The sequence below is a fragment of the Musca domestica genome, unplaced genomic scaffold, assembly GCF_030504385.1.
Source record: "Musca domestica strain aabys unplaced genomic scaffold, Musca_domestica.polishedcontigs.V.1.1 32, whole genome shotgun sequence".
NCBI classification, from domain to species: Eukaryota; Metazoa; Arthropoda; class Insecta; order Diptera; family Muscidae; genus Musca; species Musca domestica.
This window is the reverse complement of record NW_026712311.1, coordinates 3,317,984-3,390,072: the sequence shown is the minus strand read 5'-3', so window position 1 is coordinate 3,390,072 and position 72,089 is coordinate 3,317,984. Positions and strand designations below refer to the sequence as shown.

At 35.9% G+C, this 72,089-nt stretch overlaps 4 protein-coding genes across 5 annotated transcripts; 3 read left to right on the top strand and 1 right to left on the bottom strand.

The window, feature by feature from the left end:
* Positions 1-1,662: 1,662 nt before the first annotated feature.
* Positions 1,663-11,488, top strand: LOC101888467 (3,4-dihydroxyphenylacetaldehyde synthase 2). Its single transcript, XM_005179740.4, has 3 exons — positions 1,663-1,885; positions 1,959-2,193; positions 10,160-11,488. The coding sequence occupies exons 1-3, from the start codon at positions 1,806-1,808 to the stop codon at positions 11,366-11,368; spliced, it is 1,524 nt and encodes a 507-aa protein (XP_005179797.2). The 5' UTR covers positions 1,663-1,805; the 3' UTR covers positions 11,369-11,488.
* Positions 11,489-20,515: 9,027 nt separating this feature from the next.
* LOC101900478 (protein anon-37Cs) lies at positions 20,516-27,118 on the top strand. Its single transcript, XM_059125198.1, has 2 exons — positions 20,516-20,720; positions 25,499-27,118. The coding sequence occupies exons 1-2, from the start codon at positions 20,713-20,715 to the stop codon at positions 26,982-26,984; spliced, it is 1,494 nt and encodes a 497-aa protein (XP_058981181.1). The 5' UTR covers positions 20,516-20,712; the 3' UTR covers positions 26,985-27,118.
* Positions 27,119-31,127: 4,009 nt separating this feature from the next.
* LOC101900311 (aromatic-L-amino-acid decarboxylase-like) lies at positions 31,128-35,266 on the top strand. Its single transcript, XM_005179723.4, has 4 exons — positions 31,128-31,270; positions 33,754-33,988; positions 34,042-34,440; positions 34,507-35,266. The coding sequence occupies exons 1-4, from the start codon at positions 31,191-31,193 to the stop codon at positions 35,218-35,220; spliced, it is 1,428 nt and encodes a 475-aa protein (XP_005179780.2). The 5' UTR covers positions 31,128-31,190; the 3' UTR covers positions 35,221-35,266.
* A 14,477-nt stretch (positions 35,267-49,743) lies between these two features.
* On the bottom strand, positions 49,744-64,829 carry LOC101900136 (aromatic-L-amino-acid decarboxylase). 2 transcript variants are annotated; one of them, XM_059125119.1, is made up of 5 exons: positions 64,420-64,829; positions 58,448-58,533; positions 51,305-51,539; positions 50,844-51,242; positions 49,744-50,788 (listed from the first exon to the last, which is right to left on the bottom strand). In XM_059125119.1, exons 2-5 carry the CDS (start codon positions 58,525-58,527, stop codon positions 50,075-50,077), a joined length of 1,428 nt encoding a protein of 475 aa, XP_058981102.1. In that variant the 5' UTR covers positions 58,528-58,533; positions 64,420-64,829; the 3' UTR covers positions 49,744-50,074. The 2 variants fall into 2 exon arrangements, with proteins under 2 accessions (XP_058981102.1, XP_058981101.1); XM_059125118.1 differs by lacking the exon at positions 64,420-64,829 and adding an exon at positions 60,559-60,679.
* Between the last annotated feature and the right edge of the window lie 7,260 nt (positions 64,830-72,089).

The following is a 72,089-nucleotide window of genomic DNA, read 5'->3' as shown; positions in this document are numbered from 1 at the left end:
GTGTGATTTCTTTATATTTGGCTGGAAAACAATAAGTGCCTATCGTTATAGCACTCCAGCATTTAAATGTGAATAAGTCCTGTGTGTCTCGTACCATCGCTCGTGATACTGGGAAGCGTAGACCGACGTCAAGGAAGTGGACGGAAGAAAACAGCAACATCAGCAGAAATAGTTTGAAAAGTAAAGAAACGACTTGATCACAAATGAAAATGGCTCGTGAGCTGAACATATCGCAATATTCCATTTGTCAAAAGTTGAAAAATGAGCTCGGGGTAAAGCCATTGAAATTCCAAAAAGTCCAGAAACTTACACCGCAACAGAAAGAAAATAGACTCAAAGAGCTAAGAGTTGCTTCGCTTGGCCGAAAGTGGTGAACTGCCGAATTTGGTTTTCTCCGATGAGAAAACATTCGCTGTCCAGCTGTTTGTAAACAAACAAAATGATCGTGTCTAATTGCCAAAGAGGTTAGCTGAAAATGTGCACCTTCGGTTGGCCACCAGAACTCAAGCGCTGGTCATGGTGATGGTGTGGGCCGCCATAACAGCCGATGGTCGCTCTCCGCTCATATTAATCGACCGTGGCATCAGAATAAATGCCGAATATTACCTCGAAAATATTCTGGAGGGTGTATTAAAGCCTTGGCCACGCAAACATATTGGCCGCAGACCTTGGATATTACAACAGGACTCAGCACCATCGCACTCAGCTTGCGCCAGCCAAGAATAGTTACAAAATGAGGTTCCTCGCTTCATTTCCAGCGTACAATGGCCACCAAAATATCTGGATACCAATCCGTTGGACTATTGTGTCTGGAGTATTTTGGAAAGCAAGGTTGGCACTAAGAAATACCAAAGTGTCGATCACCTCAAGCAAACGCTTCGCCGGGAATGGGCCAAAATACCGCAGAGCAACATTCGGGAAGCTTCTGACGGTTTCCTTGGCCGTTTGAAGGTCATAGTTCGTGCTAAAGGTGATCAATTCGAACAAATCTAAACTTATTCTAAAATTTGATGTTATTTCCGACATTTTTGCTTTTATTCAATAAAATCTTAAAAAAATGTGAAAATTATGGCGTTTGACTTTGTTGAAGTTTTTTTATTTCACCCTGTATATGATAGCTATATCTAAATTTAAACCGATTCTCGCCAATTAAAATAGGGTTCGTCCTTGGGCCAAAAAAAATTGTTTGGAAAATTTTAACTCTATCGGATAATAAATGCGATCTGCATTTGCTTCACTAAAATACATAGAAGAACGAAACGACTTGAATAAATCGACTCAGAAAGTGATTCTATGGAGATCCTCAAAAGTATCTGTGGGCCTATCTCGCCTCTTACCAGCATGTAATGTAGGTTATAAAAAAAATGTCCACATTTCATGCCAATCCAACCCACTGTGTCACATGTCAATAACTTGTCGTTAACAAAGGGCTAAACTACTTTTTTCTCTTTCCATTCGCGCTCTCTCTTCCTCTCAGCTTTTTTGTTTCCCTCAGAGAAAGTATTGTTGATGCAAATAAAGAAATCTTACCAAAATAGTTCTGTTAGCAATGCTGCTCTCAATTTATCCACATCCAATACAAAAGCGCAGATAAACAACAACCAAGAAAACTTATAAAGGTTGAGGTAAAGCGGCACATAACAGGTAGTTGCGACAAAAGCGTTAACCGGTGAACATCTTACCTGCAAAGACAAAAGAAAGTAGCAGCAGCAGAAGACGAAAACTGTTATTAAAAAAGCAATTTAAAATAAATAAAATAAAAAAGTGTTGAAAGTATAAAACCGTAAATCAAGAAAAGTTGAAAAATGGATGCAAAAACCTTTAGAGAATTTGGCAAAGCGGCCATAGATTATGTTGCCGATTACATGGAGACCATTAGAGAATGGTAGTGTGCATAATTCAAGTGTATAGTTCCACAATGGAAAAATAATTAAATATTCTTTATTTTTTGAATAAAGTGATGTCTTGCCCTCCGTCGAACCCGGCTATCTGTTCGATTTGTTACCCAAAGATATGCCTGAAAATCCCGAGGATTGGCAGTCGGTTTTGAAGGATGTGGATCGTGTCATCAAGCCCGGCATGACCCATTGGCAGTCGCCCAACATGCATGCCTATTATCCCACAGCCTCATCATTTCCCTCCATTGTGGGTGATATTTTGTGCAATGGTTTCAGTGTCATCGGTTTCAGTTGGGTATGTTTTTTTCTCTATTAATTGTTTTTGCAAATATTTAAATGTCCCGAATTGTTTTGCGGACAAAGAAGCAAAGGAAGTGGGCAAAAAAAAAGAAATCTAATCTTCATAATGTGATTAATATAATTATCTCGAACGTGTCAAATAAGTGTTGAATGGCTAGGTAATTGGCCACAATTAATTGTGATAAAGAAATTTCATTTTTCACAGCATTTAGAGGTTAAAATGCAAAAAAAAATTAAAACACATATTGAAGATGTCATAAAACAAGGTAAAAATTATCCGTCAGTTTTGCCGACAAATGCATACCCTGATCCAATGTTCGATTATTTAAATATATTTTGACTTTTGTTATGATTATTCAAATTTTTGACCCTCTATGTGGTGGGTTCCGAAGGAATGGGCCAAAAGTGTCCCTTCTCATTTAATATGATATAAATATTACCAGGTTCGGACTACATTACTTACTTCCTTTCCACCATATAAGATATTAAAATGTGCCTGAGGTAACACATATATAGCGGATCGAAAAATTCCATTTTCATACTTCCTAAAAATTACAAGAAAATCGAATATTTATATCCAATTTAATGCGGAATCCATATTCATCTCAGATTTTTGGTTAAGAAAAATATTTAGATATAGCAAGTTGTGAAGAATCACCGACTTCTTTCGCAAGCTATGACAGATACAAGTATTGAAAATTGTGAACCTTTGTGGGTGAGGTTGGAGGGGTTCGCAGATATTTATCATCTTCACAACACATCTTGTGTTAGCAAAAATGTTGACCCTTGGTGGGACAGGTAGCAAAAAAAATTGTCCGATCTCCACAATCTTTATGGCAGATCTTGTGTTGATAGAAATATTGAGATGCACCAAATCTGAATGGAATCGGATGTTAATTTCACCTTTAACGAGCTTCACTGATATTAAGATTTTGACCCTCTGAGGTACCAGAATGAGTGGTCCGATATATCTTCATCTTCCATCGTCACAGCAAATCTTGTGTTAGTAGAACAAATTGGATGTGTGAAATATAAAGAGAACCGAAATGCTTATTTCGGATTTTCCAATCGTTTTGGTTAATCAAAACGTTGACCCTTTGTGGGGGAGGTACCAGAAGGAATGGTCCAATATCTACCATCTTTGTAACAGATCTTCTGCTGATAGAAATATTGAGCTGTGTCAAGTCTGATTGGAATCGGATGTTAATTTCGCGTTTTATGAGCTTCATGAATATTCAAAATGTTGACCCTTGGTGTGGGAGGTACCAGAAGGAGTGGTCCGTTACACCCCGTCCTCACGTCGGATCTAGTGTTAGTAGAAATAATGGGATGTGTGAAATATAAAGAGTACCTGATGCTTATTTCAGATTTTATAATCGTTTTGGTTATTCAAAACATTGACGCCAAAGTTACAAGTCGCACACATTTTACCATGATTTATAGATTTTTGCGTATTCCTATTCTTAGGCCAGAAAATTGTTATTTATGAAAGTTGTTTAAAGATAATTTGCGTGATTTTGATAAAAAAAACAGCCTAATATTCAAATTTGTTAAAAATGTTATTGATGTAACTAGTCAAAGACCAGAGATATCGCGAAATAAAAATGAATAATTAAATTTCCAAATTTTTACATTTTTGAGTTATCTGTTTCCTGAGGCCATAACAGTCTATTTAAGCCTTATTTATTAGGAAAGTTTGCTTGAATATTTAAGAGCATCATCAGAAAACTTCACTAAAATAAATATTTTCTATATATTTCATGAAGTATCAGAGATATCGCCAAAATTACAAGCCAAACACATTTTCCAATGATTTTAAAATTTTTGGGTAATCCGAATCTTGGGCCCGTAAATTTTTATTTATAAAAACTATTTAAGAAGATTTGCAGGATTTTGATAGAAAACAATTTAATCTTCCAATTTGGTAAAGATTTAATTGACGTAACTACTCAAATACCAGAGATATCGCGAAATATAAGGGTGTGCTTAAAATGCTAGAAATTAAGCATTTTTGGGTAATCACTTTCCTGAGCCTATAACTATTTGTAAAACTACTTTATCTTAAAAAAATATTAGATTTTGTAAGGAGACCAGTTTATTCCTAGTCCAGAATAAATTATTTCTATATATCTCATCGAATACCGAAGATATCGCCCATGTTACAGGGCTGCCCAAAAATCTAATATTTTTAGTATTTATGGATATTCAGTTTCTTGGGCCTGTAACTTTTTATCTATCAAAGCTGTTGTTAAATAATTTGCTCGTTTTCATAGAAAAGTAAATAATCTTCAAATTGGAATAAATAACAGTGCTGTAGCTTGTCAAATGCCAGAGATATCGAAAAAAAATTAAAACGTACGCAAAATTTCCAGGAATTTAAAATTTGCGAGTAACCGGTTTCTAGGGGCCATAACTATTTAAATAACCGATCTATCTTAACCAAATTCATTTGATTCGGATAGAGCTCTTTGTTATCTTTAAATTGCTATAGGTTTTGGAGATATAACTTGTCAAATACCAAAGATATCGCCACAAATACAGATATATACACATTTAACAAATTTGAACATTTTTTGAGTAACCGTTTTCCAAGGTCCATAACTTTTCAAATACCCAGTCTGCCTCAACCAACTGAATTTGTTCCGAATATAAAACTTTGTTATCTGTATCTTTAATATAATATTAGAAGATGTAATTTGTCTAATACCAAAGATGGAGCGAAAAGTAAAGAAGTTCAAAAAATTTCCAAAATTAGAAATTTTTGAGTAACCGACTTCCAGGGGCCATACCTCTTTAAGTAACCGGTTTATCTTAAATATATTTATTTGCTTCGGATAGAGCCCCTTGTTATCTTTAGATTGCTATAGCTTTAGGAGATATTACTTGCCAAATACCAAAGATATAGCAACAAAATAACGATATGCTGACATTTATCAAACTTAAACATTTTTTGAGTAACCCTTTTCCCAGGGCCATAACTATTCAAATTAGCAGTCTGCCTCAACTAAATGTATTTGTCTCGGATAGAAAACTTTGTTATCATTTAATTCGTATAGGTTTAGGAGAAATAACTTGTCAAATACCAAAGATATTACAAAAAAATAAAAATGTTCAAAAATTTACAAAATTAGAAATTTTTGAGTAACCGACTTCCAGGGGCCATACCTCGTTAAGTAACCGATCTATCTTAACCAAAATTCATTTGATTATTCAAAACTCTTTGTTATCTTAAAAATTGCTATTGGTTTAGAAGACATAAATTGCCAAATACCAAAGATATCGCCGAAAATAATAACAATAACATAATAACATTTATCAAATTTAGACATTTTTTGAGTAACCCTTTTCCAAGGGCCATAACTTTTTAAATAACCAGTCTGCCTCAACCAAATGTATTTGTTTCGGATAGAAAACTTTGTTATTATTTAACTCGTACAGGTTTAGGAGAAATAACTTATCAAATACCAAAGATATAGCAAAAAAATACAAATGTTCAAAAATTTACAAAATTAGAATTTTTCAAAAATTAGAACTTTTCAAATAACCAGTCTGTCTCAACCAAATGTATTTGTTTCGGATAGAAAGCTCTGTTATAATTTAATTGGTATAGGTTTAGGGGAAATAACTTGTCAAATACAAAAGATATTGCGAAAAATAAAGATGTACGAAAAATTTACAAAATTAAAAATTTTTGAGTAACCGACTTCTAGGGGCCATACATTTTTAAGTAACCGATCTATATTAACCAAATGTATTTGTTTCGGATAGAAAACGTTGTTATGTTTAAGTTTGTATAGTTTTAGGAAATGTAACTAAGCAAATGCCAGGGATATAGCAACAAATAAGAATCTACAAAATATTTCACAAAATTTGCAATTTTTGAGTAACCGACTTCCAGGGGACATAACTATTTAAATAACCAGTCTAACTTAACCAAATATATTTGTTTCGAATGGGAAACATTATTATATTTAAATTTACCTCGGTTTTGGAGATGTAGCTTATCAAATACCAGAGATATGGCAACAAATAAAAATCTTCAAAATATTTCCAACATTTGCAATTTTTAAGTAACCGACTTCAAGGGGCCGTAACTCTTTAAGTAACCGGACAGTCTTACGAAATTTATATGTTTTTAAATAGAAAACTTTGTTATCTTTTAATTGGTATAGGTTTAGGAGATGTAACTTGTCAAATACCAGAGATATAGCAAAAAATAACCAAGTGCGCAAAATTTCGAAACTCTAAAAATGTTGAATAAACCTATTCCAGGAGCAATAACTTTTGATATAAGCTTCTATTAACTTAAAAACTTACTTAATTTCACAAAGATATTTTCTTGGTCTTATTTTCCAATAAATTTTTGATATAGGTTATTATATAGTCAATATCGAAGAAGTACCTAATAGAATAATAGGGGTTCCTAATTTTTGTTCAGTATTTACAGTTTTTCCGTAAACAGCTTCCCATTGCCATAACTTGGAAAAGCTTAAGTTAAATCCCAAAGTTGCTTGAAATTTTGAGTAAGGAGTGAATGGTAAAATAAAATGGGCACCGTTTGTTGATATAGCCCTTTCAGAGATATCGTCAAAATCTAAAATGCCTTATTTTTTAATTTGTTTTTTTTTTTTTTTCGTTTGTCTCTGATTTTTTTCAGATCTTATGGTGTAGTATCTTCCTGAGTCGCCTACTTAGAGCTTCTTTTGTATATTCCCATTTGTTGAAGGTTACGTTTTCACCCAGATAATCTAAAAACAGCACACTTAGCACCTTGAGATGATAAGAAACTTAACTGCTTCTATACAAGTTTCGCGGTTTCTTATCTCAAAATTCGATCACACTTCGATTTACTTTCTTTTGAATTTAAAATTTCCCATGTTTCTATTTCGGGGAATCGTAAATAATATCATAACTAAGTTGTGGGACATAGATTTGAACCTATTTGATTTTTTTTATGACAACATTACCATACGCATATTATCTAACAGGGATGGGGACCCTAACAAGTAACCGATTAATTTATGGGATGCAAGGTGTTATCAAATATTTTATGAATAAATACATAACAACGAACCCATGTGGAGAAGAAACAACAAATCAAAATAAAACATAAAATTACAAATAACAAAAACAACATAATTGAAAAGTGTGAAAACCAAGTCATCAAGAGAGCAACAATCAATCGAAATTTATTGATATCCAGGGGGTAAAGATGCTAAACCTTTTGGTCAGTAGAAAATGAAAACTGGTTTTTGGGCCAGAGTGAAAGTGCTGCGCGCACCGCAGAAAGAGAAGATGACCGTCAGTTTTCATTTAACAGATTGACTTAATGTTGTTGGCTTTTTTAATATTTTGATAAGGTGTCTGACAACAACAAGAATAAATAAATTTCAAGTTGAAGGTGTGAAGATAACGAAATAATAATGAGGCATTAATGATATTGTCTCCCTAATAAGAAAATTTAAACAATTTGACACCAGGGACAAGGAATGACAGCTGTCGTTACAGGGAAACTTCTACGAAGATTTGAGGTCTTGATTACGAAGCTGTGACGTCTTAATTGGGAAGATTTGTGGTATTTATTATGAAAAAATTGTGGTCTTCGTTATGAAATCCTAAGGTCTTGTAGTCTTTATAGATCTTTCCAAGCTTTTTTGCGATGACTTTAGATATTCCAAAGGCCTTTAGTTTGAAGATTTGAGCTCATCAATAAAAAGATGATGATATATCTGTGAATATTTGAAGGTCGTTGTTATGATACTCGGTACCTTGATTATGTCCGTCTGAAACTTTGTTTCGATAAGGCATTTTTTTATAAAGATCTAAGATCTTCATAGCGGCGATCAAAAGGATTTAAGGCAGAACTAAAATTTCCTTTATTCAACACAGTAGTGGAAAACACTCGCGAGTGAAAGTACCCACGAGTTTTAAAGAAGTTTAGTCTTAACAAAAAAAAGAGAATAACGGAAGAAGCAGAGTATTGCAATAAAAATAAAATTCGGCATGACAAAATATAAAAGAGCACTCGGCAAGAATAGATAGAATCTACTCGATTTCGATTCGATCTTATCGAAACATAGAGCAAATGGCCGGAATTCTCTTGTTCGAATTCGAGTAAATTTCACTCTATACCTAAAAACGATCGATCGAATATTTTATCGAAAAAAAGAGTATACTCAAAATATTTGTGCTTAATACCAGGAATTCTCTGGCTTGAAATTGAGTACATTTCACTCTCTACTCGAAAACGAGCAAAGCCTATTCTATTTTATTGAAAAATGAAGTATACTCGATTTCTTTGTTTTTATTAGAGGGCTCTCTCTGGCTCGAATTTGAGTTAATTTCACTCTCTACTCGAAAACGAGCAAAGAATATTTGATCTTATCGAAATATAGATTATACTCGATTTATTTCTTTTTAATAGCAGGAATTCTCTGGCTCGTATTTGAGTAAATTTTACTCTCTACTCGAAAACAAGCAATGCCTATTCTATCTTAACAAAAAATAGAGTATACTCGATTTATTTGTTTTTTAATAGTAGGAGTTCTCAGGCTCGAATTTGAGTAATTTTCACTCTCTACTCAAAAACGAGCAAAGCATATTCGATCTTATCGAAAAATAGAGTATACTCGATTTATGTTTTTTTAATTGGAGGTATTCTCTGGCTCCCTCTCTAGTTGAATTCCCTCGATTCGGTTTTGAGCGAATTTGACTACCACTCGAAAACTAGCAAAAGGGTATACTCCATTTATTTATTGTTATTAGAAGAAATTCTCTGTCTCGAAATTGAGCAAATTTCACTCTCTACTCGAAAGCGAGCAAAGCATATTCGATCTTATCGAAAAATAGAGTATGCTCGATTCCTTTGCTTTTAATAGCAGGAAGTCCCTGGCTCGCTCTCTACTCGAATTCCAGCGAGCTTTAGGGAGCTCTCAAATAGCTTCTACGAAGATCTGAATTAATTTGTATTAAGTCAATTATAGATTTCTCCCAAAGTTTCCTCCATTAAGAAAACATATAGTCTACTCTGAGAAGAAAAACTACGATGTGAAATAGACCTATGGCTTCTCATATAAATTAAATCTGGAGGAATACTCTGAAATTGGGTCATGATCTAAATTTTCTTCGCCGGAAGATTGGGAGTCTCTAAATAATTCTCTTTTTAGATTCGGTCCTTAAATAGTGCTTTTCGAAATTGGGTCAGATTATTTAAAAATCCTCTGAAATTGGGCAATGATCTGTAGCGACATTTTCTTCGCCGGAAGTTCTGGAGAAGTTCTCTTTTTAGATTCGGTATTTTACTAGTACCGTTCGAAGTTGGGTCAGATTATTTAAAGTTTGTCTGACTTCCGAGAAATTTAGTACCAGAAGACTGTAAATATTTTTTGTGATTCACGGTGATGGAGATTTTATGAAAACGACTTGGGGAAATTCATTAATTCTCTCTATAATCGGGAATATCCTTCTCTTCGAAAACTTATGGTATAATCTAAAATCCTCCTGAAGATTATGGTATGAATTCTGTAACAAAACATAATTATTCCATCACAACTTGTGACAGACCGAAAAAATTAGGAGGTTTTCTCAACGAATTTAATACAAATCGTTTCTCAGATAAGACCCGAATCTGATGACATACTTTACCTCTAGAAAGATCTGTGGTTTGATCCAGGATCTCCCTAAAGATGATACTTGGAATTTCCTAAAAAAATAAAATTAATTTCTTTTTTATCCCGATTTGAGACCAACCGAAAAAGGACGGAGATGTTGTTATTTATTTTCTCCCAGTCCCAGTCTTTTCCCTGATGAAGACCTGACACTGATGGGATATTCTTCTCCTAGAAGACCTGTGTTTTTTTTGTAGAATTTAACTGAAAAGAAATGTTTTTTTTTTCAAAAAGTCCTTGATTTTCCAATAATTATTTCCCTGACCTCCTTTCTCTTTTCCTCTCCCCTTACAGATTTGCAGTCCAGCCTGTACGGAATTGGAAGTCGTAGTAATGGATTGGTTGGCCAAATTCCTGAAACTGCCACAACATTTTCTACACAGCACCGAGGGCCCAGGCGGTGGTATTATACAAGGCTCCGCGTCTGAAGCCATTTTGGTGGCTGTTATGGCTGCCCGTGAACAGGCGGTAAAGAACATGAAACAATCCCATCCTGAGATGAGCGAAAGTGATATACGTGGCAAACTTATTGCCTACTCGAGCGATCAAAGTAACAGCTGTGTAGAAAAGGCTGGAGTCCTGGCTGCTGTACCCATGCGTCTGCTTTCGGTGGGTGATGATTTAATCTTTAACGGCAGCATTTTGGAAAAAGCCATTGAAGAGGATAAGGCCAAGGGTTTGATACCCATTATATGCATTGCCACCATGGGCACAACGGGCACCTGTGCCTTCGATGACATTACCTCTCTGGCGCAGGTTTGTAATCGCAACAATGTCTGGTTACATGTTGATGCTGCCTATGCTGGGTCCGCCTTGGCTTTGGATGAATTCTCGGAACTAAGAAATGGCCTGGAATTGGTGGACTCTTTGAATTTCAATCTACACAAATTCCTAATGGTGAATTTCGATTGTACCGCCATGTGGCTGAGGGATGCCAACAAGGTGGTGGATAGCTTTAATGTGGATCGCATCTATTTGAAACACAAATATGAGGGTCAGACACAAATTCCCGATTTCAGACATTGGCAAATTCCATTGGGTCGTCGTTTCCGTGCCCTGAAAGTTTGGATTACCTTCCGCACTGTGGGCGCCGAGGGCCTCAGAGCCAATCTACGCAAACACATTGCCTTGGCTGAACGTTTCGAGAAGAAACTCTTGGCCGATCCCCGTTTCGAAATGGTTACCAAGCGTTGTTTGGGTTTGGTATGCTTCCGTCCAAAGGGTGATAATAAGCGGACCACAGATTTGTTGAGTCTCATTACGGAACGCAAGAAGATCTATATGATCCAGGCCAAACATCGTGATCAACATTTCTTGCGTTTTGTCGTCTGTGGCATGGACCCGAAGGAGGAAGATGTCGATTTTGCCTGGCAAGAAATTCAAACCCAAATGGATGTGGTGTTGGACAAGAAACTTGTGTCGGCTGTTAAGGCCGATGTTAATTCGATAAGTCAACAGTTTTCAAAGGAGTTGAACATATCAAATTCGGAGAAGTCGAAGTAGGATTTTTAAGGATTATTTTCTTTATTTTTAAGAGACAATGATATTTTTTGTAATTTATTTGTTTAAGTGTAAAATATTTATGTGTAGAAGATATGAATAAAATAAAATCGTTATAGTAATAAAAAAGTTCTTTATTGTATATATAAAACTTAGAGGTCCAATGAAGATATATGAAGGATTCTGGGAGGTATTGGAGGAAACACCCTCTAGAGGGTCTAAATAACACCCTAAAATTAATCCGATTTCTTGCTAAAAATAACAGAAAATACCAAGTATTCGTCCGTAGTTTTCCTGTAGGAATTGAAAGCTTAGAAACCGAAACAAAGACATATTTTTGGAAACTTAGTTTTTCTCTCAGATGGATGTCGAATTGAGTAGAAACAAGTTAAAAAGTATCAGTCGGTTTAGCCGACAGATGTATACCCTCAGCCAATGTTCGATAATTTCAATATATTTTTACTTTTGTTATAATTATTCAAATTGTTGACCCTCTATGGAGTAGGTTCCAAAGGAAAGGGCCAATATTGACAATTTTCTATCGGCCCTATATAAATATGATATAAATATTGCGACCTGCCATGTTTGGTCTATATCGACTATTTCCTTCACTTTATATGAGATATGTAATAATTTTTAGAAAATGTTAAAATGTGCCTGTGGTACCAGATATAATCTACCGAAGTATTCCATTTTCATACTTCATCCAATACAGATAAAAATATTGGGTATGGGAAAAATACCAAGAAAATCGAACATTTATATCCAAATGCGAAATCAAAAATTTCGATAAATTCCGTATTCATCTCAGGTTTCTGGTTGAGAGACATATATTTAGATATAGGAAGTTGTAAAGAATAGCAGATTTGTTTGCAAGTTATGATTAATATAAGTATGGAAATTGTGACCCCTCGTGGGTGAGATACCAGGAGGGTTTCGCTGATTTATATCATCATCACAACAGATCTTGTGTTAGCAAAAATGTTTGTATGTGTGAAATCTGGAGAGACGCTTTCGCTTTCTTTGAGCGTTTTGTTTTTCAAAATCTTGAACCCTATTTGGGGAGGTACCAGAAAGAATGGTCCGATATCTAACATTTTTATAACAGATCTTGTGTTGATGAAAATATTGAGATGTGCCAAGTCTGAAGGGAATCGGATGTTAATTTCGTGTTTTATAAGCTTCACGGGTATTCAAAATTGTGACCCTTTGTGGTGGAGGTACCAGAAGAAACGTTCCGATCTCTACCATCTTTATAGCAGATCTTGTGTTGATGGAAATATTGAGATGTGCCAAGTCTGAATGGAATCGGATGTTAATTTTTCGTTCTATGAGCTTCATGGATAATCAAGTTTTTGAACCTTTGTGGGGAGGTGCCAGAAGAAGTGGACCGATATATTCCATCTTCAATCCAGACCTAGGGTTAATAAAAATATTGTGATCTGTGTAATTTGGAGACAATCGGACTGTTACATCACATTTTATTAGAATTGTAAATATTCAAAATTTTTCGGGGAGGTACTTGATTGAATGAACCGAAATTGTCTAATTTCGCACCAGTCCTAGCTCGGATGCAAATATTACAATTCTCAAAGTTGGAGGAAAATCAGATAGTCCTTTCTCTCTCTTTTTTTTTAAATCTTGACATTTTTTGTGGGTGGTTGAAGAAGGAGTTGATCGATATTTTCCAGCTCCGAACTCGATCTAAGTTTGATTATAATATAACGATGTAAGATGTTTGGGCCAAATCGGATGCTCCCTACGATGTTAACGTGCAAACCACCCAGACAGACGGACGGACGAAAATCGCTAGATCATTTCATCGCTAGGACATTTTAATGGGGGTACTTAAAGCAGTTACATTGGGGTCTATACGAAGACGTGGACCTGCATAGACAACTTTTGTCATAAACCATTACAATAAAACTCCAGTGAGTTATGTAGCTAAAATCATCAAAATACCGAATATAGGGAGGTACCGTTATATCAGGGCTATACGAAGACCTGGACCTGCATATACAATTTTCTGTCACAGGCTGTTGTACCTATTAGGAACTTCAAATATTTTAAGTGAATATTGTACCTGAAATAGTCAAAATACCGAATATAGAGAGGTACGGAGAACCTGGGCCTATACGAAGACCTGAACCTGTATAGCCAATTTTCTGGCATTGAATGTAGTACCCATTACGAATTCTAAATACGAAATTTGAAACAACTCCGTTGAATAATGTCTCTAAAATGGTCAAAATATCAAATATTGGGAGGTAACGTTATATGAGGGCTATAGGAAGACTTGGACCTGCATACGAAATTTTAAGGCATACGCGTAGTATCCATTACAAACTTCGAATACGAAATTTGAAACAATTCGGGTGAATAATGTCGCTAAAATTATCAATATACCGAATATTGGAAGGTACCGTTACATGGGGGATATACGATATCGTGGATCTATATAGACATTTTTCTTTCAGGGGTTTAAGTGCTTAGAAAGAACTTCTAGTATGGATTTTTTATACGAATGAAAAATGTAGTTAAAAGCATTGAAATACCGAATAAGATGGGGGGGGAGGTCCATATGGGGTCCATGCTATATCGTGGACCGATATAGCCCATCTTCGAACTTGACCTGCCTGCAGACAAAAGACTGATCTGTGCAAAATTTTAGTTTTCTATCTTTATTCGTTTTGACTCTAGCGTTATTACAACTGACGGACGGACGGACGGACGGACAGGGCTAAACCGTCTTAAAATTTTACGCTGATCAAGAATGTATAAAGTATATAAGTTATGTCCAAAATTATTATTTCGACGAGTTACAAACGGAATGGAAGAACTTAATATACCCTCCATACCATGTATGGTGGAGGGTATAAAAAAAAATACTCAAAAAACGGAAATGGAATTTTTTCCCGAATTTTTTTTTCGGATCAAACTTTTGAAATGTCTCAGAATTTCGGATCAAACATTCGATACTTTTCCGAATTTCGAATGAATTAATCGAATTTTTCTCGATTTTCGTGTAAAACTATATAACAAACTCAGATCTTTTTCCGATTTTCGGATCAAACTTCTGAAAAGTTTCAGAATTCCAGATCAAACATTCGACACTTTTCCTATTTTCGAATGAATTAATTGAATTTTTCCCGTTTTTCGGGAAACTATAAAAAAATTCGGATTTTTTCCGTTTTTCGCATCAAACATCTGAAAATTCTGCGAATATAGTAACAAACTTACAAAAATGTTCCGAATTTTCCATTTGCGAATTCTAAAGTTCTTTCAAAAAAAAAAACTTTCAGAATCTTGGACAATCTCGCACAATTTTTATCCGAGTTCCTACCAAATACGACATTAGCATTGGAAACTTGTTCAGAGTTCATTTTCGCATTCGGAAAAAAATGTTATCTGGGTGCATACATTAAACACACAGGTATTTCGATAGTCGTTTACCAAAATGAAGTCTTCTGATAGCTACCTAATTCCAGGTGCATGCTTTAAAGTGGAAGTGGGCTCTATGTATGTATACAGGGTTGTCCATATTCGACGGACCCATCTGGCAACACCATAACTTTTGACAGAGATGTCACATCGCTTAATGACATACCGCGTTTGAAGCGTCAGTCCAAGCAGATTTTTACCATGAACCAATACACGCCACGCGAGCGCTCTGAAATAGTTGAAATTTACATTCAATTGTGAAAACTCAACGTGCTTTTAAAACATTAAAAAATGTGAGAAGTGCGCCTTCTAAGAACACCATTAAGCGTTTATACGAAAAATTTTCGACTGGTAAGGCTCTTTCTAATCCGAAGAGGTCATATAAAAGTCGACCAAGGCGATCGGCCGAGAATATCGCTGCCATACGAGCCAGTGTTGAGAGGTCCCAAAACGCCGTTCTCAGCAGTTGGGCATGGCTCGGTCCACTTTACAACGGATTATTCGCATTGATTTGCATTTGTTCCCGTACAAAATTCAATTGACGCGAAAAATGTTGCCTGCGGACAAGCCTCGTCGATTGGAATGGGCCCAAAGAGTCATGGGTCCGTCGAATATGGGCAACCCTGTATAATTATGGTGGATAATTCTCCAAATGCAAATTCACGGTGTCTTAAATGACATCTAAAAGCTCTGTAGCTTTAGCTTAAATCAAGCGTATAAAAATCCTGAAAGAGTTCTAGACTAGACGAGACTAGAAAAGATACGAAAAATAGTACTGTCGAAATGTCGTAGAATCCTGTATACGTAAAAATATTCCAAGTTATTCCCTTACAAAAAACCTTAAAGGAAGATAGTCACGACAATGAAACGTGACATCAAATCACCATCAAAGAGAACACACATTTAATAACGAAATAATTTATTCTAAATTTAAAAATAAAATATTTAAATTTTATCATTTAAACAACCACAGGCAAGAGGATAATCGAAGACTGCGTCAATATAAATCTTATGTGGTTAGGACAAACATTTTGTTTTAATTTATTCCAAAATTCCGAAGCACAAACATTTTATATTTTTTTGTGCTAAATTTGGACAAAGGCAGTCACAAAAGAATTCGGAATTAATATTCTTTGCTTTGATATAAATTACCGAAAATATGTATTTTTAGGCAATAATTGAATAGACTAATGCTCTGTTCCAGAACCTGCTAAAATCTTCAAGTCGATTAGTTTTTTTTTTTCAATATCATAGAGGGAAAATCGCATTCTTTCAAGTTTACTAATTGAGGAATATTTAAAATCCAGCTTCATTCCTGAGGACTCAACAAACTCCTCTTCTTCTACTTCTCGGAAATTATGCAAATATCTTCCGCAACACTGTGCAACCCCAGGGCAAATTATTTTTGGTATATCCCATGGAAATCAAACCAACAATGGACTTAGTGGCACACTTATTTTACTACACCGTCCAGCCAGTTATTTTCTTAGGATCCCAATACAGTCGTCACGTTGCTTTATAAATACCAGAGGTATATAAATATAAACCGAACGATGGATGGATGGATGGAGCGCAGTACACCGGCCGCCGGCATTCATTAATGTGGACAACATGTCTTGAAATTTTTTCTAAAAATATAGGATCTCCAGCCACCAAGTGGAACCAATAACTTGTGGGAAATAAAAATGATTCTTATATTAGATTGCTTAAAGACACATTCCGCCGCAAGGAATGGAGTTTATTGTTGGGCGCCAAAAGGAGATTCGAAAGATGTTGGGGGGGGGGGGGTTATTTTATTACCACACGGCATATCGGCCGGTACATGTGGGTTTTTACATTCCTGAAATAGATGTGTTAAGATAACGTATAACAGCTAAGTCTGGCACGAGGTTGATAAATGGAAACAGGGACTGCATGCTCATAGGATGTTTTCTGCGGACATAGTGGCACAAATTGAAGAAAAAAAAAACTGGTTTGAAAAAACTTCAGAAATATGTCAATGTGTTTTTGGCGAAAAAGAATGTATTCCTAAAAATACTAAACATGCTGAGATTGAAGCAAATTTAAATAAGTTAATTATCTCAGCTTCAAAAATAGCTGCTGAAGACAACGATTGTGTGGGTTTTTATATGCTATTCTATAAATATATATTTAATAAATCGGAAAATAATTGTGATTTTAAAAATACATGGACAGACATGCGCAAAGAAATAAATCGACTTCGACTTATAGGCCTGCCTCGTTTCCTTTTGTGTGCTCCAAACAATGCAGAAATACATAATATCCTGTACCACAGTGAGGTGTTGTGTATAAAAATGTGTGTCCCTTTCCTCTACCACAATCCCTCGGGAACTTAAAAACCGATCAACTGCAGCTTCTACGACAAATTAACCTGCTGATCGAATACCCTTAAAAAAACCAAAAGAACCAGTAGAGGCGGCTGGACTAACAAAAGACCGTGTTGATATCCGTCGTTTTAACGCTACTGATCCCAGAATCGGCAAATTGACCATGGACGTCCACCGGTTGGTAAAGGAACATTTGAAGTGTTTCAATATTGGAACCGATATGAGTAAACTGTGGCTAGCGATTTAAGGCTTTCGAGCCCTGGGATAAAGGATGATAGGACCTCAGTCACTTTTAGCCATGTAACGATGATTGGTCCGAAGAGGTGCGCTGAATATTTTAATCGACAATTTGTCGAGCACACCAAGAGCAATACGGCGAAGTGAAAAGTACTACGTCGTATCAGATCTCTGCCCGCTGAAGTGGACCCACAACAGTTTTCAATGGGAGATGTTGCAAATTTCAATTTTCATTTCTCATTGGTAATGTTGAAACAACTAGATACGCCGGGAGTTGAGTACTCGACAAAAATTCTCAACTGTCGCTAGCCACCGACATAGTTCCCGGAGAATTGGCAGTTTGTTCCCGCTACTGAAGCCAGGCAAGGAAGCCAGCAAAGGCAATTTGTCGCATCTGAGAAAGCTAACCAGCTACCAACCATCAAACAAATTCCGTCGCAGTATTCCACACATATCGTGGATTAATCCAAGACAAGACTTATCATAGCCCTTGACCTATCAAAGGCATTTGCTTTAGTCAACAACCCAACACTGTTTGATGATATAGAGAAAACTACCCTACGAACAGGTTGGATAATCAACTATATATGTGGACGCCAGTCGTGCCTGGAATTCTGAAACAGCGAGTTCCTCAAGATAGGGTAATACCTCCGAAACTGTTTAACCGCTACCTTTCCAGTATTCCTCACCCTCCAGACGGTATAGAGATCGTTACGTATCCGAATCATGGCATCGGGCCTTTGTGGAGAGGACAAGCAGAGGTTCTTGACCTCTTATAACCCGATAGTGGTCTGCGAATGTAGGTGCTAAGCAGTGGAAGAATATACAGACCTGCCAGAATGCTGCCATGACACCAGTTGAACATCTATACGAATTGGCGAAGATTCTTCCCGTAGAGCAGCTTAACCATATGCCTGCTTGGGTGTTATCGTGAGAATCATCCAAACCATCATGTGTCGTGTCAGGAAGAACATACATGATCTAGAGAGGGAGGTTCAACGCTACAAAAAAGAGCCTCTACATAATGATGATTATCAGGCGTGGATTTGGCGTTACAGCTATTGCAGTCACTGAAGCGATCAACAATTACAGCATAAATGCCGTTCTCGGAGTCCTCAACCCGTCCATTTTACCCGAAAAATATTCTGTCTAGACGGATAGGGTAGATTTGGGAGCAATCACTTCGAGAATGGTGCAGTCGTCTTTATTTGTATTAGGCACGAATTGCCGAAGATTTGCGAAACGTCGGACGTGTTATAGAGATCTGCACAATACGCTGTATCTCTTAACTTGGCATGCCAAACCCACCCCACTCACTCCAGAAGACATCTGATTACAGCCCGCGGAGTTTTTGATCAGCGTAAACGGCATATGATAAAGCTAATATTTTGCAATGATGTGCCTTATGTCTGAAGGCTGGTCAGGTCGAAGATGAGCTATATCGGTCAACGTTTTGATATAACCCCAACAAAATTATAGTCAAAATATCGAATATGGGGAGGATTCGGTATTTTGACTTGAATAGCTAATGTGTCAGCAGTTTGACTTTAATTTTAGCCGTAGTTTCGAGCGGAATAGCTTGCAATTGGACATTTGGAGTTTATAATGAATTCTATTTCCTGTGACAGAAAATTGTTCACGTTATCCCATGGCCCCAAATTCGGCATTTTGATCAATTTAGCCTCAATTTATACGCAGTGGTATACAATTGGTTTGTCAGAGTTCAAAATGGGTTCTACCTACTGTGACAGAACATGTTTAAAAGGCCTACTTCTACTACTGCTATTACATGAGTCCAAATGGTGGGAGAATTTGAAAGTTTGGCCCCGGTCGGAACTTATCTTCTTGTTTACTTATTTTATTTAATTTTTAGTTTTACCAGAGTCATTGAAAATGTACTATTGAATGTTGAATCCTCGAAAATATCCTCAAAAACCCAATTTGATTACATTAGTTCTAAATATAATTTTATTTTTTTTTTTCTATTTCTCTTTTCAACTTCAAGAATACACGAAAATAGAACAGTGTGGCTTGTTTGTTCGGGATACCGTAGTATTTTGTTGTTGCAAAATGGTCAGGCTTATCCCTTTATTGTTGTTTTTATAAAAACAACGTTTGTTTATTAGTGGAGAACGATGGTAATGTTTACCAGGGGGTAAGGCAGGGAATACCTAGGTTTCGGAAAGAGCCACCAATCCTCATCAGTTCCCTTGTTTTTTGTCTGGGATATTCTCCCCAGAAGTTATTTTAAAAAAATAACTTCTATGACAAAAAATATTTTTTACCCAAGTGACGAGATCGTAAGCTCAATAGAAGAGGAACCAAAGAATTAAATAAAACTAAAATTCTTTTGGAAAATATTCTAAATCTTACAACCGCACTTATAAACATTTATATCTTTCTCCACTTGTTATGCTTTCGTTCAACCTGAACGAAGTAGCATAACCATGTAAGTTGGTTTTGTCTGTTACAACAAAAACCCCTTCGTCGACCGTGCCTTGTCTATAAATAGAACAGTGTGGCTTGTTTGTTTACCATCGGTATGGTAATTTACCATTACCACCGTTCTCTACTAATAAACAAACTTTGTTTTTATAAAAACAACAATAAAGGGATAAGCCTGACCATTTTGCAACAACAAAATACTCGAAAATTTCAATGCCTCTACTCTTAAAACCCGATATTCTTCATAATCCTCATTTTACCGGAGGTGATCTCATTGAAAAATAAGGAATACATAGCAATCTACTACCCTGAAATATTTTAGGAAACATAGCTTTTTGTCACACTTTTTTAAATTGATAATTGTTGTCCAACCATAGCTATAGTCTTATAAAAAGTAGAATCTATATTAATCGTCTAGGCCGAAATTATGAGTCGGATTATATAGTGTTATAAAGCTACAATAAGTGTTATAAAAACAAATGTGTGATATTAAACTACAGAGTGCAATCTATTGATACACAGTAATACAAAAATTGGTTATATTGGGTTTGTGTCTTAAATCCCTTCAAATGATATGCTTATTAGCGCCCTCTACAAGTCCATAGTATAACTCACATTCTTTGTTTTCCCAGCTGACTTCTATCGATTTATCGAAAATCGATTTGTTGACTTTTATATCTATTCCAAAGAAAACTTGACGTAAACAAACCAAAAATATACAAAAAAATTTGTTGTTCATAATCACTTCGCTCCCCACTTTTGGCTAAGATATTTTCGCAACGAAAAAGGAGAAGAAATACCTAAATTCCTGGTGATTGAGAAAAATTTCCTGTGCAACACTTTAGGATTAAGTTGGAAATTCAATAGCTACCTGCCATGCAATTGTAAGTTGACAAATTTTTGGATTGCAAATGAAAGAACTTCCAAAAAATATTTGTTGTTTTTGTTGTAATTCAGTTTGAAAAAAAAAACAGAGGAAACGGATATCAAAAAAAATCGTTGAAATTCAGATGAAGACGAAATTCTAAGTTTGATTGTATAAGAGGTATTTTTATGGAGTCTATAAGGTGTTAGTGTGAGGTTTTCATGAAGGTATTGTTTTATATATGTAGCTATGTGCGTTTGGGTGTATATGAAGTATAGTATTTGTATCGGTTTAGCATTTGTATCATGATATACTATATTTTCGACAAGGAACAAAGAGTTCAGAAATAACATTATTGGAGGAAGGGAGGAGCCGCTAATTTTTAGGTGACACGCAAGCATTGTGACAATTATCAACCAGTAAAGAAAGATTAAAAATCGAGCTGGGCCGACTATATGATACCCTACACCACTTTGCGTATTTAAGGATAAGGATTATATTAAAAGAAGTAAAAAAAGCATTAAGTTCGGCCGGGCCAAACTTTTAATACCCTCCACCTTAGGGTAAAGAAAACATTAGATGAAATGTGGCATAAACCATTAAAATGCCGAATATCAGGAGGTACCGTTATATGGGGCTATACCAAATCATGGACCCATACATGCAATGTTTCGCCACCGGGGCTGTAACACATTATGACCAACAAATACCAATTTTTAGACAAATCCGTGAAAAAATGTGGCAAAAATAATCAAAATACCGAATATCGGGAGGTACCTTTATATGGGGGCTATACCAAAACGTGGACCTATACATGCAATTTTTTGCCACACGCACAAGGACTCGTTATGACCTACAAGTACCAATTTCAGACAAATCGGTGAAAAAATGTGGCATAAATAATCAAAATACCGAATATCGAGAGGTACCGTTATATGAGGACTATACCAGAACGTGGACCGATATATCTCATTTTCAATACCAACCATCCTAGACACAATACAAATAGCTCTGCTAAATTTTGGCGCTCTACGTCAAATAATGTGGGCTGTATCGTGATTTCAGCAAACAGACAGGCGGACATCGTTTAATCGACTTAGAATTTTATGCTGATTATGAATATATATACTTTATGGGGTCTACGACGAATATTTAAGGATGTTACAAACGGAACGACAAAGTTAATATACCCTCCTTTCCAAGGTGGAGGGTATAAAAATATATAAAAAAAATGGTAAAATTCTGATGAATATGAAAAAATCTTCAATTTGGGCTGAACGGACCGTAAAATCGTATGAAGATGTATAGCTATATACAAATCTGAACCGATCTCGATAAATTTTGGCAGATGTATTTTCAAGAAGTATATGATGTCCGGTATCAAAAGTCATTGCTGAGGAGTGCATATTACGCATGTGAGGGGCTTGAACACCAAATCGGATAAAACATATATGGGAGCTATAGCTATATCTGAACGGATTTTCACCGAAAATTTTAAGCGCTTGCTTTTAAACTGAATTCCGTCAGAGGTGTCAAAATTCAGTCCACTTGGGCTGATATTAGCCAGTTGGTGCACAAAAAACCTGAAATGAAGTAAAGATATATATGGGTGTTATATCCAATTCTGAACCGATTTCGATAAAATTTAGCAGAGGTATTTCTGAGCTCTATAAGATATCTGGTACCAAATATAATTTTTGTGGAAGGCCTGTTACGAATGTGAGGAACTTAAAGATCAAATCGGATGAAACATATATATGGAAGCTATAGCTATATCTGAACGGATTTTCACCAAAAATCTGAAGCTGTTGCTTTTAGACTTAATTCGGTCGGATGTGTCAAAATTCAGTTCATTTAGGTTGATATTGGCCATTTGGTGCGCAAATAATTTGAAATCGGATAAAAATATATCTGAGAGCTATATCCAAATCTGAACCGATCTTGACAAAATTTTAAACACTTATTTCTGATATCTGGTACCAAATATTATTGTTGTGGAGTACGTATTACGAATGTGAGGGACTTAAAGACCAAATCGGATGAAACATATATATGAGAGCTATAGCTATATCTGAACCGATTTTCACCAAAATCTGAAGCGCTTGCTTATAGGCTGAATTCGGTCATATGTGCCGAAATTCATTCAATTCGGGGTTATATTAATCATTTGATGCACAATAAACTTGAAATTGGCTGAAAATATAATGGGAGCCATATCCAAATCTTCCAATTCCGAACTTACAATACAAAATTCCAAACAATTCCGGTGAATAATGTGTCTAATATCATGAAAATACCGAATAAAATACCATTGAATAAGACGTGTCCTGCATAGACAATTTTCCGTCATAGGTTGTAGTATCCATTACGAACTTTAAATACGAAATTTGACGCAATTCCGGTGAATAATGTTGCGAAAATCCTGAAAATACTGAATATCTCAGGGTAACGTTATATGAGTGCTATACTAAAACGTAGACCTATACAGACAATTCTCTTCTAGGGGGTGTGGATTTTTAGACTATTCAATTGAAAAATGTGCCTAAAATCATCAAAATACCGAATATAGGAGGGTACCATTGTATGGGGGCTATACGATGTTGTGGACCTATGTAGAAAATTCCCTTTCTGGGTGGCGAGTGTAAAGTACTCACAGAAAACTTCTTGTGTGGGATTTCAGACAATGCCATTGAAAAATGTGACTCAAATCATCAAAATACCGAATGTCGGGAGGTACAGTTATACAGGAGATACACGAAGACCTGGACCTGCACTAACAATTTTCTGTCTTGGGCTGTAGTATTCATTACGAGCTTCAAATACCAAATTTGAAACAATTTCGGCGAATAAAGTCTCTCAAATCATCAAAATACGGAAAATAGGAAGGTACCGTTATATGGGGGCTATACGAAGACGTGGTGCTGGATAGGTAATTTTCTGTCACAGGCTGTAGTACCGATTCCGAACCTAAAATACGAAATTCTGAACAATTCCGGTGAATAATGTCTCTAACATCATGAAAATACCGAATAAAGGGAGGAAACTTTGAATGGGGTCTATACTAAGATGTGGACCTGCATAGACAATTTTTCGTCATAGGTTGTAGTACCAATTACGAACTTCAAATACGAAATTTGACGCTATTCCCGTGAATAATGTTGGGAAAATGTTGAAAATACAGAATATCTCGGGGTAGCGTTATATGGGTGCTATACTAAAACGTAGACTTATGTAGACCATTCTCTTCCAGGGGGTAAAGTACTCATAGAGAACACTTGGTGTGGATTCTCAGACTATTTCATTGAAAAATGTGGCTAAAATCAACAAAATACCGAATATCGGAGGGTATGGGGCGATGTCGTGGACCTATATAGAAAATCCCCTTTCTGGGGGGTAAAAAACTCATAGAGACCTTCTTGTGTAGAATTTCACACAATGCCATTGGAAAATGTGACTAAAATCATGAAAAAAAAACCGAAATTTTGGGGGTACCTTTATATTCGGGCTATATGAAAACCTGAACACAGGCTGTAGTACCCATTAGGAACTTAAATTACGAAGTTTGAAACAATTCCAATGAATAATGTCGCTAAAATCGTCACAACACGGAACATAGAGAGGTACCGTTATATGGAGGCTATACTAAGACCAGGACCTACATAGACAATTTTCAGTAGTACCCATTACCAAGTACAAATACGAAATTTGAAACAATTCCGCTAAATAATGACGCTAAAATCATCAAAATACCGAATACTGGGAGGTACGGTTATATGGGGACCATATAACCACCGGGATCTGCAGGCTGTAGTACCCATTAGGAAGTTCAAGTACGAATTTTGAAACAATTCCGAATAATGTCGCTAAAATCATAAAATACCGAATATTGGGGGTACCGTTATGTGGGAGCTATAATATATCTTCGAACTGCACACAAAAAACTGATCTGTGCAGAATTTAAGCTACCTATCTTAATTCGTTTTGAATCTAGCGTTTTGAATCTGCAACAAAGTCAAACGCCATAATTTTTACATTTTTTGTTTTAAATTTTATCGAATGAAAGCAAAAAAATCGGAAATAGAATAAAATTTTAGGATAAGATTAGATTTGTTCGGATTGGTCGCCTTTGGCACGAATTATGGCCTTCAAACGGCCAATGAAACCGTCAAACGCTCTGTATTTTGGTCAATTCCTGGCGAAGAGCTTGCTTGAGGTGATCGACACTTTGATATTTTTTAGTGCCAGCCTTGCTTTCCAAAATACTCCAGACACAATATTCCAACGGATTGCTATCCGGAGATTTTGGTGGCCATTGTGCGCTGGAAATGAAGCAAGGAACCTCATTTTGTAACCATTCTTGGGTGGCGCGTGCTGAGTGCGATGGTCTGCGGCCAAAATGTTTGCGTGCCCAAGGCTTTAATACACCCTCCAGAATATTTTCGTTATAATATTCGGCATTTATTCTGTTGTTACGGTCGATTAATACGAGCAAAGAGCGACCATCGGCTGTTCACCCTGTATATACTTTGTAGGGTCTTAAATTATTATTTCGAAGAATTACATACGGAATTACGAACTTAATATACCCTCCATACTATGTATGGTGGAGGGTATGCAAATGGGTGATACTTAAAAGATATCCTTGAAAAATCCACAATTATACAAGGTCCTAGAAATCGTAATCCTAAAAAATCCACGACTATTGAAGATCCTGGAAAAATATCCTCAAAATCTCAAATTGATTCCATTAGTCCTAGAAAAATTATTTAATTTTTTTCCCAAAATTTCTCTTTTCAGCTTCAAAAATGCCCGACGAAAAATTTTCAATGCCTCTACCCTAAAAACCGAAATCCCCCATAACCCCCACCCCTCTGGGGGTGGCCAAAAATCCATAAATGATGTACAAACTGTGATAATTGGAGCTGGATTGGCTGGCCTGTCGGCAGCTTCGCATCTCATCAAAAATGGCTTCAAACGCACCATCATACTCGAGGCAACCGATCGTTATGGTGGCCGCATAAATTCCAAGCACTTCGGTGATGCTTTCTGTGAGCTGGGAGCCAAGTGGATAAGTATTGATGCATCCCACAACACAGTCTATGAGTTGTTACAGCAACGCTCTGGCCTGCCCAAGAAAATACAACAAAAAGAGGAGACGCTGTATGTGAATACCAAGGGGGCGAAAATCAACAAACAACTACCCGAACTGGTGGACATATTCTTTAAGAAGCTCTGTGCCGGGGTGGAGTTGAAAAATCGCTATGCCAAGGGAAATCTCCATGAGCTGGACAATGTCTATAGTTACTTTCAGGCGGAAAGTGCCAAGATCATCAATGCCATGTTCAAGGAAAAGGAACGTCTGCTTGTGGCAGATATTTTCAATGCCCTGATGAAGGACTTTGGCGGCAAATTGGGTTGTAATTTGGAGTATTTGAATATTGAACAGTTGATTAAATTTAAAAATCAGTTTGCCTATCCGATTTACATACCGACCGGGATGAACAGTATTCTCGATGATGTGATAATCAATATTGATAGTGATAATTTACTAATTGGCCGTCCGGTGGGAGAAATCAAATGGTTGAGTAATGGCTCGATGAGCAGGGATACCAAAAAGAGTGTAAATTGCCTGGATGGTTCGGTGATAAATGCCGATCACATAATTTGCACTGTACCCCTGGGGGTATTGAAAACATTTGCCGGTCTAATGTTTAAACCCCCGCTGCCAGCTGAGAAGCTAAATGCCATAAGGAATCTGGGTTTTGGTAGTCCTGTGAAAATCTATTTTGAATACAAAAACCCCTTGCCCGAATGGTTTTCGACCAACTTACGACCCTTATGGTCGTCGGAGGAACATTTGCAGGATCGCCATTGGACGAAACAGGTGGTTGAGATCTCAAAGGCACCCAGTAGCAATCATGTTCTGGAAATCACCATTGGTGGGGCATACTATGATGAAATTGAAAAATTACCCGACACTGAGGTAATTGATGAAATAACCAAATTACTGAGGCTGTGTTTAAAAAATCCAAAGATACCCTTTCCTGCTGAAGTGCTGCGTTCCAAATGGAGCAGTAGTGCCTGTTATCTGGGTGGACGTCCGTACTTTTCAACGAACAGTAGTGCCCAGGACATACAAACGCTTTCGAAACCCTTGGGCATAACGCCAAGTTTACTCTTTGCCGGCGATGCCACAATTTTGAATGGTTTCGGTACAGTGGATGGGGCCCGAATGAGTGGCATACGAGAGGCTCAACGCATTATTGATTACTATAAGAAATAGTATGGGTTGTATTACGAATGAAAATGAGAAATTTTTAAAATTATGTAGATACGAAATTAATTTTACGATTGACGATAATTTATTGATAATAATTAAGAATTAAATAAAACAAAATGGCTATGATATTGAAAAGAGTCCTTTACGGGTTTAAAATAGGGGATTTAGATTTAAATTCTCCAATTTGTTCCATTTTTTTTAAAAAGAGTTCTTAAAGATGTTAAAAATTGTCAGTCGACAGATGCCAACCTCCTTTTGTCTAAATATCTAGAAGAGCAGTGGAATAATTAGCTGACTGAGAATCAACCCCTGGCAAAACGGCTCGAGGGCCTGTATTGCTGCGTAAGCTGCGTATTTGAAATTTCGTACTAAAAGGGAACGAAAAGTAGTAAAATGCACAAAAAATTGAATACGTTGTAGTGGACAAACGAAATGAGCTAGGATTCTGAAATTTGGAATGAGAGTCACTGATGTAGTGCATGATAGATATACCAAAGAGTTGTTGGAAATTCGAACTTTTAGGTAACGAAAAGTTATAAAATTTTACTACACTTCTAAAATGGTACCATTTGGTATTATGTAAACGGATAGAGCTAAAAACTTGAAATCGGGTATGATAATCAATGTTGGAAAGTAAGTCGGATATGTGAAGGTGGTTTTGGAAATTTGTACTAAGTGTGTGAACAGTACTAAATAGTACAAAATTTGGAACAGTTTGGTTTGGGGTGAACAGTCGAAGCTGGAATTTGGAAATTTTGTATTGGGCTCCCTATTGGTGGTAGGTTTGTGATAAAGAGGTGCTTTTGGAAATGTGTACTACGAGTGCACGAAAAGTACTAAATACCACTATATTTGGTACAATTTGGTCTCGTGGCGTGGATTTTTTAAACATTTTTCAAAGGCCACCTGTAGGTCAATAGGCGTGGATTTTTTAAACATTTTTCAAAGGCCACCTGTAGGTCAATAGGCGTGGATTTTTTAAACATTTTTCAAAGGCCACCTGTAGGTCAATAGGCGTGGATTTTTTAAACATTTTTCAAAGGCCACCTGTAGGTCAATAGGCGTGGATTTTTTAAACATTTTTCAAAGGCCACCTGTAGGTCAATAGGCGTGGATTTTTTAAACATTTTTCAAAGGCCACCTGTAGGTCAATAGGCGTGGATTTTTTAAACATTTTTCAAAGGCCACCTGTAGGTCAATAGGCGTGGATTTTTTAAACATTTTTCAAAGGCCACCTGTAGGTCAATAGGCGTGGATTTTTTAAACATTTTTCAAAGGCCACCTGTAGGTCAATAGGCGTGGATTTTTTAAACATTTTTCAAAGGCCACCTGTAGGTCAATAGGCGTGGATTTTTTAAACATTTTTCAAAGGCCACCTGTAGGTCAATAGGCGTGGATTTTTTAAACATTTTTCAAAGGCCACCTGCAGCCCTGGTGCCACTGCATGCCATGTTGTTTGGATAGAGACGAACGCAAACAACTCGCCTTTACTGCTACGCACGTTTGGTGACATTATTGGTTGCACGTAGTAAATTGGTCTACGACACAACGTTGTTTGGCTTGTAATAATTCATTTCGAAAATTCTAACGGTGTCTGCACTGCATATGACTTGGGGTTGGAGTGGAGTTATATCGGTGGTTTAAAATGTCATATTGGCAGGCTGCAGGTTGCTTTATGCATAGCCTTAATGCGGTGGGGCATGTAAAGCCAAACTGGTTTGGAATTTTGGGGAAGGAAATGGAATTAAAAAAACAAGTAGGAAATTTTAAAAAAAAATATTTGAAAAAATCCACATCAATATTCGCTCTTTAAAAAGATTTTAAAAAAATCCATGTCAATGTCGCTCCTTAAAAAAATATTTTGAAAAAAATCCACGTCAACAATGTCCATTGAAAAATATTTTAAAAAACGTCCACGTCCAGCCAACATCAAGGCTCTGGAAAAATATTTAAAAAAAATCCACGTCAACCATGGGTCTGCCGAACTTACAGATTTTTTACTTGTTAGAAATATATTTGGAGACCACCAGAAAAACGTTATTTTTTTTTTTTGAAATATTTTTTCCAGACAATAACGTGGTTTTTTAAATATTTTCTGGAGACTGGAAAACGTGGATTAAAAAAAAATATTTTTTGGGAGTTCGCTCAAAAAATTATTTTTTTAAAAAATATATTTTTTTGGAGACTTCCACAAAACGTGGGTTTTTAAAAATATTTTTTTGGAGACGGCCTTAAAAATATTTGTTTTTTCCAGACTCCCTCCCAAGGTGGTTTTTAAATATTTTCTGGAGACTATCTCAACACGCAGATTTTTAAAAAACTCAAAACGTGGATTTTTTAGAAAAATATATTTTTGAAATTCGTTCAAAACGTTATTTTTTAAGAATATATTTGTAGACTACAACAAAACGTGGCTTTTTTTAGAATTTTTGGAGACTACTACATTTTTTCTTTCTAATAACTCTGTTTTTTGTTTCTCCCTCTGTCTCTCTTTGTCTCACAAATTCTGAACATCCTTTGCCATTAAATAATACATGATATTGGAATGTGCCGAATTTTAAGAAATCGGATGCTCATTTCGAATTTTATCCACTTCATGATTATACAAAATGTTGATCCCTTTATGGGAGAGGTACCAGAAGGAGTGCATCGCTGTCAACCATCTTCACACCAGATGTTGTCTTAGTAGAAATACTGGAATGTGTGAAGTTTAGAAAGAATCGGATGGCTTTTTCGCATTTGAGGAAAGTTATAAATGGACAAAAATTTTGGGTGAGGTACCAGAAAGAGTGGTCCTTAATATTCCATACTCACACCTTATATTATGTTGATAGAAATATTGAGACATGGCAAGGATAAACAAAAAACAGATGCTTATTTCGCGTTTGGTTTTTAGAACCCACGTTGGCAGGAGTACCAAATGTTGTGTTAGTAGAAATATTGGAATGTGTAAAGTTTATAAAGAATCAGATGCCCATTTCGCTTTTTATAAGAGATATAATTATCCAAAATTTAGACCCGTTGGGGGGGAGGAGGCAGAAAGAGTGGATCGATATGTACAATCTTTGTCCCTTGTCTTCTGTTGATAAAAAAATTGGGATGTCCCGATCGAATGCTAATTTCTCATTTTATGAGAAGATTATTCCAAATTGTGACCCGTTGTGGGGGAGGTACCAGAAGTAATGGCCCGCTCTATACGTTCTGCATAACACATCAAGTGTTAGTAGAAATTTTAAGATGTACAAAATTTGAAGACTATCGAAAGCTCATCTCGCATTTTATGACAGTTATAATTATTTGAAATGTTAACCCTTTGTGTGGGAGGTACTGGAATTTTCGCCCCTGACTAAGTACCAATAAAATTTTTAGGATTTACAAAGTTTGGACAAAATCAGATCAAAATCCTTTGATGTTCTATACGGCAAATTTTTTTCTGTGAAAATGTTGACCATTTGTGTGCAGCATGAAGAAGAGGTCCGATATTGCCCATCTTCAAACTCGGTCAAAGTTTGATAGTAATATGTATCAAGTTGGGACAATATCGGAAACTCCCTTCGAGAGATATCGTGCGCACCAGCCAGACAGACAGAAAAAAATCGCTAGATCGACTCCAAATGTCCTGAAAGGGATTTGGCCCAAAGAGACCTAACCGATTAGGCCAAACAAATGACTTGTGCAAAATTTCATCTGGATCGGGCAAGAAATTCAAAAAATTCATGGACAGACGGACGGGCGGACGGTCATGCATAAATCGACTCAGAATGTGATGCTATGCAGATCATCAAAAGGATCTAAAGGTCTAACTCAATTCCTTCTCTATGTTACAAACAAATGCACAAAAACATGATACCCTGACCACCCTGTGGTGTAGGGTATAAAAATCAAAGATTTTTGACACATTTTCAAGCAAAAAAAAAAAAATGTATCGGCCGCCTGTGTCCAAAAGCGTGAGAATAAATTTTGTTGATAAATACATCTTTATTATGGTTTAAGGCATTTCAAAAAACTTGTTCATTGACGTTGACAAAAGCCAATTAAAAAAATTACGGGCAATGACATTTATTAACTACTGTACTTCATATTATGCACATGCTGCACTGCCCTTGTAACCGGTTGAAAACGGCGGACCCTTTAAAACGAAAGTCAGCCCTAATCAGAGAAAAATATTCATTAGAGTTTTGAGTGTTGCGGTGTCACCAGCCAGACGCTATGGAGCCAAAAGAATTCAGTGATTTCGCCAAGTCGATGGTGGATTATATTGTTGAATATTTGGAAAATCTAAGGGAACGGTAAGAAAAATTTTGTAATTCAAGGTCAAATGGTTTCTATGAAATTTTGAAACTATTTCGGGGGCCGACCGAAAAAAACTGAGATTTTTTATCTAAATTCTAAACTTATTCTAACCTTATGCCTCAATAAATTTTAGTTATTTGAATAGGAGATTTTGTTTAGCCATAAAGAGGCCAAATTGGTTTGATAAGAAGACGTAGAATGGCTCCCAGGAAAATCTTAAATATATCTAACGAAAAAAGAACTATTTGTCTACAAAGAAATGTATCTGCAAAATGCAAAAAAAAATACAAACAAGTAAAAAAAGCTGTAAGTTCGGCCAGGCAATTCACAAAAACAATAAAATCCGTTAAAAATTAAAATCTTAAAAATAACGAATGTAGCTGTTACATTAGGGTCTATACGACGACATGGACCAGCATAGGTAACTTTTGTCATAAGCCATTACAATATTCAAATGCGAAACTTAACAAAAAAATCGCTGAATAATGTAGCTAAAATCATCAAAATACCGAATATCGGAAGGTACCGTTATATGGAGGATATACGAAGAAGTGGACCTGCACAGACAATTTTTTGTCATAGGCTGTAGCATTAATTTCAAACTTCAAATACTAAATTTGAAAGAAATCCGTTGAATAATATCGCTAAAATCAACAAAAAACCGAATATCCGGAGATAGCGTTATATGGGGGCTATACGAAGACGTGGAACTGCACAGACAATTCTCTGTCTTAGGCTTTAGTATCCTTTACGAACTTCAAATACCAAATTTGAAACAATTCCGGTAAATAATGTCGCTAAAATCATCAAAATGCCGAATATCGGGAGATACAGTTATACGGTGGCTATACGAAGATGTGGACCTGCACAGACAATTTTCCGTCATAGGCTGTAGTATTCATTTCAAACTTCAAATACTAAATTTGAAAGAATTCCGGTGAATAATGTCGCTAATATCAACAAAGTACCGAATATCGGGAGGTACCGTTATATGAGGGCTATACGAATACCTGGACCTGCGCAGACAGTTTTCTGTCTTTGGCTGTAGTATCCACTACGAACATCAAATACCAAATTTGAAAGAATTTCGGTGAATAATGTCGCTAATATCAACAAAGTACCGAATATCGGGAGGTACAGTAATACGGTAGATATATGAAGGTGTGAACCTACTTAGACTGTAGTATCCTTTACGAACTTCAAATACCAAATTTGAAACAATTCCGGTAAATAATGTCGCTAAAATCATCAAAATACCGAATATCGGAAGGTACCGTTATATGGGGGCTATACGAAGACGTGGACCTGCACAGACAATTTTCTGTCATAGGCTGTATTATTCATTTCAAACTTCAAATACTAAATTTGAAAGAATTCCGGTGAATAATGTCGCTAATATCAAAAAAGTACCAAATATCGGGAGTTACCGTTATATGGGGGCTATACGAAGACGTGGACCTGCACAGACAATTCTCTGTCTTAGGCTGTAGTATCCTTTACGAACTTCAAATACCAAATTTTAAACAATTCCGGTAAATAATGTCGCTAAAATCATCAAAATGCCGAATATCGGGAGGTACTGATATATGGGGGCTATACGAAGATGTGGACCTGCACAGACAATTTTCTGTCATAGGCTGTAGTATTCATTTCAAACTTCAAATACTAAATTTGAAAGAATTCCGGTGAATAATGTCGCTAATATCAAAAAAGTACCAAATATCGGGAGTTACCGTTATATGGGGGCTATACGAAGACGTGGACCTGCACAGACAATTCTCTGTCTTAGGCTGTAGTATCCTTTACGAACATCAAATACCAAATTTGAAACAATTCCGGTAAATAATGTCGCTAAAATCATAAAAATACCGAATATCGGAAGGTACCGTTATATGGGGGCTATACGAAGACGTGGAAGTGCACAGAAAATTTTCTGTCCTAGGTTGTAGCATCCATTTCGAACATCAAATACCAAATTTGAAGCAACTTCGATGAATATTGTCGCAAAAATCATCGAAATACCGAATATTGGGAGGTACCGTTATATGGGGGCTATACCAAAACGTGTTCCTACATGGCCCATTTTCAATACCAAAAGTCCTGCAGACATAATATATATTTGAGTAAAATTTTATCAATCTACTTCAATTTGTTCGGAAGCTAGAGTGATTTCCACAGACGAAATAACTATGTTTTCTTATAGAAGACCAGGGACGTATATAGACCATTCTCTATCTATATAGATTCGTCTATCCGTCTAGGATAGACGGACGGACACCGCTAAATCGACATAGAATTTTACGCTGATCAAGAATATATATACTTTGTGGGGTCTAAAATGTATGACCTATGTACGTCCCTCGTCTTCTACAAGAAAACATAGCTGACCTCTAGAGTTTTTGTTCTTATGGCTAGGAAACCCTCTCCACTCTTCTCACAATGCCATTATTTTTTCCCACATTTTCTATTTTCATTTCAGCCGTGTCCTGGCAAATGTACAACCTGGTTATTTGCGCCCTCTGATTCCCAATGCGGCTCCCGACGACCCCGATTCCTGGCAAGATGTCATGGCCGATATTGAACGCGTGATTATGCCTGGAATTACCCACTGGCAAAGTCCCAGATTTCATGCCTATTATCCCATGACAAATTCCTATCCCTCGATTGTGGCTGATATGTTGAGTGGGGCCATTGCATGTGTTGGATTCTCATGGGTAGGAGGAGGAATTTTCCAAATAAAAAACGATAAAATCAAATTTTGTTTTAGATGGCCAGTCCCGCTTGCACAGAATTGGAGGTGGTTATGCTTGATTGGTTGGGTAATATGATTGGCTTGCCCAAGGAGTTTCTGGCCTCTTCCGGTGGCAAGGGAGGTGCGGTTATACAAGGTACTGCCAGTGAGGCAACTTTGATGGCCTTGCAGGCAGCCAAGGCAAAGAAAGTGCAGGAAGTAAAAGAAGACCATCCAGATTGGACAGATGACATGATTGTAACGAAATTGGTGGCCTATACCTCGGATCAGGCCCATTCATCTGTGGAAAGAGCTGGGCTATTTGGTGGGGTTAAAATGCATTTCATAGCATCCGATGCCAAGAACAGTATGAGGGGTGAGGATTTGGAAATGGCTATCAAAAATGATTTGGAAGCAGGCCTTATACCATTTTATGTAAGTCCGAAAAATTTTTCAATTGCCGATCAAAAAGTGCCCATTGAAATTATTTTTTTATTACAGGCTGTTGTCACCCTGGGCACCACCAACAGCTGTGCCTTTGATCGCCTGGATGAATGCGGACCAGTGGGCAATAAATACCACATATGGATCCATGTGGATGCTGGCTATGCAGGCTGTGCATTTATTTGCCCCGAATACCGCCATTTCATGCAGGGGATTGAGACGGCGGATTCTTTCAATTTCAATCCCCACAAATGGCTGTTGGTCAATTTCGACTGCAGCACCATGTGGCTGAAAGATCCATCCTGGTTAATAAATGCCTTCTATGTTAACCCGGTCTATTTGAGACACGAGACGCAAGGTTCTCTACCCGACTACAGGCACTGGCAAATTCCGTTGAGTCGGCGTTTTCGTGCCCTCAAATTGTGGTTTGTTTTACGTCTCTATGGTGTTAAACAGCTCCAGGATCACATTCGACGTTATTGTAAATTTGCTCAGGAATTTGCCGAAATGTGCCGGGCAGATGAGCGTTTTGAAATCGTGGGAGAGGTTAATATGGCTTTGGTTTGCTTCCGTTTGAAGGGCGGCAATGAGGCGAATGAAAAGCTCTTGAAAGTTATTAACTGTCGTGGCAACATCCATATGGTGGCTGCTAAAATCCATGAGATTTACTTTTTGCGAATGGCGGTGTGTTCGCGTTATACCAAATCGGAGGACATGATTTACACATGGAATGAAGTTAAGGAGGTGGCTGATGAAATGTTGCAGAAATAATGAAACCTTTTTATGTCAGCATCTCCAAAATCGAATGGTAAAAATATAATTGGAAAAAATCTAAACTTATCGGTAAGGAAGGGAAAATAGGCTCATTATCTCCACAATGGTGGGGTTTTCTGAAGAATATTTTTAAGATTTATGGCCAAAAAATTGCTAATTTGCTTATCCTGAAAAAAATGTTGAATTGTAGGACTTTTGGGATTTTCGGGACCAAAAGTAAACTTAAGAAAGTTAAAAAATTGAGACCGAAATCCTATTTTTAAAAATTTTGGACCAAAAATCCGAATTTTTTAAGACTTTCTAATGTTATTTAAAGTTACAGCCGACGAAGCCAACAATGCAAAGGTAGTTGTATGAAAAATATGCAAAAACTAGCAAGAACCCGCTACTTCATCAGCGTAAAGTCCGTTTTAAAATTTTAGATTCGGTTCAACCGTTAGTTTAAGGCCTTTTTATACCCTTCACCATAGTATGGAGGGTATACTAAGTTTGTAACACCTCGAAATATACATTTTAGACCCCACAAATTATATATATTCTTAATCAGGATAAAATTCTATATCGATTTAGCGGTGTCCGTCCGTCTGTGGAAATCACTCTAGCTACCGAATGAAATGAAGTAGATTGATAAAATTTTACTCAAATTTATTTTATGTCTGCAGGGCTTTGAGTATTGAAAATGGGCCATGTCGGTCGACGTTTACGTATAGCTCCCATATAACGGTACCTCCCTTTTTTCGATATTTTGATGATTTCAGCAACATTATTCACCGGAATTGTTTCAAATTTGCTATTTAAAGTTCGCAAAGGGTACTACAATCTATGATAAAAAATTTCGTATGTAGGTCCACGTTTTCGCATAGCCTCCATAAAACGGTAATCGTCATATACGATATTTTGATGATTTTAGCGACATTAATTACGGGAATTGTTTTAAATTCGGTATTTGAAGATCTTAATGGGTACTACCATCTATGACAAAAAATTTCGTAGGTAGGTCCACGTCTTCAAAAGCCCCTATATAACCTTCCTTCCAATATTCAGTATTTATATGTTATTAGCGACATTATTCACCGTAATTGTTTCAAATTTGGTATTTAAAGTTCATAATTTGTACTACAGACTATGACAAAAAATTGCATATGTTGGTCCACGTTTTCGTATAGCCCGCATAAAACGGTACTTCCAGATATTCGGTATTTTGATGATTTTAGCGACATTAATTACGGGAATTGTTTTAAATTTGGTATTTAAAATTCGGAATCGAAATCGGTCGGAAACTCGGAGTCGGTACATCCTAAGAAAAAAATTACTTATGCAGGTCCTCGTATAGCCATCATATAACGGTTTTCGTCTTAACGATTTTTTTCACGACATTTTTTTTTAAATTTTCAACTTTGATCCAAATGGTGGAGGTTGTACAAACTCGAAATATTCAGATTGACAAAATTTTTAAATCAAAGCTTCATACATCGTTCTAAATTTTCAGACTTTCAACATTTTATATATTATTCAAGTTTTTCCTTTTTTCGGAAAGAATAATAGGAACATGTTTACCTTTTACACCAAAAAGTCTTCAAAATCTCTAAAAAAAAATGTTTTTTGTCATAGAAGTTATTTTTAAAATAACTTCTGGGGAGAATATCCCAGACAAAAACAAGGGAACTGATGAGGATTGGTGGCTCTTTCCGAAACTTAGGTATTCCCTGCCTTACCCCCTAGTAAACATTACCATCGTTCTCCACTAATAAACAAACGTTGTTTTTATAAAAACAACAATAAAGGGATAAAGCCAGGCCATTTTGCAACAACAAAAAAAATACGGTATCCCGAACAAACAAGCCACACTGTTCTATGATGGAAAATTAGTACCATTTAGTACTTTTCGAACAAATATAGTAAGCATTTCCAGAACTACCACCAAATACCAACAGAGACCTCAATATAAAATTTCGAGATTCCAGCTCCATACATTTAATCAATATCAAATTTAGTAACAATAAGTACTCACTTCCAAAACCGTTCCATATATCAATCCTAGACAATAACAGTCATCGCAATATAACATGTCAGGATGACAAGCTCTATTCCTTTACCAAAAACCTAATATAGTACTTCTTGTACAATTAAAGTACACATTTCCAAAATCACCTCCATATCTCAACCTTAGCTACCAACACAGACCTCAATAGACAATTTGGGAATTCCAGCTCTATTCATTCACCCAATACCAAATATAGTACCATTCAGTACTTTTCGTACAGTTAAAGCACAGACACCAACACCAATTTCAGATCCATTCCTTCACCAAATACCAAATTTGGTACCATTTAGGACTTTTCATAAAAATAAAGGACGCATTTCCAAACCACCGCCAAATCTCAAACACAGATACCATCAGTAATATAAATATCAAATTTCAGAATTTTATCTCTATCCTACACCCAATACCAAATATAGTGCCATTATCCAAATTGTACCAAATACCAAATTGTACCAAATATGTATAGCAGCTTTTAGTACTTTTTCATACACGTGTATCAAACATTTCCAAGACCTCCTGAATATCCCAATCCCAGATACTAAGAGAAACCTCAATAAAATATTTCAGAATTTTATATCTAACTCTACACCCAATACCAAATATAGTACAATTCAGTACTTTTCGTACAAAATGAGTAAACATTTCTGAAACTACCTCTATATATTCAGGATACACTTGAACAGAGACCCTTATACCAAATTTCAGATTTCAGGCACTATATTTTTATCCAATTCCAAATTGTACCAAATATAGTAATATTTACTACCTTTCATGCACTTGTAGTGTACATTTTCAAAACCACATCTTTATGAAAAACCAACCACCAATAGGGACCCCAATCCAAAACTTCAAAATTCCAGCCTAACCTGTTCAACCTAAACCAAACTGTACATTTTCCAAAACCACCTGCATTTATGAAACTTAGTTCGCATCCTCGATTTCTTTATTAAAATTGAAGTTTTCGGCTCTATTCGTTTACACAATACCATATGTTACCATTGTAGAAGTTTAGTAACATTTTAGAACTTTTTCTTATCCTTTGAGTTCGAATTTCCAAAAATCCTTTGGCATATCTAGCCTGCCCTCCATCAGTGACTCTCATTCCAAATTCATTCAGATTTCTACCTAATTCCGTTTGTCCAATACAAAGTATTCAATTTTTAGTACACTAAGTACCCTGTTAAAACCGAGCCTTATCACACGCCTACGTCCCAAGACTGACCCTCATGCGAAATTTCAAGATTCTAGCTTCTGCCGTTTTGGCTCTGCATTGATTCTCAGTCAGCTATCTCACTACCATTTTATAAACGTATATTGATACAAATTATAATATTCTTTCTATTTCCAAAATTTTTTCCAATGCAAAAATAATGTTTATATGTTTGAAAAAATGTTCAAAAACTTACCTGACTTACCGGCTACTGCATTGTTTTTTGTTGATAATATCCAATAAGATCAAGAGATGAGACCAACAACTCTCTCTTTCTCAATTTCTCGCATTTGCATTCGGTTAACCGAATGCTTAGTTGAAGGAAATATTTAACAAACTTTGAAACACAATATCATTCTTTATAAATTGCCTTTTTAACAAATTACGAACACCATACACAAGATATTTTCTCATTTTCACACCACTTATTTAATCAAGAAAAAGAGGCATTTTACCCCTTTTTGGTGGGAAAATATTTTTTTATTTCCATAAATTAAAATATAACCACACTTAATTTTACATTTTTTTTCGGAAATGATCGCAGATAAATATTTTCCGATTATTTTTGATCAAAACACTTCATTAATAATGAAACATTTAAATAATTTAACATTTTCATCTTTAAATCACCATGAAAAAGCACAATGAGCAACCGATGCCCGTTACAATAAATTACAATGATTTCTTTCTTTTTCTCTTTCCCGTATGCACACACACACGAACTCCTACTCATAGGCAAAGGAACTACTCCAATTGGAATTTCGTTGAAGAGAAACGAAAAAGCTACTTTTTTCCACCAAATTACTAATAAGAACCAATTTATTTCACCATTATATTGTTAGCCACGACCGAATTTATGATATTTTACTATTTTTTTCATATTTTGCAAACAAATAACTCTTTAAATTAAACTATTAAACACCAAAGAGAACCGAAGCACAACCGGCGGCCGTTAAAATGAATGACAAGACTAGCTCTTTCTCACTCTTCAATACACACAAACTCATTCTCATAAGCAAAGGCACAACATGAATTGCCAGCTTTTTGGAGGGAAAATAAAACACAACATTTTGCAACGAATTACTATTAAAAACCAATTTATTTCTCAATTATATTATTAAACGCGATCGAATTTACGTTATTTCACTATTTTACCGATATTATTTTATACATTTATGCCTTAAATTAAACATTTTACGAGCACAGAGATCAAGGCACAACCGAACGATGTTAAAATAAAAACGACAACTGAAGAAGGAAACGATTGGGAGAAACAGTGTTGTCAATGCCGCATTTTGAATGAATGTCTCCTAAATCAATTAATGTACCAACGGGAAACAAAAACAACGACTTAATTCACTCTCACTCACTCTCTCTGCCTCTCCCGATAAAACGAACTCAAAAGCACGAAGCACTAAATGTTGCAAATTTATTGCTGAGAAAAAAGAACACAATTTTTTGTGCTATTGCACATTTAGAACACAACATTTTGCGATGAATTACAATTGAAAATCACTTTATTTCACAATTATATTATTAAACGCGATCTAATTTATGATAATTCACTATTTTAACGATATTTTATAATACATTTATGCCTTAAATTAAACTTTTTACGACCATCGAGATCAAGACACAACCGAACGATGTTAAATAAAAACGATAACTGAAGGAGGAAACAATTAGGAGAAACAGTGTTGTCAATGCACCATTTCGAATGGATGTCACCTAAACATCTTAAAATACCAACGGGAAATAAAATCAACGACGAATTTGCGATACACTGCCTTTACACGGTGACATTTTTTAACCATGCCATTTTTTTTTTTTTGTTGGTAAAAGGTGTAGAGAGACAAGGATAGAAGAAAAAATGGCACGATAAGCCACCGCACAGGGTTACATGCCATTTTCTTTGCATTTCTCTGTTTGCTTCTTCCGAATTTTTTATGATTTAGACATTTCATATCGTTTCTTTATTGTAATTTTTGATGCGTTTCTTTTATTCTGATGTGATGTTTTTAGTGATTGAATTGTATAGTGAATTATATGAAAATTAATTGGAAGTATTAAAAAGTAAAAAAAAAGTTAAAATAAAAGTTAATAATGCAATATTTAACACCTCAATAACTTTTTTTATCATTTCTTCTTTAGATTCACACATTTAATTTTAAATCACTTCTTTATAAATATCTGTTACAAACAATTAGCTCTATACGAAATACTGAATAAAATAAAATGTCAGAAAAAATGCCACCGTGTAAAGGCGTAAAATGCCACCGTGTAAAGGCGCGAAGATTTACGCAGAAATTTTAAAAGAGAATTGATAAAAATGCCACCGTGTAAAGGCAGTGATAGTTATACATTAAAAATCCTATTTTTAATTAATTTAAATGGAAAGGTTCAACGCCAGGGCTGCCAACAAAATAAAAAGAAAATGTTGAATTTTCGGAATAAAATCGTCGTAATGGGGATTTGCATTTTTAAAAATGAGATATTAAATAAACAACTACTTTTTGCTTTAGAAAAAACAGAATTGTGTATATAAACGGAAGGACAGAAAATGAGTAAATTAGAAAATGAGACTATGCATTTCAATAAAAGAGGAAAATAATTTTAGTTTTGCAAAAATAACATTAAAATAAAACAAGTAAAATAGTATCAGTTGGATTTTCCGACACATGTGTACATATAATTATTACCATGGTACAATGATATCAAGGTAGGTCTATGATACCATATGATTTAAATTTTTTTATTTTCTTGGCTTAATATGTCATCTTTATTTGTTTATGTATGTGTTTTCTTTTCAATAACAAAAAAATTGTTCAGAAAATATTCAAATTCGGATGTTTTCAAAATGTTTATTTCAACGTATGCATCGACAAAATCTAGAGTTTTTGTAGCGAAATAATCCTTTAGAGATATATAGTACATGATTTTGGAAAGAAGTGTTGACCTTGCATTCAGTTATCGCGGTTTTCAATTATTTATTCAAAATAAATGCAACAAGTTGTTTGATTTTTTATTGTTTTGATACTAATTTTGAAATTACAAGCCAAACAGGTAGACCTCTATACTTGCAATTTTTTCAAAGTTGACCTACCTTCTCTTCATTGTACCATGATTATTACAACGTCTCAGATTTTGACTATATCGACTACTTTCTATACATTATATGAGATATGTGCAATTTATTCAAAAATGTGGAAATATGCTTGAGGTAAAAGATATAGCGGGCCGAAGTATTCCGTTTTCATACTTCATCAAATACAGATAAAAATATTGGTATGTGTACAATTTGAAGGAAATCGAAATTTTATATCCAATTTGATGCGTAATCATAATTTCCGATAAATCGCATATTCATATAAGATCTCTGGTTAAGATAAATATTTAAATATAGCAGGTTGTAAAGGATCGTTGATTTGATTCGCAAGTTAAGACAGATATGGCCCTTTGTGGCTGAGGTACCAGAAGGTGTTGGCAGATGTTTATCATCTTCACAACAGATCTTGTGTTAGCATTTGGATGATTATTTCGTTTCTTTGAGCGTTTTGTTTTTCAAAATATTGGTGTGATCTTTACCATCTTTACAACAGATCTCGTGATGATCGAAATATTGAGACGTAACAAATGTGAATGGAATGGGACGTTATTTTTGCGTTTTATGAGCTTCTTGTTGACCCTTTGTAGGGGAGTGAAGGAGTGGACCTATATATCACACCTTCACACCAGACCTTGAACTAATAAAAATATTGTGATGAGTGTAATTTGAAGAGAACCCGATGCTTATTTCGGATCTTATGATCGTTTTGGTTATGCAAAATTTTGATCCTTTGTTGGAGAGGTAGAAGAAGGAATAGTCCTATCTTTACCATCATTGTAGCAAATCTTGTTTTGATAGAAATATTGAGATATGCCAAGTGTAAATGAAATCGGATGTTAACTTCGTGTTTTATGAGCTTCATGAATATTCAAAATTGTAATCCTTTGTGGGGGAGGTACCAGAAGGAGTGGCCTGATATATTCCATCTTCATACCAAACCTTGGATAATTAAAAATATTGTGATGTGTGTAATTTGAAGAAATACATTAAAAGAGTTATCACATTTTACAAGATTTTTAATTTTTCCAAATTTTGACCGTTTGTGGTGGAGGTACTTGATAAAGTTGACCAATATTGTCCATTTTCGCACCTGATGCTAATATTAGGATTTGCAAAGTTAGAGCAAAAACGGATTATCATTTATCTTTCTGTGCAGTAAATTAATTTCTTTGAAAATGTTGACATTTTGTGGTCGAGGTACCAGAAGGAGTGGACCAATATTGCCCATCTCAGCCAGACAGAAAGACGGTCGATCGTTTAAAAAATCGTAATTTTTGAGGTAAAAATCGGCAAATCGACATTATTCATTTTTAGAGTGAAAAATCGTCAAGATGCCGATAAATCGGCAAAAATGGCAGCCCTGTTCAATGCACAACAGACCGATTTAACATACACGACATGGCCATGATACACGACACCTAAAGAAAGAACCAATGAAGAAACAGTGTTATCAATATGCAACATCGTTTTTCAGTAGTTTTAAAAGAAAAGAGGAAAAAAACCAACTACACAAAACAAATATAAATGAGTTCCAATCTCTTTGAGAGAAAAAAAGTTCGTTGATTGGTATTTAAAAAAATAAATGCTTCGAAATTGAGCAAAATTACATTTATTTACGAATTTACAAACATTTTAAATTTCCCCGTAATTTATGATTTAAACAAAAAAAAAAACAAGTAAAAAACATTAAGTTCGGCCGGGTCGAACGTTTAATACCCTCCACCATTGGGTAAAGAAAACATTTTTTTTGTAAAAGTATCTGCATTCAAACGTGTTCCACTTCAAACTGCAAATGCCAGAAGGACCATTTGAGTAATGCTGTTAAACTTGTCAAAAAAAAAAAACAGAAAGGAGCCATATCAAAACGTGAACCTCAATTGACAATTTTATATTTCAAGGATTGTCATCACCAAATCTTCTAAAATACCATACTTGAAACAATTTCGTGGGTAAATGTGACTACGATTATCAAAATACCACCACTAAAGCTAGAACCCATTATGAACTACAAATACCAATTTTTATACAAATCCGCGGAATAATGTGGCAAAAATAAACAAAATATTGAATATCGGGACGGGGCTATACCAAAACATGGAACTTACAAAGGCCAATTTTTAGACAAAAAAAAAAATATTTATGGCCTGCGAACAATGTAATCAGCCCACATCCCTTTAGCGTGTTGTAGCTCATAAAAACGATTAACTGATTCTCAAGTGTTGGCAACACCATTTTCTTAAACTTTCAAGTTGCAACTATGGTACAATAAGCTTCGTAAAACTACAGAAATGCTGCTCTGAACCTATGTCCGCTTCCTGTCAGATTCATTCAAAATTATATAAAACAAGTTTTTTTTTTCATTTATTTGTTTTAAATTTTCCCTCATTTTTAAAATAAGTTAATAGCACGAAAAATTAATTAAATGCCTGGATTTTCTCTCAAAAATATGATCCAAACTGTTCAATTTTTCGATTTCATGGCCAAACTGGTCAATATCTTTCATTTTCAAAACAACAAATACATACACAAATTTGGCAGAGTCGGGCACACTTAGAAAAAAATTGTAATCAGCTGGTACCTCTACCATACCTTTTTATTGTACCATGGTTGCAACTTCATCCAGTTGTCAATCGCTTCAAAAGACGATCGGTAGCGAATTGTGCTCATCGTTTTTAAATTTTGGCTTTTAAAGTAACAATTCATCTAAACATATACATGTTGTTAAATTAATTAGTTTCTTACCAAATACTAGTTAAATATGGGCGTTTGGCTTTATAATTTGATATAAAAAATTGTTTCATTGCTACTCATTATTAGAATTGTAATTCATGCTGCCCCTTTATCTACGATTAACGAAAGTGTTGTGTAAATGGTGTAAGAGGAAAATATATGCAATTTTTACCTTTAAGTGCAGTTAATTGTCATCAACGTATTAGCAACACTGTTCTCTCCATCTTGCAACTTCCTTCAGTTGTCAATCGTTTTAAAAGCCGATCGGTCGTGAATTGTGTTCATCGTTTTTAAATGTGTTTTTATCATAGCTTTTTAATTAAAGTCTCAACGAAACATACAAATAATGTTTAATTAATTAGTTCTTAACCAAATACTAGTGAAATATAAGTGTTTAGTTTGCAATTTGCTATAAAAATTACTTATTTGCTCCTCACAAATAAGATTGCAATTCGTGTTGCCCGTTTTCTACGAGTAATGAGAGTGAGAAATGGCCTGAGAGAAAAAATATGGCCATTTCACGATTTTTTAACATATTGAGCGATTTTTTTTCCTTTAAATGTGATTTATTACTTTTCAAGTATTAGCAACACATTTTTGCAACTTCCTTCAGTTGTCAATCCGTGTTAAAAGGCGATCGTTTGCAAAATGGTGCTCGTCGTTTGTGTTTAAGTTATTTCAATAAATATATCGGTTTATATAAAAGAAAATGAGCAAATTATATAAAATTAATTCATTGTTAAAAAAATTATTGAGAATAAAAGTATTTTCGTGTGTAATTCTTTAAAAAGAGTGTTCCTTTCCGGCTTAGCAATGAATTGGCAATTTTTGTTGTTCCTTTGCTTTGTGAGTGTTGTGTTAATGTTAATGGAAGAGAGAGAGAGAAAGAGAGAATGAGAGTCCCACTTGTCGTGGTTTAAAAAGAAAAGTAAATGTTATTCGCCTATTTGGCCGTAAATATGTGGTCTTTGATTAAATAAATATGTTTTTATGCCTATAAAATAAATCAAAGAATTATATTTTACACATGATTGTGAAAGAAAAGTGTTTTGTGTTCTAATAGTTTTTTATAATAAAATGGCAAATCTTGCGCCATTCCCGAGAGAAAAAAAATCAAAGAAAATCTAAATTGTAATGAGAGTAAAATAAGAGCAAGTCTTCATTACGGTGTTGCTTACATGGCCTTTTGTAGTTAAAGCGGTTAAAAGTTTTTTTTTATTAGTTTAAAAGAAAATGCAAATGTTTAAGATAAACGTCGTGTTGTGTTCGTATGTTACTTCGGTGCAAATGTTTCTGTCTCCGTTTCCTGTCATCTGAAGTGCCAAGGAGACTTTTGTTTGGAGAGTAATCTCCAACAGCAGTAATCTCTCATCATGCCATTCATTCTAATTGGATATCATACAGAACACTAGTAAAACCGTGTAGATGGGGTAAGTTGAATCACATATGATTAAATACATATTAAATTGTTAAAAAATATTATATTAAGAAAAAGGAAAATATTAAATAAGGAAAAAAACCAAAAAATACGAATATATTGGTTTTGAGTCAGAATTAAAATATATATTAAATTAAAACAGACATTCATGAAAAAATGAAAAGGAAAGAAGAAAATCGGGAATTAATCTACATTAACCAAATTTCGATCCTCTGAACAAAATTAGGAACAACTCTAGTTTAGTAAAAACTCTTAGATTTTTTCGAGATTTTTTCCAGAGGTAGGTATTTTTACGCTGATCCCGGGAAACTATTTTTTTCTTGGGGGACGGACCCGGGACCCCAGATTTTTGACCCGAAAGTCCGGGATCAAGACCCCGCCTGGACCCGGATCCACTTACCCGATATAGACAATGGGTATCGATTGAAAGCTTATGGAAATACCTATCCAAAAAGTGGTCACATGAAGGGGTAAATTGTCATGGTTCGGAAGTTATAGTCAAATTATCGATTTTTTGGACCCGAATTTTTTATGAAACCCCCAAAAAGTCAAAAAAGGGCCCATTATGGGGGTCAACAAAATTGCTTCCAAATTATAGCTGACATTCTTACCTTTCCAAAATGCTACAATTTGTGCTAATACCTTTTTCGGTTCCAGAGATATGGGTCTTTCCATCCGCATAACCCGATTCTAACCAGTTCATTAAAATGATGTTTTTAATAAAAAAAGTGTTTATTTCGCGTAGCAGTCGTCGGAATAACAAAAGTTTTCTAAATTTGACACTTTTTGTATATAGCCGGCCTTCGGCCGGGGCTTGAGATTTTCTCCTCTGGGTATGTCCCACACGGGCTAACGCGAACCAAAGTTTTCTAAATTTGACACTTTTTGTAAATAGCCGGCTTTTGGCCGGGGCTTGAGATTTTCTCCTCTAGGTATGTCCCACACCGGCTAACGCGAACCAAAGTTTTCTAAATTGGATACCTTTTGTAAGTAGCCGGCCTTCGGCCGGGGCTTGAGATTTTCTCCTCTGGGTATGTCCCACACCGGCTAACGCGAACCAAAGTTTTCTAAATTGGATACCTTTTGTAAGTAGCCGGGCTTCGGCCGGGGCTTGAGATTTTCTCCTCTGGGTATGTCCTAAACCGGCTAACGCGAACCAAAGTTTTCTAAGTTTGACACTTTTTGTATATAGCCGGCCTTCGGCCGGGGCTTGAGATTTTCTCCTCTGGGTATGTCCCACACGGGCTAACGCGAACCAAAGTTTTCTAAATTTGACACTTTTTGTAAATAGCCGGCTTTTGGCCGGGGCTTGAGATTTTCTCCTCTGGGTATGTCCCACACCGGCTAACGCGAACCAAAGTTTTCTAAATTGGATACCTTTTGTAAGTAGCCGGCCTTCGGCCGGGGCTTGAGATTTTCTCCTCTGGGTATGTCCCACACCGGCTAACGCGAACCAAAGTTTTCTAAATTGGATACCTTTTGTAAGTAGCCGGCCTTCGGCCGGGGCTTGAGATTTTCTCCTCTGGGTATGTCCTAAACCGGCTAACGCGAACCAAAGTTTTCTAAGTTTGACACTTTTTGTATATAGCCGGCCTTCGGCCGGGGCTTGAGATTTTCTCCTCTGGGTATGTCCCACACGGGCTAACGCGAACCAAAGTTTTCTAAATTTGACACTTTTTGTAAATAGCCGGCCTTCGGCCGGGGCTTGAGATTTTCTCCTCTGTGTATGTCCTACACCGGCTAACGCGAACCAAAGATTTTTGAATTTCATTCTTACGCAAAATATACCTTTTTTTATTGTTATGCGGATGGAAAGACCCATATCTCTGGACTCAGTAAAGGTATTAGCACAAATTGAACCTTTTTGGAAAGGTAGAAGTGTCAGCTATAATTTGGCATCAATTTTGTTGTCCCCCATAGTGGACCTTTTTTTTGACTTTTTGGGGGTTTTATAAAAAATCCGGGTCCAAAAAATCGATAACTTGACTATAACTTCCGAACCGTAACATCTTACCCCATCATGTGATAGGTATTTTCATAAGCTTTCCAAAGATACCCATATTGTCTATATCGGGTAAGTGGATCCGGGTCTAGTCGGGGTCTTGATCCCGGACTTTCGGGTCAAAAATCTGGGGTCCCGGGTCCGTCCCCCAAGAAAAAAATAGTTTCCCGGGAACATGGTTAAAATACCTACCCCTGAAAAAATTTTCGAAAAAATTGAAGAGTTTTTACTAAACTAGAGTTAAGCCCAAAATTAATATGTTAAGCTGCTATGAGACGATAAAGGTTTTTACGATAAAGGTTTTTACATATGTACTGTCAGATTTTCCATGTATAGAATTTGCTCACACCGTGTGATACATGGACGACATTTCAGTTGTGAAGCACATGAGTAAAGCACATACGTACTTTTTCGATCAAAGCGAGCCCTACTTTCATTGGAAAAATATAATTTAATCAAAATGGTTGTTTGTTTGTGTGAAAAAATTTAAAATTAAAATTGCTGTAAAAAGTAAAAGCTTTGAAACGAATTTGGCAATTTTCAAATAAATAAAACCCGTAAAAATGTTGTTAAAATCTTAAAAATACCGAATGTAGCCGTTATATTAGAATCTCTACGACGACGTGAACCTGCATAAGCAACTTTTGCCATAAGCCATTACAATATTGAAATGCGAAACTTAAAAAAAAACTTCGGTGAATAATGTAGCTAAAATCATCAAAATACAGAATATCGGGAGGTACCGTTATATGGCGGCTATACCAAAACGTGAACCTATATATACAATGTATCGCCACCCGACCTAGAGTCCATTATGACCTACAAATACCAATTTTTAGACAAATTCGTGAAAAAATGTGGCAAAAATCATTAAAATACTTAAAATACCATCCTAGACACAATACAAATTGTTCTGCCAAATTTTGAATCTCTACGTCAAACAATGTGGGCAGTATCGTGATTTCAACAGACGGACGGACGGACATCGTTAAATCGACTTAGAATTTTATCCTGGTTATGTAAATATGTGTACTTTTTGGGGGTCTACGACGAATATTTTGGGATATTACACACAGAAATACACATGGATAATAAAAGTGATAGCACATATCATGGTAGAAGAATACAGGTAGATGCATCAACGCTTAAGAACATTGATATGTCAAAAATTTTAAAATATTTTGTCAAAAATAAGTAGATTATTATAGATTATTATATTATTATCCTTATACGACGTAAATCATAGGTTTTTAGGAGGTGCGTTTTTCAAAATCGATTTGACACTTCATTGTCCCATCAGCTGTGTCGATGCGACTACCTATATTCTTCTACCATGGCACATATGTAAAACCCTTATCGTCTGAAAGCAGCTTTACAGTTGAATTCCCAATAATATAGTGTTCAGACGATGAAGAAATTTGGACCATAAATCATTAAATAAATGTTTTACTCTTTTAAATAAAAAAATAATCAAGCAATAGAAGGATTGAAAAAGGAGAAAAATTTTGAGGAATATCCAATTTTAGGTCCGAATCAAAAATAATAGAAATGGAGGGTGTAATGAAATGTACTGTACACACAAAAATATATTCTATATAATGGGTGAATGGATAGAAAAATTAAATTTTCGGGGAAATATCGAATTCGGGAAATCCGAATATAGCGGCTTGAATATCATGGTACTGTACAAACAAGATCTGATATTTTTTGATAATAGATACGAAATTAAAAATAAAGGTCAAGTAATGAAATAAAGCAATTTTGGACTTTTGGACCAGAAATTAAATGAGTTATTCGATTATACTGTACAAACAAAATGATACCTTAAGTAAAATTAAAGCAGAAAATCAAGGAATAAGACGCCGTAACCTGTCCTAAACCTCTGAAAACATTCGTGCTTACTTCGTGGGTACTTTACACATAAAACATTTTAATTTTTTTCATTTAAATAGAACATTTATTTAATAATTTTGTTTAAATATTGAGATTTTTGAGTATTTTGGAATCTTTTTTTCTTTTTGTTCTTTTTAAGGTGTCCTAATTTTTAAATGACATTAAATTAACAACAATCAACTAATTATTTTACTTATTTATATAGTGTACATATATGAATTACACATTTTTAACATCTTAAAAACTAACAAAAAAACATTATGATATATGTATGTGTATATATAAAAAAAAACATGAAGCACATTTAAATTCCCTAAATATGTTGCAAGTATGGTCCCAGTTCTTTAAAACTTATTAAGTAAACGAAAATGTTGCAGCTAAACATGACGTAAATACTGTTATCTGCACGGCTTTCTTCCTTCATTCGCTTACTTTTTCAACATTTCATCGGCTGCAGCACTGACTTCATTCCACGAATAAACCATATCCTCGGATTTGGTAAAGCGCGAACACAATGCCATGCGTATGAAGTAGACATCACGAATTTTGGACGGTACCATGTGGATATTACCACGACCATTAATCAATTTCAAGAGATTCTCACTCAATTCATTGGCACCCTTGAGGCGGAAGCACACCAAACCCATATTCACATCTCCGACAATTTCAAAACGATCATCGGCACGACAAAGAGCCGCAAATTCTTGAGCAAATTTACAGTGGCGTCTAATATGAGCCTGTAGATTTTCCACACCATAGAGACGCAAAACAAACCACAGTTTCAGGGCACGGAAACGACGGCCCAATGGAATTTGCCAATGTCTGTAATCGGGAGCAGAACCTTGCATATCATGTCTCAGATACAAGGGATCAACATTGAAGGCATCCACTAACCAGGTGGGATCCTTCAACCACATGGCACTGCAATCAAAGTTCACCAACATCCATTTGTGGGGATTGAAATTGAACGAGTCGGCCGTTTCAATGCCCTTCATCAGATGGCGATATTCGGGGCAAATAAAGGCGGAACCGGCATAGGCGGCATCAACATGGATCCATACATTGTATTTATTGCCCACGGGACCGCATTCATCCAGGCGATCAAAGGCACAGCTGTTGGTGGTGCCCAAGGTAACAACGGCCTAAAATCGGAAAGAATTAGTAAATCTGAAAAGTCTAAAGCGGTCCTCAACTTACATAAAATGGTATGAGTCCTGCCTCCAAATCCTTTTTAATGGCCGCCTCCAGGGCCTCACCACGCATACTGTTCTTGTCATCCGAGGGCACGGAATGCATTTTCACACCACCCAAGAGACCAGCTCTTTCCACCGAGGAATGGGCCTGCGATGAGTTATAGCCCACCAATTTGGAGACAATCATATCATCAGTCCAATCGGGATGTTCTTTCTTAACTTCCTGGATCTTTTTGGCCTTGGCGCCCAACAGGCCCACCAAAGTGGCTTCACTGGCCGTGCCTTGAATGACACCACCTCCCTTGCCTCCAGAGCAGGCCAAGAACTCTTTGGGCAAACCAATCATTTTGCCCAACCAATCAAGCATGACAACCTCCAATTCGGTACAGGCGGGACTGGCAATCTGTAAAGATCGGAAAAATTTATTAATTTGGGAAAAATTTTAAAGATTTTTTGAAAACCTACCCATGAGAATCCAATACAGGCAATGGCTCCACTCAACATATCAGCCACAATGGCGGGATAGGAATTGGCGGTGGGGAAATAGGCATGGAATTTGGGACTATGCCAGTGTGTCACACCTGGCATAATGACCCGCTCAATATCACTCATCACATCTTGCCAGTTGTCGGGTTTTTCGGGAGCCGAATCAGGAATCAGGGGACGCAAATAGCCAGGTTTTACATTGGCCAGGACACGACTGGAATAAGGAGAGAAATTGATAAATATTTATGGAAATTTGAAAGAGATATATGCGACCTAAGAAGAGAATTTAATGTTCGGCCATCCTGAACGCCCGGGTCACCAGATATTTCACATAAGACCACAACCAAAACAAAGGAAAAAATACTAGGAAAGCAGCTCAGCTTTACAGACACAGGGTGAAATGAAAAAAAAAAACTGCATCAAAGTCAAACGCCATAATTTTTACATTTGTTTTTTTAAATTTTATTGAATGAAAGCTTACAATGTCGGAAATAGCATCAAATTGTAGAATATGTTTAGATTTGTTCGAATTGATCACCTTTGGCACGAATTATGGCCTTCAAACGGACAATGAAACTGCTGTCAAACGCTGCCCAAATGTTGCTCTGCGGTATTTTGTCCCATTCCCGACGAAGCTTGCTTGAGGTGATCGACACTTTGGTAGATTTTAGTGCCAACCTTGCTTTCCAAAATACTCCAGACACCAGATAGTCCAACGGATTTATGTCCGGAGATTTTGGTGATGGCCATTGTGCGCTGGAAATGAAGCTAGGAACCTTATTTTGTAACCATTCTTGGGTGGCGCGTGCTGACTGCGATGGTGCTGAGTCCAGTTGGAACGCCCAAGGTCTGCGGCCAAAATGTTTGCGTGTGCAAGGATTTAATACACCCTCCAGAATATTTTCGCGATAATATTTGGGATTTATTCTGATACCACGGTCGATAAATATGAGCAGAGACTGTTATGGCGGCCATTACCATGGGCGGCGCTGGAGTTCTGGTGGCCAACCGAAGGTGCACCTTTTCAGCTGATCTCTTGGGCAAGTAAACACGATCATTTTGTTTGTTTACAAACTGCTGGACAACGAATGTTTTCTCATCGGAGAAACCCAAATTCGGCAGTTCACCACTTTCGACCAAGCGAAGCAATTCTTTAGCTCTTTTGAGTCTATTTTCTTTCTGTTGCGGTTTAAGTTCTTGCACTTTTTGGAATTTCAATGGCTTTACCCCGAGCTCACATATATTTGCCTAATGGAATATTGCGATAAGTTCAGCTCTCGAGCCATTTTTCGGTCACTGTGACACGGGTTTCGATCAAGTCGCTTCTTTACTTTTCGAACCATTTCTGCTGATGTTGCTGATGCTGTTTTCTTCCGTCCACTTCCTTGACGTCAGGCTACGCTACCAGTACGCTACGGTAACGAGCGATGTTACGAGATACAAATGATTTATTCACATTTAAATGACGGAGTGCTCTAACGATAGCCACTTCTGGTTTTCCAGCCAAATATAAAGAAATCACCCTGTCACGCTTGAATTCCATCACGAATAACTTTTTTTTCTGGAAAATTCTCACCAAACGATTGGTTGGTACGCTTGTAAACAATATAATGAGCTGTCACAGGAATAATTTTAACAGCTGTCGAACGAGTGGCTTAGAAATGACAGCAGTCTGAAATTGGTTGAAGTTTTTCATTTTCATATTACCCTGTATATCCCCGGCTTTACAGATATTTGAAAATGTGTCCAATTAAAGCGAAGGTCATTTGTGAATAGATATTCTCTCTCGAATTGAGGAGATGGCATTGAAAAATAAAATCCAACGAGGATGCAACACATTTCGACGTTGTCCAGGTTTCTAGTCGCTAAATCGAAACCCTCTACCTTAAAATTGGTAACCCCTTAGGCTTAGTGTAAAAAATGAGTTGAGAAATAGACCCCTTGGTTCAGATGTAGTTTCAAACCCAATTTAATAACAAATATTTTCACTTAAGAACTATTTATACTAATCTTTACTTATGCCCTCCAACATAGTATGGAGGGTATATTAAGTTTGTCATTCCGATTGTAACACCTCGAAATATACATTTTAGACCCCAAAAAAGTTTATATATTCTTGATCAGCATAAAGTTCTATGTCGAATTATCAATGTCCATTCGTCTGTCCGCCTGTGAAAATCACTCTAGCTTCCGAACGAAATGTAGTAAGTTGATAAAAATTTACTCAAATGTGTATTATGTCTGCAGGACTTTTAGTATTGAAAATGGGCCCCCGATATTGACAGCCTAAGACAGAAAATGAGACATGTGGGCCCACGTCTTCGTATAGCCCTCATATAACGTTACCTCCCGATATGCGGTATTTTGATGATTTTAGCGACATTATTTACAGGAATTGTTTCAAAATTGGCATTTGAAGCTCGTAATGGATACTACAGCCTAAGACAGAAAATGAGACATGTGGGTCCACGTCTTCGTATGTTTATTACCCTCAACCGGCACATTTTTATGATTTTAGAGACATTATGTACCGGAACTATTTCAAATTTGGTAATTGAAGTTCGTAATGGATACTACACCCCATCACAGAAAATTTTCAGTGCAAGTCCACGTCTTCGCATAGGCTTCATGCAACGGCACCCGCGATACTCGGTATTTTGATGATATTAGCGTCATTATTTACCGGAATTGTTTCGAATTTTGTATTTGAAGTTCGTAATGGATACTACAGCCTGTGCCAAAAAAATAGTCTGTCCAGGTTAACGTTTTATAACCCCCATTTTTACATTATTAACAGATTTTTTTCAAGTTTCGCATTTAAATATTGTAGTAGCTTATGACTAAAGTTGCCTCTGCAGGTCCACGTCTTTAACATAATTTTTAACGGATTTTATTTTTTTGAAAATTGCCAAATTTTGTACCAAATGCTGGAGGGCATTCAAAAATCGGCCCGGCCGAACTTACAAATTTTTAATTGTTATCTATTCACACATGGAATTGGATATTCCAGTATATTTTTGTAAAAGATCTGATGCTACATTCCCTGAAACATTTCATCATTAATTTCCACTTGTCTAATTTATGTTTATTACCCCCCAACCGGCACATTGTTACAGCTTAGAATGGCTTAAAGCGAATTAACTTCAAAACAATGTCATGTTGTGTCTTATAACAAATTCCGGTTTGGCACAGGTGTTCCTCAGATATTTCAATAATTCGCAAGTTGACAATATGATTAACGGGGGATTTTTTTTTCAGTTTCGTCACTATCGATTTGATACGATTGGAGAATGTAACGCAAAAATACGTTTGAAGGTAATTTGTTTTTGGGACGGAAATGAAAGTACACTTTTGTATCTGAACTGAACAACTGAGTCACATTTGAGTTAATTAGCATTAAATCAATGAATGCTACATTCAATATTTCCCCACCAAGTTATTTATAATCGAATTTGAAAGTATTTTAACGGAATCCTTGATTAATATTGAAATGATTTAAAAAACAGAAACTGAGCCTCAGGTGTTAGTTTGTTGCGTGTCTCATGTCTAGAAATGCGAGATTTTTTTTAATTTATATTTTGGCCTAGACATAATTATGAGTAGAAGAAAAGGCTTGATTTGAGCCTAAACGAGAAGCCCACTAGAGAGAGGAACTAGTGACAGAAAAGAACTAAAATAAGACCTATTGTGGCATGATATTTCCTTTATACGAAGATGAGGACCTGCACAGACAATTTTCTGTCTTAGGCTGTAGTATCCACTACGAACTTCAAATACCAAATCTAAAAGAATTCCGATGCATAATGTCGCTAAAATTATCAAAATACCGAATTCGGGAGGTATCGTTATATGGGGACTATACGAAGTCGTGTGCCTGCACGGACCATTTTCTGTCTTAGGCAGTAGTATCCATTGCGAACTTCAAATACCAAATCTGAAACAATTCCGGTGAATAATGTCGCTAAAATCATCAAAATACCGAATATCGGGAGGTACCGTTATATGGGTGCTATACGAAGACGTGGACCTGCACAGACAATTTTCTGTCTTAGGTTGTAGTATGTATTTCGAACTTCAAATACCAAATCTGAAAGAATTCCGGTGAATAATGTCGGTAAAATCATCAAAATACCAAATATCGGGAGGTACCCTTATATGGGGGCTATACGAACTTCAAATACCAAATTTGAAAAATTCCAGTGAAAAATGTCGATAAAATCAACAAAGTACCGAATATCGGGAGGTACTGTTATATGGGGGCTATACGAAGACGTGGACCTGCACAGACAATTTTCTCTCATAGGCTGTAGCATCCATTGCGAACTTCAAATACCAAAATTTGAAAGAATTCCGGTTAATAATGTCGCTAAAATCATCAAAATACCGAATATCGGCAGGTACCGTTATATGGGGGCTATATCTTGAAAGGAAACCATTCCCCCACAAATATCTAAATTTACTTCCCTGTCTGAATCCAACAGGAACTAAAAGATATCTTTCTTCTCGTCTAGTTCCTTGCCCAACCAGCCATCAATTTCAAGTCTCACAAAAATATTATCATAAATTTGTAACTTGTATACCTACATATCTCTATGTACAGACAATTGTACTGTAGCACGTTTCACTAGTTAACAGAAAAAAATCTGTGTGTCAAGGTTAATTTAGAAACGTTTAGAGGTATCTCCATGTCGGTGTTTCTTTTTTTTCTGGTTCAATTGAAACACAATTAAACATAAGAAACCGATTTTTTTAATAAAACACAAAAAGTGATTGTTCAACATGGAAACCAGACATGTTCTGCCAGTCAGTCAGCCAGCAAACCAGCCTGCATCAAGGTTCTCTGTTCTACAGCAACAGTTTCTTGTTCCGGAGTTTTTTAAGAGGTATTACTGCCGTTGGAGTGAGGCAAATTTGAGGGGGGTTGTGGAATTGAAAACGATTTAAGCGATTTATTACTTTGGTAATTATGTAAACCTCTAATTCTGTGGTTAACAAAAAATAAGTTGAAAGTAATTTAATTTTCGAGATATAACTCGTATGAACTCCAAATGGAACAAATAATAATTGTTACAAATTTTATACCTTTTCATTATACCCTACACCACAAGGTGGTCAGGGTATTATGTCTTTGTGCATTTCTTTGTAACTAGCATCTGTATAGAATCACATTCTGAGTCGATTTATGCATGTCCGTCCGTCTGTCCATGTATTTTTGTAAACAAAGTACAGGTCGCATTTATTGCCCGATCCAGATGAAATTTTGCACAGATCATTTGTTTGGCCCAAGGACAAACCCTTTTGAAATTGGAGATAATCGGTCAAAATTTAGATATAGCTCCCATATATATCTTCGTCCGATTTGCTTTTTATTGTGCACCAAACGTGTAATATCAGCCCGAATTGAATGGAATTTTGCACATACAACCAACCGCAGCTGTAATATGCACTCTGTAACAACCATATTTGGGATAATATATCAAATACAGCTCAGAAATACATTTGCTAAATTTTATCGAGATCGGATATAGCTTCCATATATAACTTCGTCCGATTTAGCTTTTATTGTGCACCAAACGTCTAATATTTGTCTAAATGGGATGGAATTTGGCACTTACGACCGAATTGAGCCTAGAAGCTAGCATGTTAAATTTGGTGAAGATAGGTTCAGATATAGCTATAGCTTCCATATATATTGTTCATCCGATTTGTTATATTTGTTACCCACAACCGTAATATGCACTCCGTAAAAACGATATTCAGGGAAATATATCAAATACATCTCAGAAATACATTTGCTAAATTTTATCGAGATCGGTTCAGATTTGGATATAGCTCCCATATATAACTTCGTCCGATTTAGCTTTTATTGTGCACCAAATGTCTAATATTTGCCCAAATGGGATGAAATTCGGCACTTTCGACCGAATTGAGTCTAGAAGCTAGTATGTAAAATTTGGTGAAGATCGGTTCAGATATAGCTATAGCTCCCGTATATATTGTTCTTCCGATTTGTTATATTTGTTACCCACAGCCGTAATATGCACTCTGTAACAACCATATTAGGGATAATATATAAAATACAGCTCAGAAATACATTTGCTAAATTTTATCGAGAGATCGGCTCAGATTTGGATATAGCTCCCATATATAACTTCGTCCGATTTACCTCTTATTTTGCAGCAAACGTCTAATATTTGTCTAAATGGGATGGAATTTGGCACTTACGACCGAATTGAGCCTAGAAGCTAGTATGTCAAATTTGGTGAAGATCGGTTCAGATATAGCTATAGCTTCCATATATATTGTTCATCCGATTTGTTGTATTTGTTACCCACCGCAATAATATGCACTCAGTAGCAACGATATTCAGCTCAGAAATATCTTTGCCAAATTTTATCGAGATCGGTTCGGATTTGGATATAGCTCCTATATACATTTTTATCCGATTTTAAATTATTTGTGCACCAAATGGGCAACACAAGTCCGAATTTAAAAGATACAAATGCTTCGGCATATTTAGTCCTTTGAACTGTAAATTATAATTATAATCATAGCGTGTATGATTGAATTCTTCCATAAAAACTTTTAATTGTTATGTGGAGCTCTACTAAATTAGCAAAGTGGTGGAGGGTATAATTAGGACTTTCTTTGCTGGTTTTTTTTTATAAAAGTTTATCTTTAAATAGCCGAACGTAAAAGTGAAAATTTTCGAAATTGGAACTAAATAATAAAATATTCGCATGTATTCACTGAAAATTTAAGGGGAATAATAGAGAAAATCGAATTTGAGAGCAGATTTTTTGGCCCCTTAACAAACTTAGGATAAGTGCTAAATTCGCTTTGCTGCCACAACATGTAGGCTTGGTTTGGCATAGATTAGATGAAAACTTTCCTCTTTTCTATTAATATATCTGTCAATTCTCACTTCTCAGCTTAGGTATAGCTTTTTAATGTGTATCTTCTATTTTCCTTATTCTCCTCCTTTTAGAGACCAAATAGTCTCCTTACAAAACTTTACTCAAAAGTCCACAACATGGACGAGTCTCTCTAGCCAATACCAGGTTTTCTAATCCAAAGCCCAACAAAGTGTCTCTCTTAATTGCATCACAAGTTCTTACTTACCGATCTCTGATATTTTCCAAATATTCAGCAATATAATCTACCATCGATTTGGCGAAATCACGGAATTCTGGGGCCTCCATATCGATCTGTGAAATATGAAATAAAGAATATTGAGTTAGAGTAACGACAAAAATAAAAACAAAAAGAAGAAAATTCGATTGTCGCATATGTATAAATGTCGAATTTTTTTGAGATATGACCTGGTTATATTTTGTGACTACAATCGGCAAAAAAAACAAAAACGATATCGTTTGACCCCATATTATTAACTGTAATTTTTAAAAATTTACACTTTTAATCGTTCTAAGTGGAATTCGACATATACGGTTCTCAGAGACCTAGATAATAATTTTAATACCCTCCACCATTCTATGGAGGGCATTCCGTTTGTAACTCCTCGAAATATTCATTATAGACCCTACATGGTATATATATTCTGGATCAGCGTAAAATTCTAAGACTATCTAGCGATGTCCATCTATCTGTCCGCCTGTCTGTTCACGCTATCTTTCAAACGAATTGAGATAGAGGGGTAAAATTTTACATACATGCATAGTTTTCCAGTACAGACAGGTTAAGTTCGTAAATGGATCATATCGGTCCACGTTTTCGTGTAGCCCCCATATATCGGTACCTCCCGATATTCGGTATTTTTATGATTTTAGCGAATTTTTTTACCGGAATTATTTCAAACTTCATATTTAAAGTTCGTAATGGGTATTACAGCCTGGGACAGAAAATTGTCTGTGCAAGTCCACGTATTCGTATAGCCCCATATAACGGTACCTCCCGATATTCGGTATTTTTATGATTTCAGCAATATTACTGACCGGAATCGTTTCACATTTGACATTTGAAGTTCGTAATGGATACTACAGCCTATGACAGAAAATTGTCTGTGCAGGTCTACGTCCTCGTATATCGACTATATAGCGGTACCTCCCGATAGTCTGTATTTTTATGATTTCAGCAACATTACTCACCGGAATCGTTTTAAATTTCGTATTCGAAGATCGTAATGGGTACTACAACCTATGGCAAAAAAATTTCCACGTCTTCGTATAGCCTCCATATGACGGTACCTCCCGATACTCGTTATTTTCATGACTTTTTTTGCCATTATTCACCGGAATTGTAAGAAATTTTGTATTTAAAGTTCATAATGGATACTACAGCCTATGACAGAAAATTGTCTGTGCAGGTCCACTTTTTCGTATAGCCCCAATATGACGGTACCTCCCTATATTCGGAATTTAGACGATTATAGCTACATTATTCACCGATTTTTTTTTATTCAAGTTTCGCATTTGAATAGTTTAATGGTTTATGACAAAAATTGCCTATGCAGGTCCACGTCGTCGTATAGACCCTAATGTAACGGATACATAGAATTTTTAACGGATTTTTTTTTCTTTTTTTTTTTTGAAAATTGCCAAAATCTTTCGAAATGGTGGAGGGTATTCAAAGTTCGGCCCGGCCGAACCTACCGCTTTTTTATTTGTTTTTAATTTTCATTTAATGAATTTAAGATGCTCAGCTCAGCTCTCCATGGATGAGTCAAGTAGCTTTTCCTACGCTTTGGAAATAGGAGAGCACATTGGCATGCCTTTGACTTGTCTGTACACTAGTGCCTCGACTTGCATCGCTTTTAAAAACTATTTTAAAATATGCAATTTTCGTCTTGGTTTTAGATATCTTCCTCCAATAAACTAAATTTCAGGACATTTTGAATATAGAAAAAGGTAACTTAATATACAATGCGTTTCTCTTGTCCCCATTATCGACGCAAGTCGGGGCTCCAGTGTACATTTTGTAATCATATCAAAATTATGGTGTATTTTCTATTCAAAGTGTCAATATTTCCTTCAATTTCCTTTGATATCGTTATAAGTGCCAATTGTCTTCTATGGCGTTTAGGGCTTCATTTTCCGCAATCCAGGAGAAGAGATACAACTTTAAACGAAATATCAAGTGGATGGCGCCCAACATAAATTGGCGATGAACAAACCTTATGTTTTCATTATTTTTTATCTCATTTTATGTTGATTGTGAACCATATAAGCCAATTTAATTTGAAAACAAAAAACATTAATATCCAAAAAACCACTCACCGAAACATTAGTATCCAATTTATCCTCATTAATAGTGAATTTTGAATTTTTATTATTAGTTACGGTTTCTTTTTTTCCAGACATGGTTAGCAGGGCTTTTTGTTTGGTTGGGTTTTTTTCGAAAGGCTGAATCAAAAATTTAGAAAATGTTACGAAATGAAAGAATTTTGATTTGTTAATAACAATTAGACGGAATTTTAACTAATTAGAAAATTATTTATTTAAATCCAAACAAAAACATGCAAAAGAACGTTAAAAATAACAAAAAAAATGCCTGAGGTAAATAGGTCGAAATTTCCATTCACTGCCAGTAAACGTTTCTATTTTCATAATCTTAAATATTTTAATTTATTTATAGAATGAAAATAAATGCAAATTAACAAATTAGTTTGAAAACACACAAACATGAATTGATGAATCTTTAAATGGCAAATTAAAAATGGAAACACTAATCAATTAAAATAATTATACAATAATAAAACAGATAAGCATTTTTCAGCATTCGACAGCCAGACAAACAATAATTTACACAAAACAATGTAATAACAATAGACAATTGTAAAAAGGTTTAACTATTTGTAGAAAATACAAAATAAAACATGAAAATCCGCACGTTAGCTAATTATGTTTTAAATAAATAAAGCAAATATTTTATTTTTTTTCACTCTCAGCTTAATTACATGCATTTTGAAAACCACAAACAAAACTGATCTACAAGCCAATCAAACAAAAAAAAAACTAGATATTCTGGTTGGCCTTGATTTTGCATGAATTAAAAATACCATTACTTAATTTTAGAAACTTTTTGAGCCAAGTTTTTTTTTGTTAAATATTATGGCACGATTTGCCAGTGAAGCAAGTCGAGAAAAAAAAAACTAAACCATCAATGCAATGCAAGCTTGGACAATAGTTAGATAAAAAAAAACTGGTTAATCAATGCCAAATATTGGTGGCTTGGTTCCTCCCAAACATGCCAGCAATTTCTTGGCAGTGAAATACTGTTGAAAATCTATTTTTTAATGTTTAAAATTTGAAATATTGGCGGTTAAAGACTGAAGGCAATAAATCAAAAAACCAAAAAAGTTGGGATAAATAGCCCTGGAATGATCTATCTATCTATGAGTACGATTACCAACGCCATCTAGACTTCGTTCTACCCAAACTCTTTTGCATAACTCGAAACTTAATTGAAATTGAAATCTACACTGGCAAATATGGTTTAGTTCTTCGGAGTCTTTCTTTATTGTTATCCGCCATCTATAAGCCTGAATGAAAGTCATATCTTCTATCAGGATTAATTCGAATACCAACGCCATCTATACTTCGTTCTGTATAAACCCTCTTTTGAACTTTTTTTGGCGGTTAAAGACTGAAGACAATAATTCAAAAACCAAAAAAGTTGGAAGGAAAATAGTTGTAATTTTCTGGTGGGATAAATGGCCTTGGAATGATCTATCGTGATAAGTCCGATTACCTATGCCATCTAGACTTCGTTCTACCCAAAATCTTTTGCATAACTCGTAACTTAAAAGGAATTGAAATCAATGCTGGCAAATGTGGTTTAGTTCTTCTGAGTCGTTCTTGATTGTTATCCGCCAGCTATAAGCCTAAAAGAAAGTCACTACATCCATCAGGATTAGTTTAAATACGAACGCCATCTATACTTCGTTTTATCTCAAATCTTTGGCATACCTCAAAACATAATAAAAATAGTGAATTTAACGCGGACAAATGCTAGTAAATTCATCATAATTACCAAATTATTGATCTTTGCCATGTTCTGCCGAGATTGGAGAGACAGATCGTCCATCAGGTTTAATTCGAATACCATCGCCATCTAGACTTCGTTCTGTCTAAATCCTTTGGCATACGGTGAAACTTAAAAGATTATCTTAACTCAAACAAATGCTAGTCAAATCATCTGAATCATTGTTCTGCTTGATCTTTGCCAGAGACTGCTCCGATCAGAGATTCGGCTCATGTATCAGGATTAATTCGAATACCAACGCCATCTATACTCTGTTCTGTCTAAACCCCTTTTGAATACCTCAAAACTTAAAAAGAAATTTAATTCAACACAAAATTAATTTGGGTCAGTCAGTTCATCTTCGTCGTTACAAATATTTTTCTGCAGGTATCCTGAAGAACTAAGAGTCAGCTTTCCCTGATTACATTCTGTATAAAAGCTATGGAGATAAATTTCACATCCAGAGGTCACTTTTTATATAAGCCAATTCCAATCTGGCTAAAATCATCAAAATACCGAATATGGGGGGTGGGGGAACAATTGTATGGGGGCTGTACGATATCGTGGACGTTTATGGACAATTATCTTTCAGGGGGGTAAAGTACTCACAGAGACCTCCTTGTGTAGAATTTCAGACAATGCCATTGAAAAGTGTGGCTAAAATCATCAAAGTACCGAATGTCGGGAGGTACAGTTATATGAAATAACGGTATTAGACCCTGGGTCCCTTTGGATCAAATCCGTTTCAGGACATCGTTCCACTCCTTCTGGTAACTCCCCTACAATAGGTAGGAATTTTCAAAGAAAATATTTTACTGCACAGAGAAAGAAAGCACAATCCGATTTTGCTACAACTTTGCTAATCCTAATGTTTGCATGAGTTCTAGGTCAGGTGCGAAAATGGACAATATCGGTCCACTCTATCAAGTACCTCCGCCACAAAGGGTCAACATTTTGAATAATTAAAATGTTTATAAAATGTGATGTAAGAGTCCGATTGCCTTCAAATTACACACATTACAATATTTTTTATTAACCCACGATCTGGTATGAGAATGCGATAAATCGGCTCACTCCTTCTGGTACCTCCCTCACAAAGGGTCAATATTTAGTACATCCATGAAGCTCATAAAACGCGAAATTAACATCGAATTCCATTCAGACTTGGCACATTTCAATATTTCTATCAGGACAAGATCTGTTATAAAGGAGTAGAGATCGGACCATTTCTTCCGCTAGCTCCAATTTTTGAATAACCAAAACTATTATAAATTCCGAAACAAGCATCCGATTCTTTTCATATTTCACAAATCTCATTATTTCTACTGACACAAGATCTGCTGTGAAGATGGAATATATTGGTACACTCCTTCTGGTACCTTCCCCACAAAGGGTCAAAATTTTGAATATCCATGAAACTCAGAAAACGCGAAATTAACTTCCAATCAATATTACCATCAACACAAGATCTGTTACAAAGATGGTAGAGATCGGACCATTCCTTGTGGTACCTCCCCCACTTAGGGTTCAAAGTTTTGAAAAACCTAACGCTCAAAGAAAGCAAAATAAGCATCTAATTTCACTCAACTTTTTAATTTTTGCTGACACTAGATCTCTTGTGACCACAACAGGGGTCACAATTATACGAAATGCACATTATTGGCCCATTCCTTCGGAACTTACTTCCTTGAGGGTCAACAATTTGAATAATCAAAACAGAAGTCCAAATATATTTAAATAATCGAACATTGGTTGAGGATATATATCTGTCATCAAACCCGACTGATATTTTCTATTTTGTTTTACTACACTTTTCTTAACATTTCACGATTTCTAGGCACATTTTCAAAAATTTGAAAAATGTGTGTTTTCAATATAACTCCTCCTACTGCAGCAGCTAAAAATTAACACCAATTTGTATCTATTCACAAACAATATACACATCGAAAAAAATCCTTTTCATGCCACACATATCTTTTTTTACAATTCAAAATTAATTGAACTTAATTGTTTAAAAATAACATCCATAGAATATGTACAACAACAACTACAAATCAAATAAAAAACGAAGGCATGCGACACAATTTAATTCAATTTTTATTATCTTAATTTACCTTTTATGTGAGTTTTACTCGAGCGAAGAAAATTGGAAGGAAAATTTAATTAGCTGCTGAATGTGATTAACACTTCTCTTTTTTTTTTTTTTTTGGTGTAACTGCCACTGGCTGATTTTTATTCAAATTGAAATTTTTTCAACTTTTTTTTACCCGATAATGACGGAGTTGAAATGAAGTATTATGTCAACTCAAATCACTTGACAATTGAATTTTTTTTTAAATAAACACCAAATAATTGAGAAACAATTCTATGTGAATAGTTCCTCTAATGTGTTGTAATTTTTGTTATTTTTGCACTTGTTGTATGCACCTCACAATGAATAGAGAGCAAATTCAAAGAGAGAGAGGGAGAGAGTGTAACGGCGTTACTGTTATTGACACGGCTTAACGCAGCAACAATCAAAACTCGACTGAGTGTTTTCGTCTGGTTGGGACGGCTTTTAAAGCGAAAAGTTTTTGCAGCAGGACCGGTTGAACTGAATACTCGGGTCGTTACAAAGGGGGAGTGTGTGCGTATAGCACCACACACATATAGCAGCAGTAGCAGAACTTTTAAAATTATATCCGAATGGATGTGTGTGCGCATATATTTTTTTGAGAATTTGGAGGGGCCCTTTTGTTATTGAGATATTAGCTGGCAGTATTTGTTTTTTGTTTAATTTTATTTTAATTATTTTTTTTTTGTTTTTGTATTTTGACATTTAAATTGAGAGGTTTTTTTGGGTTGTCGCATGTGGTGGAGTTCTCACATTAGGCAATTGAAAGAATTTTACCCAGTTATATTTATAGAAATCGACAATGCATTTTCAGGGTTAAGTAAAAGTTTTGAAAATGTAAACAATATTATTTTGATTTTTATACCCTACAACACAATGTGTTGGGAGCATTAATCGATACGCCTGAGAAGAGACTTAAGGACAGGGAAGAATTCTGTCATTTTGGACGACCATTGGGTTATATTTAGCTGTAAAATGAACCACAGTGCTCCGTGACATAATTTCAAAAGTCGAAATCTTCCAAAATGGATTTGGACATAAGAGGGCTTCTAACATATTTTAGTGTTGTAGGGTATCACATGGTCGACCCCGCACGTCTATAGCCTATGCTTACTTGTTTTTTAATGAATTTATATTGTAAAAAATAAATCGATGCAGGTTTTTAATAAAAGGTACAAAGTATTTGAAAAAAAAAAAACAGTAAAGAAAGGTAAAACTTCGGCCAGGGCCGACTTTATGATACCCTGCACCACTATGCATGTCCAGTAGAGCAAACCGTAACAACCCGTTTCTGTACAAAGTCTAGATGGTGTATCAGCTGTTAGCGTCTGACATCCAATCGCGTCTAACATACGTTCAAGCCATCCTGAATCACCATCAAGAAGAAGATGATTTTTCATCAAAAATAATCATGAGTAATGAGGCCCACTTCCATCTTAGCGGGTATGGAAATAAGCGAAATTTACCCTTCTGGGGAACTGAAAATCCTCGTGTTACCCACTACCCCTGCTCAAAGTCAATGTATGGTGTGCTGTTTTTAAAGACGTCGCGGGCCAAACAGTTATTGTGAATGGTGAGCGCTACAAAGCCATGAGTTGGGATTGGAAAACATGTGGTTTCTACAGGAAGGCGCAACGGCACTCACTGCACGTGTTACAATCGATAGGCCGAACGATACATTTCCCGGCCAGCAAGATCGCCTGATTTGACCCCTCCAGTCTTCTTTTAGTGTGGCTTTTTGAAGTCACGGGTCCATGTCAACAGGCTTCAAACTCTTTCAGCTCTTAAAGACAATATCCGTCAAGAATGTGAGGAACTATCGCCGGAAGTTTTGGCCAAAGTGATAAAAAGGGTTCAAATGACAATAAACTGTGGCGAAAAAAATAGGAAGTTTACTCTTGCGCCACCTTGTATTTGGTGCACAATAAGACAAATCGGATGAAGATTTATATGGAAGCTGCATTCAAATCTGAAGCGACCTGATGAAATTTGGCATTTCTGGGCTATATATGATTTCAAATATCATTGTTGTGGAGTGCATAATACGAATGCGATGGTCTTAAACCCCAAAACGGATGGAACATATAAATATAATATATGGAAGCTATAGCTATATCTAAGCCGATTTTCACCAACTTTGAAGTATTTCCTTCTAGGCAGAATTCGGTCGTATATGCAGAAATCCAACCCATTTGGGCTAATATTAACCATTTGGTGCACTAATACCCGAAATCGGATAAAGATATATTCGGGAGCTATAAACAAATCTGAAACTATCTTGAGAAGATTTGGCATTTCTAGGGTATATCTGATATCTGGTACCAAATATCATTGATGTGGAGTGCATATTACGAATGTAAAACGCCAAATAGTGTGAAGCTATAGCTATATCTGAACCGATTTTCATCAAATTTAAATTAATTGTTTTTGAACCGAATTTGATCGGATGTGCCGGAATCCAATCCATTTAGATGAATATTACACATATAAAATTAAAATTGGACAAAAATATATATGGGAGCTATATCTAAATCTGAACCGATATTCACCAAAATTGGCAGACACACTTCTGTACTAAACTTCAAATACGAAATTTGAAACAATTCCGGGGAATGGGTCGAAATACCGAATATCGGGAGGTATCATTATAAGGGGCTATAGGAAGACGTGGGTCTGCATAAACAATTTTCTGTCATAGCTTATAGTGTCCATTACGAACTTCTAATACTACATTTAAAACAATTCCGGTGAATAATGTCGTTAAAATTATCTAAATACTGAATAACGGAAGGTATAGTTATATGGGGGCTATACGAGAAGCGTAGAGCTGTATACGCAATTTTTTGTCATAGGTTGTAGTACCAAACTTTAAATACAAAATTTGAAACAATTCCGGTCTATAATGTCTCTAAAATTATATTAACACCAAATATTGGGAGGCACCGTTATATATGGCCAATACGAAGACGAGGACCTGCATAGACAATTTTCTGTCATAGCTTATAGAATCCATTACGAACTTCAAATACGAAATTCCGGAGAATAATGTTGCTAAAATCATCGAAATATATTCAGTATTCAGGGAGCTATCCTTATATGGGGGCTATACGAAGACGTAGACCTGCACACGCATTTTTTTTCATAGGATGTAGTATCAATTACGAACTTTAAATATCAACTTTGAAACAATTCCGGTCTATAATGTCTCTAAAATCATTCAAATACCGAATATCGGGAGGTACCGTTATATGGGTGCTATGCGAAGACGTGGACCTGCACAGACAATTTTCTGTTTTTGGCTGTAGTATCCATTACGAACTTCAAATACCAAATTTGAAACAATTCGGTTTAATAATGCCGCTAAAATCATTAAAATACCGAATATCGGGAGGTATCGTTATATGGGTGCTATAAGAAAACGTGGACCGACATGGCCCATTGACGAACTTAACCTGCCTACTGGCAAAATACACATGTATGCAAACTTTTTGCCTTCTATCTCAATTCGTTCGAAATATTACAGCGTGGTTACTACAGACAGACGAACATCGCTATATCGTCTTAGAATTTTACGCTAATCAAGAATATATATACTTGGTTGGATCTGACATGAGCATTTCGAGGAGTTACAAACGAAATGACAAAGTTAATATACCCTCCATAGAATTGGGGAGGGTAAAAAAATTGATAATGAAAGAAGTTCATTGAGTTCATGAAGGCCCTCCAGTTCCATCCCTGTCGTATATCCTTTTCAGCACTTAAGAAATAAAATATCCAACAAATTTCACCCACACATGTGAATAAATATTTAAGTATGTGTGTGAACTTCCCATAGACAATTATAAATGGTTCTATGTACCCTACAGCAAGCGCAAACTCTACAGTCACATAGATAATATTTGGCACACCTGTTGGCATATACCTACCACGAAAAAGAAGGTAAATCCCACAACAAAAAAAAAAACAATTTGTAAAACAAGTTTAACAAATTAGCAAATAAACAAAATTAAAAAGAAAACAAGTAAGCAAAGGCTACAGTCGAGTGGGGCCGACCGTTGAATACCCTACAACACTATAATAAACGATACAGTTTTTATAGGCGAGATACTCGAAAGAATTCCACAAGATATTGTGACAAATAATAAAGGAAAACCATCAGGTTCCGTTCTCTAATTTTCGAATAATAGCTACTTTAACTAATTTGCTCATTTCCAATTTATTGGTAGATGTTGCACGTAAATGGCCTTCCTAGATCTGGAACCAATATTTCCCAAAGACCTATAACCTCTCAGAAGTGGCAAAAGATTAACATTTATTATTGGTTTTTGACTGAAACGCATCTATATGAGATACAGACATTTGACTATATTCTTCAACTAAATCAGCGTTAACGAAATAGTCAGAAGTGCGTCTTTCCTGTATTTGTGAATTCTCCAAAAAGTCACTGGAATGAACATTTTCGTATTTTGTCTACAAAAGTTGGCAAACTATTTCACATATTGAATATTTTTGGATGGCCATCCAAAACTACTTGGCTTTTGTAATGTCCGGTAACCCCCATTCAAATGTGCGTGAGGATCGGGCGATAATTACGACCTGCCGACAATTTTGCAGTTTTTTGGTCCATTTCAACCCCTAAATATATGACGATCATCTCCAAAAAGAGTAGGCTTCTATTCTGACCCTCATCTTATCCCCATGCGAAATTTCGTAAGGATCGGGCCATAAATGCGATCTGTATATGATATCCTGATATCCTAACTACTTAGTTTTGTTAGCTGTAGAAATATTACCAAATGTTTAATTCAAAATAAAAATATGCCAAAAATATGACAAAATTGAAAAAATATGAGAAAATGTTACAAAATCAATATTTTCATCTTTAGAGAGATACTTTTATGCGATTTTTTTAGACGTTTTTTGTTTCCTGCAAAGAGGCCATTCTAAATTAATGAGAACTGTCGAAATCAGTTCAGCCGTTCTCGACATATAAGAGATTTTTCAAGCATATCTTCTTTGATAAACATATATATCGCACATATTTTGCTATATATCCGTTTTGTTGGATGTTAACATCAATGTAAAAATCAGAAGTAACCTTGTCATGGCTTTGTGATTTCGCTGGGATTTAAAATATTCGCGGTTTGATGGAAAATTTTGAATTTTTTCAACACAAAATATATGGTCTATTTTACCCGCTAAATATTATCAAATGACCACCCAAATTGGTAGGCTTCTTCCCCGCCCTAAACTCTAGCTACATGCGAAATTCCGCGTCGATTGGTCTATAATTGCGACCTGTATAGCTGCTGCAAAATCCGACATTTTTTCAGTATTTGGTCCATTTCAACCCCTAAACATTTGGCGATCATCTCCAAAAGAAATAGGCTTCTATTCTGACCCTAACCCCACCTCCATTCTAAATTTCGTGAAGATCGGGCCATAATTGCGACCTGTAGAGTGATTACAAATTAACATGGACAGACGGACAGACGGACAGACGGACAGACGGACGGACGGACATACATAGCTAGATCGACTCAGCTCGGCGAGCTAGGAAGATCCATATATACTTTCCTATATGGGAAACCAATATTTCGAGGTGTTACATAAATTCTGGCCCAATCAAACTTATAATACCCCCAACACATAGTGTTGTAGGGTATAAATATAAAACCCATACAACAACAAAAATACCACAAAATACACATATGTACGTCACACATATTGACAGATGAATAATTTAAATCAAAGCAGTGACGTACGTCTCTTCTCCAAATACCGGTCATAGCGTACGAGTAGCAAAAGAAGAGTACGCGTGCACTTCTCTTAGTTACTTCGATGTTGGGGCGAAAATTTGTTGTTGGCCACAATGTCACGCTTAGATGACTTGGTAAGTGTGTGGTTGTGTGTAGCATCTCCACTCCACTCTACTCCATGACAAATCGGACTGACTCTTGGCTGACTCTATTAGCTTAGTTAGCCAACAATGAGGCAGTGATTTAACAAGTCACACGTACTTTTTTGTTGTTGTGAATGCCACAGAGATGGGAAGTTTAAGGGGCAGAGAAATGTGGGACAGAAGTAGATTTAAGATTATGGCTTATATTCGGTATAATTGAGAACTGCTAGACACTTAGGGTGGAAATACATAAAGCGCATTTTTTGGCTGGCTTAAGTCATAGGTAGCTTCTTCGTAGATGAACAAAGAAGTTTTAGGTTGATTTAGTTCGATTTTGGCCCTAGGCTCTGAAGAAACCAGCCAGATAAACGCTTTATGTATTCCCACCTTTAGTTGGAAATTGTCACTTTTTTATACCCTCCACCTTGGAAAGGAGGGTATATTAACTTTGTCGTTCCGTTTGTAACATCTGTTGAAATCACGATACAGCCCACATTATTTGATGTAGAGCGCCAAAATTTAGCAGAGCAATTTGTATTGTATCTAGGATGGTTAGTATTGAAAATGAGATATATCGGTCCACGTTGTGGTATATTCCCCATATAACGGTACCTCCCGATATTCCGTATTTTAATGATTTATGCCACATTTTTTCACGGATTTGTCTGAAAATTGGTATTTGTAGGTCATTACGGGTCCCTGTACGTGTGGCAAAACATTGCATGTATAGGTCCACGTTTTGGTATAGCCCCTATATAACGGTACCTCCCGATATTTGGTATTTTGATGGTTTTTGCCACATTTTTTCACGGATTTGTCTGAAAATTGGTATTTGTGGGTCATAATGGATCTTAGTTCGTGTGGCGAGTCATTTTAATTATAGGACCATGTTTTGGTATAGCCCCCATATAACGGTACCTCCCGATATTCGGTAATTTGATGATTTTTGCCACAGTTTTTTCACGGATTTGTCTGAAAATTGGTATTTGTAGGTCATAATGGGTTCTAACTCCTTTGGCTAAACATTGCATGTGTAGGTCCACGATTTGGTATAGCCCCCATATAACGGTACCTCCCGATATTCGGCATTTTAATGGTTTTTGCCAAATTTCTTCTAATGTTTCCTTTACCCTAATGTGGAGGGTATTACAAGTTTGGCCCGGCCGAACTTAATGTTTTTTTACTTGTTTACCCTACACCACACTGTGGTCAGGGCATTATATCTTTGTGAATTTGTTTGTAACATAGAGAAGGAGGCGTGATAGACTTATAGGTCCACTTGATGACCTGCATAGAATCACATTCTGAGTCGATTTGTGCATGTGAATCCGTCCGTCAGTCTATCCATGTATTTTTGTAGACAAAGTACAGGTCGCATCTATTGCCCGATCGAGATGAAATTTTGCACAAATCAGTTATTTAGCTCAAGGACAAACCCTATTGAAATTGGAGATAATCGGTCAAGATTTAGATACAGCTCCTTATATATCTTCGTCCGATTTTCCTTTTATTCTGCACCAACGGTGTAATATTAGCCCAAATAGGATGATATTTGGCTCTTACGACAAAATTGAGCCTAGAAAAAAGTATATCAAATTTTGTGGAAAATCGGTTCAGATATAGCTATAGCTCCCATACATATTGTTCATCCGATTTGTTATTTTTGTCCTCCGCAGCCGTAATATGCACTCTGTAACAACCATATTTGGGATAATATATCAAATACAGCTCAGAATTTTTTTTTGCTAAATTTTATGGAGATCGGTTTA

Coding starts and splice junctions, on each gene's coding strand:
- LOC101888467 (XM_005179740.4), top strand. CDS start 1,806: ATGGATGCAAAAACCTTTAGAGAATTTGGCAAAGCGGCCATAGATTAT. Junction 1,886..1,958: donor ATGGAGACCATTAGAGAATG/GTAGTGTGCATA, acceptor TTTTGAATAAAG/TGATGTCTTGCCCTCCGTCG. Junction 2,194..10,159: donor GTGTCATCGGTTTCAGTTGG/GTATGTTTTTTT, acceptor CTCCCCTTACAG/ATTTGCAGTCCAGCCTGTAC.
- LOC101900311 (XM_005179723.4), top strand. CDS start 31,191: ATGGAGCCAAAAGAATTCAGTGATTTCGCCAAGTCGATGGTGGATTAT. Junction 31,271..33,753: donor TTGGAAAATCTAAGGGAACG/GTAAGAAAAATT, acceptor TTTTCATTTCAG/CCGTGTCCTGGCAAATGTAC. Junction 34,441..34,506: donor CAGGCCTTATACCATTTTAT/GTAAGTCCGAAA, acceptor TTTTTATTACAG/GCTGTTGTCACCCTGGGCAC.
- LOC101900136 (XM_059125118.1), bottom strand. CDS start 60,642: ATGTCTGGAAAAAAAGAAACCGTAACTAATAATAAAAATTCAAAATTC. Junction 58,534..60,558: donor AATTGGATACTAATGTTTCG/GTGAGTGGTTTT, acceptor CATATTTCACAG/ATCGATATGGAGGCCCCAGA. Junction 50,789..50,843: donor CAGGACTCATACCATTTTAT/GTAAGTTGAGGA, acceptor TTCCGATTTTAG/GCCGTTGTTACCTTGGGCAC.